A 72,089-nucleotide genomic window follows, 5' to 3' on the forward strand; every position below is an offset into this window, starting at 1 on the left:
GCATTGCAGGTAGATTGTAGTAAAGCATTGATTAATGCCTGGTTTTAAAATTAGTTCACTGAACTTGCAGCCATTATTTTGTGCCCATTGTTGGACACCACACGGCAGGAACGAACCCGATCGAACCGTTATATCTAGGATTTCTGTCGGCTAATGTGTGATCTGTCAGGTTTTAAAAATGGGCCGACAATCAGCCCACAGCTGTAAGATCGTGTCCTGTGCGCTGGGCTTTACACTAAGGAAATGAGGCAGGGAGGGTCAGTGGAGAGCACCGGAGTTGAGCCTTTTTCATTCGGTGTCATCAACAGAAAGAGAAAAAGGCCGGAAGAGACGATAGCGCCGATAATTGAAATGACGTCGATAGTTTTAATTTATCGTACGATTAATCGATTTATCGTTTATCGCGACAGGCCTAGCTACTATGTTTGAAAATCTGACTTTACATAGCCCATCTGTCCCGACTTTAGATGTTGTTTTGCATTAATCCATGTAAACATGTTGATCCAGGATGTAACACATTTTTTTAATGTTTATTACTAACAAAAGAACCTGAAGGAATAACACACTGATCCCACTCAGTTGCACATTTCTTTGGATTGGAATACAATACATTAAACTTTAGCTTTAGTAAAATAAAGCTACATATTTTTTTAAAGTTTAATCAGTAATACTTTTATAACGAATTTATGTCAGATCATGATTTCTTGGTTAATGTCAAGCTGTCATAACAAAGACATTTTGAATAATGTCAACTTTGTATTAAAAGTGTAATGATTTACCGAATGACACTTTATGAACATGAGTAAGTCATGACAGGTGTTATGTCACGTTTATGACGGTTTCATGACATTCTTATTCACAACCCATCAAATAAAGTGTTACCCATGCTTCAACGTACCTGTCACTTTGCTACTGCTATCTCTGAATTTCCCTACTGGGGAAGGATAACATTCCTATTCTATTCTATTCTATTCTATTCTATTCTATTCTATTCTATTCTATTATTGTGTTTTATGATGCACTAAAGTAAACTTTTGTCAATTTCAAAAGCTGCAAATACATCACCTCCACCCTGAGATCTGGCATCAGCTTGTTGTGATTTTTCTTGTCAAACTACAAACTGTGAAGAAAAGTCTGTTTGTCCCTGACAGAGAGACAGGAGTTGGACATAAAATGAGCTCCGTTCCTTTATAACAACCCTTCAAGTGATTCTGATGCAGCTGGTCAGGTGAATTAAACGGGTTTAAATGCAGGTTTACATGAAGGTGGGCATTATGTGTGTGTACAGCATGAGGCTGGGACTGCTTTAAAACATTTTCCTCCAACAGGAAGCAGGAAGCTCCAGGCCTGAACACACATCTCAGAGTGATCTGTAATTTAATAGCAACCATATCTGTTTTTATCTGCTTTATTTCATTCTAATCTCTTTCCTGCATCTTAATCTTTTCATTTTTTCCAGCCCCTTTGAAAATTTAATTTCTTCCTCTTTGTTGTGCTAATCTTTCCCCACATTTATCTGTATTCATCGCTCAACCTTTTTTTTTCTCGTAGCTTTTGAAAACTTTTTTTTTCCACCCGGCATCTTTGCCGTTCTTTACATTTAATGTCACAGAGGTGCGGGTGGAGGGGTGAAGAGCTGATTTGATTTATGTGCGATACATCCTCCGCATTGAGATCCATCGATTGCCAGCTTAGTGAAATGTCAGAGATGTGTGATGGTAATAAAACCATACATCACAGCGCCCAGAAACGTCGCATTAGGGAACGTGACAGATCTGCAGAACCGCTCCAACACGAGGACGCTCAGTTTGGAAATGTTACCCCAGCAACCATCCAGTCCCTGATTTAGGACAATTATTTTTAATTAAAGACCTTGTGATTATACATCTGAACACATATCTGTATGTGTGATTTAAAAAGAAATCGCTGAATTTTTTGCAGCAGTGAATCTGTACAATATAATATTATCCGACACAGAGGTTTTGGGTTAGGTGGTGAACATCGGCAGTCAGTGAAACACTCTATAATCACTTATGACAAAAAAAATAAAATAATAATCTCTGTCACACTCACATTTAAGTAGAAAAAAAAACTCTATGAGTGAGATCAGAATGCTGAGATGATTTAATGAGGAACTTTTTTTCCTCTCTTTCTCACACAGTTCATGTGGTGATTAGCTCAGCCTCGCACCTTCATTTAGGCCGAGACAAGGTGATAATTAAAGTCACACTCTTGGATCTGACGTGTGTGTGTGGGTGTGTGTGTGTGCGTGTGTGTGTGCGTGCATGGAAAGATGTGATGCGTTTGTGTGTGGAGATTGAGAAAATGGAGATGTGCAGCATCAATTTTAAGTATTTAATCAAAGAAAAAAAAAAAAGTTTCCAGCTTTGTTGGTAAAATGAAGTTCTAGAACGCAGCAGTTCTTCTCCCGTCTACGTGTGATGTTTCGCGTCCCGACAGATGAACTGAAGACGTGCTCAAACCAACTGTTCCGTTTTCTTAGTTTCAACACGGCGATAGTGTTAATTGGCAGTTGGGGAAATGTGAAATTGCCCTCCATGTGTCAGCCATCGCAAGATACAACGACCTCACCTCATTCAAACACACAATATGACTCCATGAACGGCGTGTAACGCTGTCTGATCTGATGAGAAGACATTGTCTCTGTCTGCTGATCTGCTCTCTCTGTGCTGACCGACGCTACTGGTGACATTATCAATGCCTCCATTTATCCTTTCTGGAGACCTGCGAGCTCCTAACAAATCAAAACCTTTAGAAAGTCATTCCTTGTCTGGATAAACATCACAATCATTTAAAATCAAACGTTTTTTTCTGTGTGTAGAAGAAATTTACCAGAAAATAGGCATAACCATGGATATCATGTCTATAAAATGTGTTTGATTTTCTTCAGAGTGACAACAACAAACATTTTTAGTATCTGCATCTCAGCTAAAGCAGCATGAGATTGGATTACTTATTTTAGAAGTAGATGAAGCAGAGATTTAGGATGTGTATCAAGGTTTGATGTTTAAAATAAAGTCCCTCAGGTAAAGGGAGGATGGTACCATCAAAAAATGAAAGTTGCATCAAAAATAGAGTTTTAGAAATAAACGTGGCATTTTCCAAATCACAGAGCGTTTAAAGGGAGGTTGTTTATAGTGCAGGAATCATAATCATTTATGGGATATATCAAACTTTATAATCATTTACTGGAAGTACAGCAGGCCTGTGGGAGTTGACCAGTCTGGCTCACTCAGTGATTAATATTTACATTATCTGTGCATATTTTCTGGATCGCCTTCAGCTTTTCTGTTTCCAAGAAATGAGTAGTAACTCATTAAGATAGCATAAAACTTAGAAATGAAATTGTTGTTACTCTATTAACCTTAAAAATCACAATATTATTTTATCATTCATCATTGTCTTTATATGTTAATCCATGTTCCCATAGCAACAAAAAAACTTTGCGTTTTCTTGTTTGACATCTGATGTCTCCCTATGAGAAATGACGTCTGAAAGAAGCCATAGATAAATGTTTGCTAGTGGCCCTTTGTATCTTCCACACTGGCATTTTAACAAACGGATTAGAGATAAAAAAATAACCAACTAATATATTAAATATAGATAGAATAACAAATGTGTTTTTAACTTTTTTCTGCAATATTTCCAATTAATTTCCACCAGGAATTATACTAAATACCATATTAATTACACGGCTGCACAGTGGCGCAGTTGGTAGCACTGTTGCCTTGCAGCAAGAAGGTCCTGGGTTCGATTCCTGGCCGGGGTCTTTCTGCATGGAGTTTGCATGTTCTCCCTGTGCATGCGTGGGTTCTCTCCGGGTACTCCGGCTTCCTCCCATAGTCCAAAAACATGACTGTTAGGTCAATTGGTTTCTCTAAATTCTCCCTAGGTGTGAGTGTGTGTGTGCATGGTTGTTTGTCCTGTATGTCTTTGTGTTGCCCTGCGACAGACTGGCGACCTGTCCAGGGTGTACCCCGCCTCTCGCCCGGAACGTAGCTGGAGATGGGCACCAGCAACCCTCCCGACCCCATTAGGGACAAGGGTGAACAGAAAATGGATGGATGGATGGATGGACCATATTAATTACGTGCTTTTTAAAAAATTTTAAAAATTTTCTCTCACCCACAAGAAAACTATTTATATTTTCAAAATTTTAAATAATAAAAATATAGATAAAATGGTGGGGGGGGGGGTTTATTATTATTTGACTAGCCTGACAGCAAAATGGTTCTTTAGGTAATAAAAGCCATAACATTTTCTTTTTTACTTCCCCACTGACTTTTCATTTGTTGGTCAGTCACTGGTTAATTTGGTTAGTGTCTACATGGAAATACTTTTGAAAATCTGTCATGATGCATAATCCTGTAAACAGTTTTTATTTTTTTACTTTACAACAACAACAATAATACCTGAACTACTAGGGGGTTGGAATGGAGGCCTAATATATGCAGAGTCGGACCAAAGACCAGAGAGAAAAGGAAGATCAAACTCTATCTATCGTAATTGACAAGAATCAAATCCCCTACTCCAACATCTTTCCAACCATACCGACACACAGACATTTAAAGAGGAACAGCAAAACAAATGAGATGGATTAACACAGCTCTTCAACAACCGATGATGTTATCCAGGAAATATCGTCTCTTCTGCTCGAACGCTGAGCTGTTAGCATATCATGACCAAACTCAGCATCATACACCAGCAGCGTCCTGTTGGACGCATGACTGATGCACAACATCTCTTTTAGATATGGGATTACACCACGTCTGACACAATTTGATACGCCTCTGGGATGAATGAAGTATTTTAGATTTGAATTGAATTTTTATCACATAAGATTCTGAAAACAAATGATTATTCGTCTGACTAGGAGAGAAAGGGTCATTTGTTTAGGATGTAATCCAGAAAGCTTGTTTTAAAGTGGATTGTCTTGCAGCGGCAACTTTGATGCCAAGATAATATAAGACATTCACAGATCATCTAGAAAAGCCAGAACTGTATCATGAGACCAAAAGTGCTTAGGCTGCAAAACAACTAATTCCAGTAAAGCATTCTATTACATCCACAGAGTCATAAACATAAACATCCCCTCATGTACTCCTTAGACATGCGCTGAAAGACAAACACACACGGCCGAGAGTAAAAATATAAGTAGAGAGAAAGAAACAAGCAGACTTCTCATCTTCCCCAAAGAAAAACATATGGATCCACCCACAAGCGCTGGATCTCTCCCATGCACTGTATATTATTGCCATCCACTAAAACAATCATGGCAGAAGAAGAATGTGCCAAAGCGTTTAAAGCGATCCAGTGGATGGGTAATGACCCATGTGTCCGACATATGGGACACCTCACAAACCACTTCATGAGCTGAGACCGAGCTGATGTGCGTGTCTGTCTGCGGCGACGCTCGTCTCTGTGTTAGTGTAATGTATTGGAATGCATGTTATGTGCGAGCGTGCGTAGAAGATGCCAACGCAAGCAAAAGAGGAGCAAAGACCAACACAGCGGGAGGACAGGCAAACCAGTCAGCAGGAATCCTGTAACAGATAAACTCCGTTTTCAAATTCTCTTATATATTTTCTTCCCTTATAATGTTGTTTTTCTCAGAAACAACTACCTCAGGTGCGAATTGTGACTTTCTGCATATTTTGAACATATATTCAGGTTGATCTTGTCAACCACAGACTCATCTGGACCTCTGAAGGTGTGTTGTATATCCTGGTTCTGTTACTTGTGAGGCAGGAACTCTGTAGATTTGACCTATTTTGTCCTTAGACTACAGATCCTTAATTTGATTGACCTCTCTAGAATATGGAGAAACGGTCAACATTATCAAACTGGATGCTCTGCTCCTTTAGCTGGTCTGGAAGGATTTCTGGTGGATTCTCCTAGTAGATGGATGCTTACAGTAAACTGTATTATTTACCAATGTAGATCTGTTTGTGATGAAAATATTGGTCTGACATTGAAGTTACATAAAACCTTTTTCTTAAATGCATTTGTCTTATTAATTGTCAGTGCAGTGGTTGTCAGAAAATGTTTAGCTGCTGTCACAACTTCTGATTTTCAGTTCACTAAACTGATTCAAATTACTGAGGCATTTTATGCTTTACCAGATAAAGAGACACAAAAGATTGTCAGTCTGAATGACCTTGCTTCTCCTTGTATATTACTTATATTACCCTCCAGTTTATCGCGATTCCACAATCACAGAATTCCACATAAAATCAAAAGGTCCCCACATTTTTTAATCCTAATGTATAATTGGAACTTCATTGCAAATTTTACGCAAATATTGTCAAAAACATTGGGATTAAGTAAATGCTAACTCCCTCATCTTTATTCGACGTCAAGCTGCAGTCCGTCATCAATATGGCAAGAAACAAAAATCGAGCTTTTGAATTTCTTTAATAATAAATAATAAAATTGTTTGTATGTCTATTATGTTTGTTCTTTTTTCTGTATGTAGAGTTTGGATCAGGTTTAATGAGAAAAAATATCCCAAAATATCTCGCAAATATTTCTAAAGTATCACCAAAAAATTAGAGCTTTTGAGAAAACAAAATCACAAAAACGATCATAAAATCAACATTTATTTATGGCTCCACTGACAAAGTGCAGATCCAAATTTATCTGATAAAAAACTAATTAATAAGCTTCATTTCTAAGTGCTCAAGTTTCATTGTATAAAATAAAGTAAACTGAAAGTGAAAGAAGCAGATCCCTACCTCCATCCCCTATAGAGACAAATAGAGCACAGAAGGAAAAACAAAATTTCAGGATTAGTTTCCAATTTACTTCTGTTATCAAGCCATCACAGGAAAACAGCTTACGGTAGAACAGTGAGAGATTGTTTGCAGAGGAGGATTACAGTACTAAAAGGATCAGAAGCACAGGTTCAGATGCAGCCGTAGGATGATGGAGGACGCTGGACTGGAGCTGAAAACACAGTTTATTTATTCATCTGTATACACAGATATCTGTTGCATTTTATTTTTGGGTTATTTTGACGACAGAAACGCTGAGGAGCACATTAATGGTATCAGGACTGAGCACAATAACAGGATAATTCATCTCTGAGCATATTCAGAATCAGTGATGGTTTGATGTTATGAGAAATTATTAAAGGATGAGATTCTTCCTGTATCCAGGAAGCTGGACAGAAGCATGTATTCTTACAAATATTGCAGCCATTGAACATAGCTGGCATCTTACTCTGACATGAACAGTCAGTGGGCTTGTTGCTCGGCCCCAGCAGCCCAGATGACTAACAGATGATGGCATGGTGGCAGCTTTGACTGACAGAGTCCGGCTAAAAGCTGCATGGGGCTCAGAGTCCGGAATGACACCTGCAAACCGCCTGGCTGCAGAGATACAGCTTCGACATGAAGCTGCAGCCACAGGCAAAATGTCAGCCTGCCCTGAACAGAGTCAGAGTGAGCTACACTGAACATGGAGATGTTTCCCTCCAGGGAAACCCGACTCCATTCTCAAATCTGGCTCTTTGAAAAACATCCATCTTTTAAGAGACTTGTTTTTTTGACTGGTTAAAAAGAAGCAGTTCTCATTCAGTCTGAGTATCACATGAACACAGTCTAAGGCAGGTGTATGTCTGATGACTGAAAATTAAGCTCTACTCAGTGATGGAAGGAAAAAAAGAAAAACCAAAATCCCAATTGAATATAAGCTGTTCCTTTTATTTCCTTTTTGCTGCAGTAAAAGCTGAATAACCTTGAGCGCTCTGGAGAAAGCACGCTCGAGCTGGATTTACTGGTTAGCTAGCACTCAAGACCATTAAGATTGTAAGGATTAGGTCAGCAGATCAGATTTCATGTGATCAACAATAAAAAACCTCGTCACCCACCAATGCTTTATTTCCCCTTATTTTTCTAAATATTGTGGCTGCAGCTCAGCTGCGTCCAACCAAGCAAAAAATGACCTAAATGGCTGTAAGTGTTTGTTTCCCCTTTGGAAATGCAGCACGGGCCGTGTGTGTGTGTGTGTGTGCGTGTGCGTGCGTGTGTGTGTGAGGGTTCCTGAAGCGTTTTCCAATGCGAGTAAGGCCTGAAAGTTGTGGTGTGAGGTTAGGTTACATGTGATGGTGCCAGGCTGTTAGTGGGCAGCCAAAAGTGACAATAAAAATGGCGTCCGCGGGGTTGCAGTGCACGCTTCACAGTATCAGGAACATTACTCATTCCTTCCTTTGACGCAGGATTCAAAAGCTGCGTTCACTTCACATGTCAAAGTGCGTGGAAGAAAAGATGACGCTTCATTGGATGTTTGACTTTGTTCCTGTGACCTGAACCAGGCGCTGCTGCTTTCTCCTGCATAGCTAACTAAATGCAACAACAAGATTCTGCGTTTTGACTTTTGTAACCTTGAGCTATTGACAGTGGAATAAAAACGATTCTTCTACCAAACTAAAATAATAAATGGCTCTTCAAATGATCAAAGGAGGAATTTCTCTTGATGAAAACCCTGTTTCTGATTAGTCTAGTGGTTTGTTTACCAGATGTCTGATTATGGAAACAAGAGAACCCTCAGTCCTTTTTCTTGTTTCTAAATGCCTGAAAAGGGGAACATATTATTTGATTAATAACTAAGTCGAATTCAGTCTTCTTTTTACTTGTATACTAAATGAATGTGATCAATAAACGTTCCTCCTTGGTGTTACTATATTTTAGTGATCTTCTGGTTTCTGTTGTCAGTGGATCATCCTTCTCCTTCTCTCTACTTCCCTCCTCTGTCATGCCATTGCATCTCATCTTTCACTAAATCCATTATCTTTCTCAATGTTTTTTTCTCTTCTCTTCTTTCCTGGCGGCTCCACATGTAACATCAATTGTCCAGAATCCACTGTTCTCGAACCACGCATTGGGACTGGTTCCTCTGGGACCCAAAACAAATCTCCTGGGAGCGAGTGACTTCATCAAGACTGGAGAAATATAAACTGTATACTCAAACATCATTAAAGGGGGGAAGTTATGCACTTTTTTATACACAAAGTGCACAATCCAGTAACTATGTTACCTTATGAAAATGCCTGATTCATCAATAATAACGCACTTCGAATAATAAAAGTTCCTGAAATATGCCTCTGTCTCTTTAAGAAACTCTTTCCAACACTTTGCCTTCATAACAATGCTCCTCCATTATCCCGTTTACACCGTTTTCATAACTTAGAAGTAGTTTCTATGACGCCTCCAGAGATTCAAACGTTTCTCAGACATCCTTGAACAAATCAACTTGACACTCCAGATATGTTTTTGATGAAAGAATGACATTATAACATCACACAAAACCTCAAAAAAGCTCCAAAATGTTTACCTTGACAGCTTTATATATACTGTATATATATATATATATATATATATATATATATATATATATATATAGATAGATAGATAGATAGATAGATACATCTTTTCTTTGATTTAAATAAAAGGGGTTTCATATAAAAGTGTAAAAAAAGATTCCTTTTTAAATTTAAAGTCCACTGATGAAGAAATAGAAATATCTCAGCGCCTGATCTTCCTCTGCTGTCAAAGCTTGCGATGTTAATTTTCAGTTAGAGACGGTTTACTTTTTCATAACGTTTCATAAAACTGTCGTATTTCTAGATACTGTATTTCTGAGACATGTTTCGTATTAATGTTTCACAGTTCCAATTTTAGCCTGATTTAAAAAAAAAAAAAAATGTTTCTCAGGGGCTTCATCTGTTTATTTTTGGCCTCGGTTTACATTTGAATTTGTGGTTCAAAGCAGAGAGCTTTGCTGAATATATTTTATTAATTTTGCTCCTGTACAACATCAAGTGGATATACATTTATTGAATTGTGCAACGCGTCAATTAAAGTGGTGTGAGCGAGTGGGATTAGTTAGAAATACTGCAGGAACGGGCGATAATACTGAGAAATTCATCAGCAGCAGAAGTTCAGATCATCTCTGCGCCATCTCTCAAACTTTGTCTCTTTCCAGGTCCTGATAGTCTGAGTAAATGTTCCTGCACTTGTTTTTTTTTACCTCTCTTGTGCACCAGTCCTGGTTTTGGAAGGTTAAGTTAAGGTATTTAAACTCATTCACCTTCTGAATCTCTTTATTTTACAGCGCCTCTGTTCCATCTGCATCCCCATCATCTCTCTGATGTTTTCTCCAATAACAGTATTTGTTGTGTCAGTGCATCTTGCAAAAGTGCTTATTCTGAATTCTGGTGAAATTGACAGGTCACAGTATAAATCTACTGAATTTCCCTCCAAGCTTTAGTATTTTTTTGTGTTGTTCTCTTCTGGTTGTGAAGACGTAGCTGAGATTAAATGGAAAACAAACAGAGACGAGTGGAGTACTTTTGGATCCCAGTAGCTGGCACCTTGCTTTAGTTTTAGGAAACCCTACATTTCCTAAAAATTGGCTCTTTTTCTTTTTATATTTTTTTCCAAATAATATTTTAAATCTCTGGTATTCTAGCATTTATTTGATACTTCGTTTTAGTCATTTGCTCACCTTACTTAAACAAATGTTTGTCATTTTTATGTAAGAACTGGGCCATGTTTATAATATTTAAATTTCACATTAATTCATTTATATCTGTGTAGGTTTGACAGACAGCGTGACAAGGTGAAGGTCAGGTCAACGTATCCTGTCTGGGCTTCTGTTCGTGTTGCATTAGCGCAGCCATGTTTAGTCCTGGGAAGGTCAGTGTCACATTCCTTCAGAAAGGTCATGAGAGGTCACACATGTAGGGGGCGCAACCTGCAGCTCGTCTCAGTATTTGGACATTTCTCTGATAAACATTTTCCTTCCTGTAACACTGTTCCCAAATTTCACTCTTATCCAAACATCACCTGAAATGGCAACTGACTATTTTTAACACCCAGTATTTAGATTAATCTACACTTAATAATTCAGAAATGTTTAAGTTTGTTGTTTATCAGGTTGCCCTGCGACAGACTGGCGACCTGTCCATGTGACCCCGCCTCTCGCCCGGAACGTTAGCTAGAGATCAGCACCAGCACCACCTGACCCAGTAGGGACATGGGTGTTAGAAAATGGATGGATGGATGGATGCTTATCAGCTGAATTCTCTTTTTTATTTCTTTATTCAGTCATCTAATAGTGTTAATCCAGCTCTTTGCGACCATCATTTCTTTGTATCTTCATTGTGTTGTTGAATTTAACTTTATAAATTATCTGTTTTTCTTGCTAACGGGTAAAGTTGGTGCAATTGGGGGAAATAAACATATCATCTGTTCAAAGAGTGCAGTTTAAAATAAACCTCAGATTTCTGCTCAGCTTTAAGACTTAAAGGTTTTATTCTTTTGTTTTTGTACCAACCTGAACAGCAACTAAAAGAAAAAAGAATGGATGAGAATAAAAGGCTAATAAATAGATTCATAAATGTGGAAACAAAGGATATTATATCTATAATTCAGTATGTTTTGGTTTTTACAAAAGCTCGATATAATTCCAGTTAGTTATAGTTTTTCCCTATTAATTACAGTTTTAATTTATTTCAGTTAACAAAAATGTTTTCTCAATTTGAGTTTTTGTTATTTACAGCCTAAAATAAGGTTTATGTTTTCAACATTTACTTTATCTAATGTAGACAGAGCCCTGGCAATTTTATAAGGCTACTGGACTTTATTTGTTCAAACAGTTTATGATTAAAACCTGTGAAAATGGAAGCGTTAAGTGCAAATAAATACATTAATGAAAATGTACTGTCATTTCCGGACTAAAAGCCGCGACTTTTGTCTCACGCTTTCAACCCTGCAGCTTATACAATGATGCGGCTAATTTATGCATTTTTTCTAATGGCCACCAGGGGCGCTCGAGCAGAAAAGGTAAGAGTGAGACAGGCGGAATATATGTGTCGAGGAAGACGCAAGTTTAATGTAACTTCGCGCTTTGTGGATGAAATAAATTAGCATGAACAGACCCTCATCATGGAAAACGCAAGAAGAAATGCATATGACGCAGCTTTCAAGTTAAAAATGATTTTTCCTTTAAAAATGTACTGGGTGCGGCTTATAATCAGGTGTGCTCTATAGTCCGGAAATTACGGTAATTACAGTCACTCTTGTTTGCTTTAAAGCCGTCATCAAACTGCTGATTTACTGTCCGATAATCCACCAACTGTAACTATATAACAGGATCTCCCTTACTGAGCCCTCAGCCATTTTCCCTCCTGCACTGCACAACTTCCCCAATGCAATTACAGAGAAACATGAGATCAATTCAGCTGAATAGTGGGGTTTATGTTTCCAGTGTTTTGGGCCTCAGACTGTACGGAGATACACGTTCCAATATGTTCCTTTGTGCCTGAAGATAATTCAATCATCTTCACTTCCAGTTACTCTGAAGGCCAATGAGCAACCACCTCGGGTTCGCTCCGATTCTCGTAACTGGACAGAAATGTGATTAGGTTTCTACTCAACAAACATATAAACAAACACGTTATATCTTTTCTTTGTATTTTATTGTTTTAGATAAGCACAAATCTCCTTCAATAAAACATAAGCTTGCTGTTTGCCCGAGGAATAACCAATGAGTTATGACCTTGTCCAGCACTGTCCGGCTCACCTATCATAAAATCTCCTTCTTTATGTCTTTGTTTGTCTCTCCTCGTGCCGCCTCCAGGTGCAAATTAACTATCATCAATTTGTCAACCCGAAAATATAGAGTGCATGACCAGGAGCTCTGCTGCTAATGCATGGTGTTAAGTAGGAAGAGGAGGAGATGAGACGCAGCCAAAGAGGCAGGCGAAATTATACAGATCCAGAGAGGTTTGCCATTTGTTCTATGCTAACAGCTGCTTCCTGTGTGACAGGCTGCACTTACGGCCACAGAGCCGGCCAAACAACAAGACATCTATACCCGCCTCGCATGTGAACCAGGATGAGTGGCCGGGCAGCCGCAAAAGCCAGAGTGATGGATCCCCTTCCTCTTTGCAAGGAAGCTGTCGCCTATTATATACTTCTGAGACGAGCTTTGACAGCTTTTGGTGTTGGAGGCAAACCAAAGGTCTTTGTTTGCTGAGGGGTCATGGCTGCAGACATGCGGCACGAAAATGAAAAGCTGAACAGGAGTATTTCGTTGCAGAGTGGTTTTCCAGCGAGATCCCCAGACTATTGTTCAAACTGTCTAAAAGGTGAACTTCTCCACCGTTCCATCGTCATCTGCCCATCCTTCCTCACTTTGTTTGGAAGAAGAAACGGGTGGAGTCGTTTCTGGGTGTAGAGGACGCTGTGCACTGTAGGAGGGTGGTGATGGATTAAGAGCCAGATTCTCCAAGTTTTGAGGAGGGAATGTGGCCAGAATAAAGATGAGTTAGATGAAACAGATTGACCCAATTATTCACTGATGTTCACATTAAGTAATCAGTATTTAATTCATAAGATAGTACTTAAAAAACTAATTTCTATTATCACGTACATTATGCAAAAAGACTCATTCCTTGTTGGAGAGTTGGATATCTTCTATTTCTGATATTTTTTTTGTCTTTCTTCCAGTGTAGGCTTTATTCATTAAAGGACTTTAACATTTTTAATACGTTTTTTCTCATCATGATATAAAGTACTTCAATAGACTTGTTAAAATGGAGAAATGTTTAAATGTGCCATGACACAAAGGCAATGTAATTCTTTATAAAGCGGTGAAATAAAGAGAAGTAATGAAAATTTGCAATCTCGACTGAAATTAATCAACATTCCACTTATTATTAATCAAAGGAAGCTCTAAACAAAGGAGTTTGATTTAAGGGAATTCAGTGTTTCAGCAGTTTTGCAGTTTTCTGGAAGTTTGTTCCAGGTTAGTGGAGCCTTCAAACTCCTGGTTCTGGGGATGCAGAACAAACCAGAACCAGAACCAGAAGATCTGAATTGTCTGGAAGTTTGATGCAGCAAAAAACCGTTGATGCATTTTGGTGCCGTTCGGTGATTTATAAACAACACCAGCATTTTAAAGTCTATTCTCTGAGCTACAGGAAGCCAGGGGAAGGACTTTAGAATTGGGTTGATGTTTTCTATCTTCCTGCTTTTAGTGGGAATGTGAGCAGCATTGTGTACTGTACTGTCGACACTGATATGGTTTGTTCTTTTCTCCTTTTAATCCCAATAATAATATAAATACTCAGATCACTACATACACAGACAAGGCATAGCATAGCATAAAATAGCATATCCACTTATAGGCATGCAAATAACACCAGGTCTTCATCATGTGGTCAGTTGGTAAGTGGGAAACATTAGGCAACTTTTAATTTGTTAGCTGAAGATTAGAGTATGTTCTAAACTGAAGCTGTTGCAGGTTTTTTCTAACCTGCAGTGATGTTTAAGGGGAGTGGATTCCCCGAAGGATGTGGCCTCTTTCAGCTAGGCAATGCTGATGGTTTGGGAATGATATGAGGAACACAACAAAGCTGGTGAAATTAGGATGTCTGAGCATTAGAAGACAGATACATGAAGCTAATATGGCCAGGAGCAGTCAGAGTTAGAGAAGGAAAACTGAATGAGAGAAAGAGTGAGTGTAGGAGGTTTGAGCCTGAGAGATTGAGTGGTCCTCTAAGGAGAAAAAGATACAGTCTGTAAAAGAAAGTAAAGTAGAGGTACAGGGGAAGAGAGATTGTACTACAACAAAGGCCTGCTGGGATGGTCAGGCGAGATTGGATGGGGAAAATACAAGAACAGGAACAGCAGACAAATGAAGGAAGTTGAAAGAACTCAGATCAGAGACAGAAATGAAAAGTTTGGCACCTGAGAGTCCAGTAACAATACTGGCCTGCCCCTGTTGATGACAGACACAAAATGATGTCTTCATCAAATAAGGAAAACTGTCTTAATCTGTGTGTTTGCATGTGTTTAACTGGTCAAAAATATACACTAAGTACTTTGGAAAACCTTCATAAGAGCTTTTAAGAAGCATGAAAGGTTAATTTATGAAAACATGGCACAAATTTCATTTTGAGAGGTATTTCACCACAAAGTATTTCTTTCTTCTTTTTTGTTCCAGTTTGTTTGTATTGGACAAACTTCCAGAATGTATCCAGGATAAATCCAGATCCATCCCAAAAACGACCCTCTAAGTGAGGAAGAGGAGCAGCAGCTCGACAGGGGTTGCCATGGCAACATCCTCCTTGTAGTAGCAGTGTCATCTGGCAACCACTGAGCTAAAGGCTACATCTTGAAACAAATTACCAATGTTCCTGCATAAAACTGTGTTGGGTGATGCATCATCCACATTTCATTTACTAAAAACAACAAGAAAGAACAGTTAACATAAGGATCCAAGTTTTAAAAGCATTCTTTATGGAGCATTTAACTTATTACACAATATTTTATTCATCTGACATCCTTTCCTAACATTCTGCTCTGCAGTTTTTCCCTGTGGTATTTAGGCTGTCACTCAGTCCATTAAGCGCTTTTCTCTCAAAGAAATAATTAGCAGCTCCACCCGGCCTGTGCTTTTCATCTCCTATTAAAATCTTTACCCTCTAATTTTGAAATAAATCTGATCCATTTGGTAGCACAGGAACCGAATGCACCAGAATTAAGTTTGAAAAGTGTTAATGTGAAAACTGTGGAAGGGAGCAGGGTTAATTAACTGAGCGTGATGGGATGGAACATTTACGAGGGAAGTTACAGGAAGCAGGTGATGTCTGCAGGCGCATAATTCACCTGAAAATGCACAAAAATGTTAGTCTGAAGCCCCAAACGGTGGTTATTTAACACTTTTTTTTAACTACATATGTTATTAAGAGCAATATAGCAGTCAAAGAGGAAGCACTCAGACTCAGACAGGCTGAATATCTGCCTGCAGATGAAACTGCTCCCCAATATTTTACTTTCTAGGTAATTCTGGGTGTACAATTATGTTTAATGTGGATGCGGCGGTAAAAAGCAAGTCCATCCATTATTGTCTATGAGAGCCATTTAGTACATTAGGAGGTTACGTGCCACCAGATGAATGTAATTATCGATTCAACCCCAACACCGTAATTTGGTTTCTTCCTTTTAAATGTTAGCTGCTGCTGAATTTTGCTCATAAAAGCTTTGAAACAAGTTGCACAATTCATTTCACCACAGAAGGTTGATCTCTTTGGCTTTTCTCTGTTGAAACTTCAACATTGGATATTTCAAAAGAGTTTGACAGAGTACAAATGTTTTTTTCTCAAATATGTTGAAGTAGGGATACTTCAAATCAGTTTCTTTCAATAAAAAACTTGGAAAACTTTCACAAAAACTGCTGGTGTGTGTCTGTGTCAGGTGAATTTTTGGTTAAAATATGTTTGATCTTCATTCAGTGGATAGAGAATATGAAAATTTTACTCAAATAAGAGTAGGCATAATTCATAATAAAATTACTTGAGTTAAAGTAAACGTACAGCATAGTAAAAAGACTCCCAAAAGTTTTATTTATTTTTTTTTCAAAAGAGGTACTCAAGTAAATGCAATTGAGTAACTACTTACTTCCCAACTCTGTATTTCAGTAGTCTGGGTTGCCAGTAACTTGGTTACTAATAAGAAAAGAGCAAATTGGTTGTCACCTCTAAAATGATTTCTGTCCTTTGAAATGAGGCCAGCAACAAGAGTGACCTCAGTTTCAATCCAACATGTCGGCCGTTAACTGCTGTCAGCGGAAAAATCCCGGGGATTTATTTAAATTTCAGGGTTTCTAAATGTTGAAGGGAATGCAATGCACAGCACTGCAGGGGTGTTCCAGCGCGTGTCCAGAAGGATTCAGATGGATGATGGAGACAAATAGGACATGCTAAATGCATTGTGGTTGACGCTGTGTGTAGGGGTGTGTGTGTGTGTGTGTGTGTGTGTGTGTGTGTGTGTGTGTGTGTGTGTCTAAGGGGGTGTTAACTTCAATTTCCTTTGAAACATTTCGACTATTTGTCATCGATTGGTCTGTGCATGTATTCAGCTGTCCAGATCAAGCTTCACTGAGATTTACTGGACTCTATCTGTCCTCTGACAGCGTAAAATAATATCATTTTGCAGTCGGGGCTTAAAATAAAATCTCACCCAACTTTTTACAGCGTCAGACTCGGCAGCCATGTCTAATGGGGTTGGCACATACAAAACACACACACACACACACACACCCCTACATATACATACGAAACCAAATATAAGCACCTCGTTACTATCTCCACCTCATCAACCGGTGGAGTTGACCTATTCCTTCTGACGGAGAAAGATTCAATTGATGAGAAATCTGAAATTAGCGCATCAAGTGGAGGTGAAGCACTGTGAGGATATGAAGGACAGACGGAGTTTCTGAGCAGGAGGAAATCTACTTCTTGGAGCCAAAACCTCAGAAAAAAAGCTTCTGATTCTTCACTAAAGGTCCATTAGTCAGTTTTAAGGAACATTTCATAGTCTCAACCTCTAAATCACATGTATCAAAGTCAAGGCCTGGGGGCCAAATTTGGTCCACCATAGCTTTACATGTGGCCCTCTATGCTACACAATACATCGATAAGTCCCTCCAGTTTTTCACAAATCTGCAAAATTCACATAAAATCAACAGATCCCCACATTTTTTTCTGATTTTACTGCAATTTTTGGGGAGAAAATTGCAGTAAAATTGCAATCACTTAAATTGATTAATGTGGCACTTAACAAAAAGTCACATTTAACATCATACAGTAGCGCAAATATTGTAAAAATTCCTTACAAATAATTCTAAATTAGCACCACAAAATCTGTGATTCTGATTGCACAAAACCCCACAAACACTTTTTTATTGATATTTTAACAGTTTAATGGGTTTTATCACTACCTTCTGGCACAACCGGCCCTTTAAGAACACTCAGACTTTTGATTTGGCCCAAAATAAAAATGAGTTTGAGATCTGAGCTGTAAATGCTCCGGAAATGTAGAGTAGTCAAACTTCAAATGAAATTTAAACACAGTTATTGACTTGCTAAACATTTACTGTCAGTGAAAACATGAGACTGAGACACTCATAAAAAATGTTTGAAAAACACTGGACTTTTCAAACGTGGACTGAATTATTTGAACAGAATGACAGATTTCATCTAATTCTTCTATGACGTCTTCACTACAAAAACACTAAATCTTAGCCAAGCTTCTAGTGCAAATATCTTAGGACACTTGAAATAAGACAACACTAACTTACATGTAACTCTTCAACAAAATATAGGAGCTTGTCAATAATTTCTTGATGAAAACGTACTAGCTCTGTTTCACTTACGATATAGAAAAAATGTTTGCTGGTTGAACTAACGATAAAAACAAACTCCTATATCTTACTGAAAAGTTACTTGTAAGTTATTTTAGTCTGATTTAAAGAGTAATAACATGTTGAGAAAGTAGACAATACTTTGTAAAATTGTGTTTTTGCAGTGCAGGATGTTGTCTTAGAAGCTAACCATTCTTTAAACGTCTCTTCAACGTTCTCCCTGACCTGCTGCTGCCTTCCTCTGTATCCCTGATGCCTCTTCTTCTCTCATGTTCTCTAAGAAATCTCTGAAACCAGAACATCTGCAGTCATACTGAGATGAAATCACACACAGCTGGATTCGGGTTACCAATTAAGAAACTTCCGAAATGGTTTTATTTTGGATTACTGGAGTAAAGGGGGTGAACAGAAATACACACCACGGTTTCCAGAATTGTTTGTTAAATATCGTAAACACCAGGTATTACCGTCAAACTGTCCTCTACTCTGTTTCGGTTGATATCACTTAAAATAAATAGAATACACTGAAGTCTCTATACGGTGATTAAACGTCAGACTGATAGAAGGCAGTGAAAAGTTTCTCCGAATCTGTTGGATTGATCGGTTCCTCTTTCCTCATTTCCAGGTAGAGGATGCTCTAAAGATCGGACTTGGTGTGACTGGAGTCTCTTTAGCTTTGGGAGTCGTGATCGTAGCTTTGCTAATCTGGAAGACTAACCAGTCAACCAGTAACTGACAGTGAGGATCTATTCTGAATGATCTAGACACATTTTAGGTTCTTACGCTGTTTTAGTGTCATCCTGATGATGGAAACAACAAATTTCTGATTTGTAATGGTCTATTTGTTACTGCTGCTTTAGGAGTGATCAATCATAGTGGTGACAATAAAAATGAACCACATTAAATATTAAACATGTATTTTATCGTCTTGTTTTAATTGTAAGGAGTGACTGGGGCTCTTTCTATGTCCACTTAACTCCCATTAAAAAATCTAAACATGTTGCCACTACTGCACCTACCTATTTTGACCTGCAGGGGGAGCTTAACCTCATCAGTAAGGAGTACAGCAATTTGTGCATTTTAGAGTTTCTCTAACACCTAAACTGTCAACACGTCACTCAGTCATAAGCTGAGAGATAAGATGTACTATTAACTGTACAACAATTATATAGTCATATTCAATAAATCAAGAAATTATTCTATAAAAAATTTATTTATTTCAATACCTCTATCACTTAACAAAACACATTAGATTAGTTTCATATAAGCTGATGTTTCAAGCCTTTATTTCTGGTAATTATGAAGATTTTTTCTTTGGAGATAAATAAACATGACATTTAAAATTAAAATACTACATCAGACAAATAAAACAAATACATTTTAGTTGAGAAATATTGGATAAATGAAAAGTATTTTTAATAATTTGACAAATAAGCCTCATTGGAAACATATTATTATGGATTGAATATGACTGTAAAACTTAGGAATGTTTTTATAAAATATTAACTCTATTGAATTGAATTGAATTTAAATTGACTCATATTGATTTGGCGATAATACAAATAAGAGTTGCATTAATGCTCCATGACCAGAGTCAACCATCATCACTGATGATTAAAAGAAGAAATCCAGCACCCAATCCATTTGAGACTGACTTATTTTTTTCTGAAGTAATCTGTCTATGTTTGCAAAACCTTTTTATTTACATTTATGAAACTCTAAAAGCTGGAGAGATATTTATTTATTTTTCAAATGTCTCAAGTCTAACATTTCTTTTGTAATGGTACTGAATTTATCCTTATTCATACATTTTCTGATCTTCAGATTATTCTATTTTCATTTATTTTCTATTAATCTATAAATGCAAATTTTCAGTGGTTTAATCCATTATGCACGTTACGACAACTTGAAGTACTGCAAAAAATTTTGTTTTTTTGATTATTTCAATAAACATATTTTAATCTGTATGAAACTTTACGACCTTCAATTTGAATTAAAAAACGAGAGAAATGCCAGTAAAATCCTCTTTTGCACCACAGAATATAACAATTAAGACAACCAATGCAACACTCCACTAGGAACACTCTCTCCTGCATAAACAGTTTAAATAGTCGGAATAATATATCTTGCTTGCTTTCTGCATGAGACGTGCAATACAATGGCTGCTGACACACTGTGACTTCAACTGATACTCCACATTAATAGCATTTGGTCTGATGCTAAATTCCAGCTAAGGACAAAACAGGAATCAAGTGAATCCGCAATAAATGTCACTTTCTAAGAACTGGACTTGCTTTTGACTTTAAATGTGAGAAGATTTACATTAGTATCTAATGTATGATTATTTATAAAATGAAATAAAAAACCTTGCAACTTTAATTTGCTTTTGTAATGAATTGTATTGAAATGTTTACATACATTCAGAAATGTTCATTGACGGGCTTCAATGAACTAATAAAAATATGCCTTCGTCACACTCAGACATGACATGGCCTCTCTCTTCTGCAGTCATACTAATGGAATACCTGATGTACCAATTGAACAAGACTCTTTCCACACTGGCCACAGCTGTATGGCCTCTCTCCAGTGTGGATGGACTGTCAGGCAACTTTTTCTGGTGAAACTCTTCTCACACTGGCCACAGCTGTATGGTCTCTCTCCAGTGTGGGTCCACTGATGGACTGTCAGGTCACTTTTTCTGATGAAACTCTTCTCACACTGGCCACAGCTTTATGGTCTCTCTCCAGTGTGGATGCGTTCATGGACTGTCAGGCAACGTTTTCTGGTGAAACTCTTTTCACACTGGCCACAGCTGTATGGCCTCTCTCCAGTGTGGGTCCATTGATGGACTGTCAGGTCTCTTTTTGTGATGAAACTCTTCTCACACCGGCCACAGCTGTATGGCCTTTCTCCAGTGTGGATGCGTTGATGGACTGTCAGGTGACTTTTTCTGATGAAACTCTTCTCACACTGGCCACAGCTGTATGGCCTCTCTCCAGTGTGGGTCCATTGATGGACTGTCAGGTCGCTTTTCGTAATGAAACTCTTTTCACACTGGCCACAGCTGTATGGTCTTTCTCCAGTGTGGATGCATTGATGTACTGTCAGGTGACTTTTTCTAGTGAAACTCTTCTCACACTGGCCACAGCTGTATGGCCTTTCTCCAGTGTGGGTCCGTTGATGGACTGTCAGGTCGCGTTTTGTGATGAAACTCTTCTCACACTGGCCACAGCTGTATGGCCTTTCTCCAGTGTGGGTCCGTTGATGGACCGTCAGGTGACCTTTTCTGGTGAAACTCTTCTCACACTGGCCACAGCTGTATGGCCTCTCTCCAGTGTGGGTGCGTTGATGGACTTTGCTCACACCGTCATCATGAATTTCGTTCCAGTTGACGGTGCTATAGCTCTATGGGACCAAATCATGAGAGACAGTGAAGGAAATCTAATAAAATATTACATCATTAATATACAAGACAGAAGTAAAGATTTGCCATATCATCTTGTGTGTGTGTGGGGGGAACCAGAGGCGGAGCTAGAGGGGGGGCCGGGGGGGCCAGTGCCCCCCCAGCCATCTGATTGGCCCCCCCAGCGGCCCCCCCAAATGATCGACATGTCACGACACCCAGTCATTCCTTCACAGTAGGTAGCACTATGTACCACAATGGGTTGTGACACTTGTGACTGTTGTGACTGCTCAAAAGCAGCAGGGGGCGATATGCACCATTTACGTTTATTGTGATACACCATTTGGACACAACAGAGTTGACCCAACAGAAGAAGAGAAGGAGAACCGCGAAGAGACGATAGAGAAATATTGTACAGCTAAGAGGAATACAGTCGATTTGACTCCAAGACGGATAATCTGACTTCAAAGGTAAGTTTTACAATGGTTTACTACTACCAATAAAAAAACCCCGTTAAAAACATTTTGTGCTCAGCCAGGAAATAGTTTCTGGTAGTTGAGTTACTACTATAAGTTGCGAGCATCAAGCTAACAATGCTACAGCTATAGACATACGTAGACGCCGACTTAGTGAGCGAGTCGGCCAGTTCCTATGATACGTCACGTCTGCCAGTCAGACTCGTAATGCACGCAGAAGCAAAAAGTATTGTAAAGACGCTGACGCTGACGTGTTTCAGTGTGTTTACCACTCACGTCTGCCTGAACAATGTCGGGAGGATAAATACGGGAAGTAAAAAAAAAAGTATCCAACGTGGTGCATGTGTTATCAGACAGAATGGATCACGACATTCCTGATTATATGACCTGCCAAAATCCTCTGGTCTGTAATGCTCTTTCTTTCTAACAGCGATTTCTTATTAGCTCTCGCATTAAATAAAACTATACAGAATGAAAAATGTTAGCTATACTAAGAAAATAAAAATCAGAGTAGTTACTTCTGGCCAATATAATTACATGGGAAATATTTATTGGCTCAGAAGCTGTCGTTTGGCCACAAAGTCAAGAAATTCTGTTCATAAAATTGTGTTCTTTCTTTCTTACCTGTGAAAGGTAATGCTAATGGAGCCAGCTTGTACTATAAAATGAGTGAAAAAACTCCACACAAGTTCCCCACTGACATTTGCTATTTTTACTAATTCTTTTCTAAACATTTTCTATGAAACGGCAACACTTTGTTAGAGGTTCCGTTTCCCCTAGGAAAGGGCATGAACTTGTGACAATTTAATCTGTTACTCTTTTTGCTTTATTATGTTTTCCATGAAATGTTTAATTTATTTAAATTCTTATGTGTTTAGCTTTGTCATTTTCTTTTATGTTTTCTTTTATCTTATCGCTGATGTTTAGCACTTTATTTCAGCTCTGGCTGCTGTTAAAGTGCTTTATAAATAAAGTCGATAATGATCATGAACAAAAACAGGTTAGTCGGTCCAGTAGCTGAGAAGTTTGAATGCTGAACATACAGCCACAGTCTGTTTCCCCTGTCCTACACACTGGAAGTGGGGATCTATTAACACTAAGTAATAGGAAGTGATACTTGGCATAACATGACTGGCTTGTTTTTTTTCCTAGGGTCAGTTGAGAATGAAAAGACAGGGAGGCAGGATAGACAGCTTCTTTATAAAAAGAAGCAAATCAGGCACAGATCAAACAGGGTTCAGCTCTGACATCAGCAGTCCTGGTAGCTCATGTCCTGAGAACAGTCACGAGAAAGAAAGTCTGGCAAACACCAATCCACCATCACCAGGTCAGAGTATCTACAGAAACAGTCAAATTCCTGCCCCGTTTTAGGTTATTTTTACTTGCTGGCTTCTGCTAATGTGTTTCTTTAATTGTTGGTTCAATTATGTTAATGTACTGTTTTTACAACGTAGTTCCATCAAAGGAGGAGTCTGAAAACACAGAAAGCTCTGCGCCTGACCAGGATGATGATGAGCCAGAAGGGGCAATTGCAGGAGATACCACTGATCTCTTCTCAGCAGTGTCCAGCACTCCTTTTGCTTTTCCAAAAGGACCCAGTGGTAATTTTACTTACACTAAGACCTGCTTAGTAGCTGCACAATTTACATGACATAATGATCATGTAAATTATGTGTACATAACCATTGTGTTTGTATTCCAGATATTTCAAAGTCAAAAGAACAGGGCCCTGTTCAGCCAAGTTTGACAAACTTCCCCAGAACTCAGCATGGAACAAGAAAGAGAACTTTTCACAGCTCCTGGTACAAAGACTATTCTTGGTTAGAATATTCTGTTATTAAAGACTCCTCCTACTGCTTTGCCTGTAGGCATTTTTCTTTGCCTAATGCACCAGATAGTGTCTTTGCTTCGCATTCCGGCTTCAGTAATTGGAAAAAGGCATTGTCCAAGGAGTCTGGATTTAAGCTTCACTCAAAGTTAGAGCACCATGTAAATGCAATGTATGCATGGAGTCAATATAAAAGGGCTAATGAGGGAAATACAACCATGCTAAATTCTATAAACACAAACCGGAAAAAAGTGGTGGAAGAAAACCGTTATTATATTAAAACAATAGCCGATGTTCTTCTTTTGACTGCAACACAAAATATTGCTCAAAGGGGTCATCGAGAGTCTGGGGACTCTAGAAATAAGGGAAACTTTTTGGCTATATTGGATGAAATAGCAAAGCATGATCAGTTAGTTAATTGAAAAAAAGCTTAGAGGATGTGCCAATGCAAAATACACAAGTCATCAAATCCAAAATGAAATTCTTCAGGGCTTAGCAGAGATGGTACAGACTGAAATCATAAAAGAAGTGAAGGAATGTGAAGTGTTCAGTGTTATTGCAGATGAAACAAAAGACTTGCAAAAAAAGGAACAAATGTCTTTGGTTGTACGATATTATTACAATGGTGTCATCCACGAAAGCTTCCTATGTTTCCAGGCAGCTGAAAGCCTTAATGCAGCAGGTCTTAGTGCAATGATCATTAGCTGTCTTGAGAAACATGGTCTGGACTACAGGAATAACCTAGTGGGACAGGGTTATGACGGTGCATCCGTCATGAGTGGGAAGCATTCTGGTGTATCTGCCAGAATTCAGAGCAATGCCAGATTTGCATTTTATGTTCATTGTAACGCACATTGCTTGAATTTAGTCCTTGTTGATGCTACCAAAGCAGTCCCTGAGGTCGTTGACTTTTTTGCACTTCTACAGCAGCTTCATAACTTTGTGTCTGGCTCTTATGTTCATCTGAGGTGGCTTGACGTACAGAAAGAGTTGTATCCAGCAGAACAACCCAGGGAGCTCCAGGCACTTTCAGATACGAGGTGGGCCTGCAGGTATACGGCATGCCGTACCATGAGAGACAGACTTCCAGCAGTTCTGAGATTGTTGCAGGATATTGCACTTGAAAGAAATGGCGAAAGAACAGTGGAGGCAAGGGGCCTGCTTCTTCAAATAGATATCCAATTTTTAGGTCTTTTGGTTACCTTTTGTAAAGTGCTTGGTGATGCCAAATGTCTTTCCGACATGCTTCAGTCCAGCACTCTTGACTTAGCAAGAGCTGTAGATCTAGTAGGTGCTCTTATAGACACTTTCCAGGACTACAGAAATGAAAAGTACTTTGATGAACTATGGAAAGAGGTTGAGGAACTTGCTGAGAAGAGCAAAATCAGTGTAAAAATTGACAGAAGAAATCCAAGATTAAGTTCAAAATTTCTTGACTCACTTGTAATGAGCACTATAGGACAGAGAAAATGTGATGACGAGGGCTTCCCCAGACCACTCTTTAATCAGGTGCTTGACTGTCTCATAGCGGAGTTAAAGAGGCGTTTTTCAAAGAAAAATTGTGAGATCATGCAAGGAGTGCAGTCCCTAAACCCCAAAAGTGCAACTTTCTTGAATGAGGAGCCTCTGATTGCTTTTGGACATATCTTTGAGTCAGATTTAGATGACCTGAAACATGAAGTGCACCAAATAAGGCGTTTGCTTGATCAGAGAATAAAGAGTGATTTAGGCACACCTTCTACTTTGCTTGATTTTATTCTGTTTCTTGAACCTTATAAAGAGGTTTTACATGAATTATTCAGACTTTGCAAGATTGCAGTAGTTAGTCCAGTTAGTACTGCTTCTTGTGAGAGAAGCTTTTCTGCTTTAAAATTAATTAAAAGTTACCTAAGGACAACAATGGCTGATGCCAGGCTAAGTCACATTGGAACACTTAGCATAGAGTCAAGGAGGGCACGGGGCCTCAACATGGATGACTTTGTAACATATTTTGCTTCATCTCACAACAACCGAAGGATTTTACTTTTATGAGTGCATGAAGAAGTCTTGTGTTTCTCGTCATGATTTGGGTCTTCACCGACTGGTACTTGTACCAATGATAGTTTAGGAGTCAGTACATTTGGTCATAGCTGCATTAAGTTCGAAAATAAAATGCACATGTAGCATCTATTAAATAACAGTTTCCATAACATACAACCTTCTTTTTTGAGATATTGTAATTGTGAACTGTGTGACACTGCATTCTCATTGTAAGTCTTGTCTTGTTACAATGGTGTCATTTAGAGGTTAATGTCCACTTATGCTTTGTGTGGCATGCATTGATAATAAACTGCAAATTACATGAGCAAATCTCATTTCATGAGTCTTTATTTATATATAGTATGTGAATGAAAGTACTTTTACTGTATTGTCATTGTCATAGTCAGTGGACCCCTTACAGATAGCCCTGGCCCCCCATTCGCCCCCCCAGAAATAAAAGTCTAGCTCCGCCACTGGGGGGAACAAAGCTCTTTCAATACATGCGTTCTGATTTTACATTGAAAGCTAAAAGAACACATCCAGTTTTGTTTTGGTTGAGGGTAATTTAGTCCAGATTTAGTAACTTTAAACATATTTGACGAAAACGAATGTACAAATTTGCAATGATAGATAGACTTCTTCTATCTATCTATCTATCTATCTATCTATCTATCTATCTATCTATCTTCAAAAAAGTGAAACATGGCAGTTTTTCACATTATGTTAATATTTCAAGTTTACACATAAAAATTGTGTTTGTTGTGTTTAATTAATTAATTCTAGTAAAGATAACATGATTTTGTCACATGTTAACCTAAAGAAATAATTTTGTTTTGTGTGAACACAAAATTTAGTTAAGCAAATTAGCACACCAATACCTCTCTTGGCCATAAGGGGGCAATAATGCAACAATAAAACTGCACGAACAGAAAAACCAGTTTAAATCAGATTAGTCTGAATGTTCATCCGAAGACAACAGTCGTGAACCCGCCACTTTCGAAGTCCGCCACTTTCGAAGTCCCTTTTGCCGTGAATTTACGTTGGCAATTCCAATTTTCTTAAAGTTGTATCAGGTAAGGATTATTTTTTCTATCATTTTGCTGTTATTGATGCTTATGGATAATGTACTTAAAATTTGCAATGGAACAGGGGAGAGGGTTGCAGAGACAGGAACAGTTTTAACGGCTCAAATTAAACATGCTGCCTGTCCAACCCGGTAGACTAGAAGAAGTAGTCTACCTTGGGTACATAGGTGTGCAGAGCTGAGAATAGATGGAAAAGTTTGTGACGGTCAAAATTAAATCAGAGGAGGTTGGCTAGGTTTATGTGTTTAACGGGGCGAGGGGAAATGGGGGGACAGTTCACCACACTCATGCTGCTGGTCTGTTTTAAGCCAAAAAATGCTTCCAACCCACATCACACCCCCCTCCTTTTTTATTTTTAATCTCGGCGCGGATCGCCTGCAGTACCTTTTATTTAAAATTACCTATCTGGACGCTACTTTTGCGAGAGGGTTTTGTACCGGAATTTATTTTATTTATATTATTCCTCTATTAAGGCAAATTTTCGTAGAATGCTTCACTAATGCGTCAAGTGTAAAAGTCACAGCGCTTGATCGGCTCAAGGCAAACGTTTGGTGGACGTTGGTTTAATACTTGAAACAATAATAAAAGCTGTAGCATCTTAATTTTTAAGTCATGGTAGCTAATTTTATTAATCAGCTGCAATAACCAGGTAATTGAATACAGAATCCTGGTGCCAGTGGTGAGTACAAATGAATATTTAAATAGGGGTTGGGGGTGAAAATATGTTCACTAGGGTGGCATAAAATAAAGAACCACTGCTTATAAATATATATATATATATATATATAGATATATATATCTATATATATATATATAGATATATATATCAGGGTATATCAAGAGATGTACCTTGAGACTGTACACGAGCCGCAAGGAAGGAGGCAGAGGACTAGTGAGTGTGAGAACCACAGTCCAGGACGAAACAACTAAGATCCATAAATACATCAGGGACAAAGCCTCAACAGACAATGTGCTCAGTGAATGTCTCAGACAACAGGGAACGGAGGTTGAGGTGGCAGAGATACCATCATGGGAGGACAAGCCCCTACATGGGATGTACCACCAGCAAATAACCCAAGTGGCTGATATCAGTAAATCCTACCAATGGCTGGAAAAAGCTGGACTCAAGGACAGCACAGAGGCCCTCATCCTGGCCGCCCAGGAACAGGCCCTAAACACCAGAGCAATAGAGGCCCAGATCTACCACACCAGACAAGACCCAAGGTGTAGGTTGTGCAAGGAGGCCCCTGAGACAGTCCAGCACATAACAGCAGGGTGCGAGATACTGGCAGGGAAAGCGTACATGGAACGACATAACCAAGTTGCAGGCATAGTGTACAGAAACATCTGTGCAGAATATGGACTGGAAACCCCGAGATCAAAGTGGGAAACACCCCCAAAGGTGACGGAGAACGCCAGAGCTAAGATCCTGTGGGACTTCCAGATCCAGACAGACAAAATGGTAATGGCGAACCAACCAGACATTGTCGTAGTGGATAAACAACAGAGGAAAGCCGTTGTGGTAGATGTAGCAATACCAAGCGACTGCAACATCAGGAAAAAGGAGCACGAGAAACTAGAGAAATACCAGGGCCTCAGGGAGGAACTGGAGAGGGCCTGGAAGGTGAAGACCACAGTGGTGCCTGTGGTCATCGGGGCCCTCGGGGCAGTCACCCCCAAACTGGACCAATGGCTACAACAGATCCCAGGAACAACATCAGACATCTCAGTCCAGAAATGTGCAGTCCTTGGCACAGCCAAGATACTGCGCAGAACCCTCAAGCTCCCAGGCCTCTGGTAGAGGACCCGAGCTCAGAGGATAAGAACCACCCGCGGTGGGTGAGAAGGGAATTTTTATTTTTATATAGATATATATAGATATATATATTAGGGGTTGAACCAATTAGTCGACTAGTCGACTCTAGGACGTCTCGCGAGTTTTTACATTTCATGTCGACTAGTCGCAGTCATGTGATTGCCGGTGGTGACAGCCTGTGCTGATCTTACAGCACAGTATACGTCACAAGACACAAGAAAAATAAGTTAATACATTAGTTTAAATGATATGTAGATGGATGCATATTTGTGGTTTTACAGTGTTTTTAAAAGGAGATGGAGTTGCAGCTGCAGTCCACTACAAAACACGAGCCGTCTAAAACTCGCCCCCTTCCCGCTAAGGATGTCACTTAGCCGGCTCGCGAGTGTCTTTGTCATGACGATCTAACTAATACATTATGATGTTATGTTGCTGATTAAATAAAGATCTGTGGTAATGACAGGTGCTGATTAAATAAAAGCCTGTAGTTGGTAATGACAATGTATACTTGTCTGACATATATATAGCCGTGCGTTCGTGCTAAGAATGACATTCGTGCTTAGAAGTGTCATCAGATCAGCTGTCAGAAGTGTATGACACTCTGACAGCAGATCTGACAGAACACTGGCTACAAAATGGCGTCTTCAAAACAGATCGAGGACAAGCCCGCATCTTGTCAAACAGGTAGAAATTACTGGGTCCTTGTATGACAATGTGCTCTTAGCGAACTCTTAGCGAAGAGAATATTGACAGCGAGTGAACTTTATTTACCCCCCTCCACCCCCGTGCCACCTCTTTTTATTGTTTTTACATGCCATCTAAAAGATGTGCGTTTCCTTTTGAATGTTGGTTTCCCAGCAACTTATTATTTATCATAAACTATCCCGATGTTTTGTTGTTTCACTTGTTGCTGTTCTGTGTAAATGCCGTATTTTTCCATGAAAACGGGTAATAAAGCCTGTACATTACTCCAAAGCTTTGCGTCTTGCGTTGCTATGACGTCACAACGACTAGTCAACTCGACATCGACTCGACTTTTATCATGTTGACGTTGACTAGAAAATATCTTAAATCGTTCAATCTGCTGAGTCAGCAGAGCTTCCTGCCGCGCATCGGGCGGAGGAGAAGCAGGTGGTTTCGTTGAATTCAGCTGTAACCAAACGGGATCCGTTCATAACAAGTTTGGCTTGTGATGTTCCAAAAGCACCATGTAGCCAGTGTGATAATTTGACTTCTATAGTAACTATCCAGAGATCATCAGCATCAGCCGGTGTTTAGAAAAAAAAAGTCAGACCCGACTTTGTGCAACAAACCTTTCCCCGCTGCTCACGAAGAATCTCCATAATAGACTTAGGAAAAGCAGGAGAAGGGGAGAGTGTGTGTGTGTGTGTGTGTGTGGTGGGGGTCAATATTTGCCGTGAAAATAGCTAATAAAGCCTCCAAGTAGTTGTGAAGGGTTTTTGCGCTTACGTCACTATGACGTCACCGCGACTAGTCGACATCGACTCGACTATTATCATGATGTAGTCGACCTTAAAAAATATGTAGTCGTTCAACCCCTAATATATATATATATATATATATATATATATATATATATATATATACACTGTATTTTTCGCACTATAAGGCGCACCACATTATAAGGCGCACCTTCAATGAATGGCCTATTTTAAAACTTTTTTCATATATAAGGCATTATAAGGCGCATAGAATAGACGCTACAGTAGAGGCTGGGGTTATGTTATGCATCCATTAGATGGAACTGCGCTAAAGGGAATGTCAACAAAACAGTCAGATAGGTCAGTCAAACTTTATTAATAGATTACAAACCAGCGTTCTGAAAACTCCGTTAATTCCCAAAATGAATAAACAGCTGTTTTATTATTTTCCTGAGGTAAAGTAAGTGACGTGGTATTTTCGTGACACAGTTTATCTTTTAACAACAGCAAGGTATAACATATAGTGGAGGGGAACTTTTCCTCGATTCAATAAACACGTAAAAAACAGTCTGATACTGTTACGGTAAATCAAACGTTAGTGCGATCACAATATAGATCCACTTCCGCAGCATTGATTCGTTCATGTTAAATTCTCTCGCTGCTGCTCTATTCCCCTGTTCTACTGTGTGACTGATCGCCTTGAGCTTAAACTCTGCGTCGTAAGCATGTCTCTTAATAGGAGCCATTTTGGGGTCTTTACTCAAAACCCAGCGTGCACCGCGCGCTTCTTCTTCTACGGGGGAAAATGAAGTCGGCGGCTCCTTACCGTAGTTGTGAGACCTGTTGTGGCTCAATATTGGTCCATATATAAGGTGCACCGGATTATAAGGCGCACTCACGGCTTTTGAGAAAATCGAAGGTTTTTAGGTGCGCCTTATAGTGCGGAAAATACGGTGTGTGTGTGTGTGTGTATATATATATATATATATATATATACACACACAGTATATGTGAGCTTTCTGTTTTTGTGACTTTTGTGACTGAGTTTTTTTGTGCTTAAAAACTACTTTTAAGATTCTGCTAAATGTACTTCTATGCTTATCCTCTTTGCTAAGTGTTTGGAGTTATTATCATAGGATTGTTGCTACTCAGCTGTTTCTCCTCTCTCCACACAGGAATACTGAAGCTCTGACAGAGTGACCATCGGGTTCTTGGTCATCTTTCTGACTTCTATCCCTGATCGCTCAGTTCAGACAGACAGCAGCTCAAGACTCGTGAGGCAGCTCCAACAACACTCCCCAAAGTCAGAAGAAAACTGAAAGCCCGGTTGGCCCATCCACCCAAAACCCAGAAGACAGCCAACAACCAGCAAAGACATCTGCAGCACAACCTATTGCAAACTTACATCCAAGATAACTTGATATTTCTTGATGAACAGCTACTCATAATTAGTTTTGTACAATTTCAAGTGGACTAAGATATTTGCTCTAGAAACTAGGCAAATACTTGGTAAGGTTTTGTGTCTTGCAGAATATTTGCACTAGTAAATGTAATTACAAAAAACTCCTTGATTCTACAATAAAACAAGAGATGTAGTAATCCTGAAATAACATCTAGAGAATAGTTTGCTGTGATTATTTGAATATTATATTAAAGGTGATTTGAGTTTGAGTGTAGCACTACTGTTTACCATTTTGATTACCGGAAAAATGTAGCTGGAAAATCTTTAAATATGAGGGCATGATTAAAAGCACAATGACGACAGTTTCAGTTCACCATACTGGCAGAATGTAGATACATGATTGCATGGTTTTGTTTTGCATTTTTCAGTTGAGTGAAATGTATTTTTCTTTTCTGTTGTTGGTCTTTAAGGTCATTTTGATCATTTATCCTCAGTGGTTTAATCTTTCTGGCGTTTTGAGAACATAGCAGTTCTTTCTGTTTTGTGTGTAATGTTATTTCACAACTATTGAGAGCAATGCCCACAGTATTAAGCAGTAAGTTTAAAAATGTTGTAAATCAGTTCCAAGTCATGTAGTGTCGAAACAACCAACAAGATGATCAAAAACATTATTATTGTGGGATTGTCAGAATGATTTAATGAAAGAATTTTTTTTTAAATGCACTTTTAAGTTCCTAATACACAGATGATCATTTAGATTAAAGCCAGTCGTTGCCAAGTTGTGTGTGAATATTCAGAGTGTTATTACACCATGTTCTACATTAGTATTTACTGAAGTTTATACTGTGAATTGTCCTTTGAGATCCTATTTCTTTGACCTTGCTTAGGCCTGATGTTGTCAAATACGACATATTTGAAGTTGAAAGTTTGTTATTGTTTGTCAGTTTATGTTCTTGTCACTGTTAACCTGGTTAAAATAATGTAATGTGTAAGATCTCTGGTGTTAAATAAAGAACATAACAAAATTAAGTTAAGCCTACTTAATTCATTTGTGTGGAACCTGTCGACAAAATTGAATTTAGTTAACTTAACCAGAAAACAATTAGTTAACTTAAAAAACATATTGGTTGATGGAAAGCTATTTTTTATTTGTTAAAGTAACATAATTTGTTTATGTTTAGTGAACAAATAAAATATAAGTTCACTGAAAGACTGTTTGCTTTGTCAGACTAACACAAAAAAGTTAAGTTAGTTCAACTAACGTCCATTTTGTCAATCTGAAGTGATTTGAAGTAGTTGGGTTAATTCACTCATTATATCTTAGTTAAACATAAAGTCATAATGTTAGATTGCTATATCTGTTTTGCTTTCAACTAACATAATACAATTATGTGGAACCTGTCGACATAAAAAAATCATGTTAAGTCAATGATTCATTTCTTTGAGTGTGGTGCCTGTAGAAGTGGAAATTTTCTCTAAGCCAACTTAAACTACCAGTTTGCATCATCAGTGTGAACTCAAGTCAAAAAGACTCACCTCTGGTAAAGACGTCACTGAGCTCCTCATGTGGCTCTTGTCATCCGCCTCAATGTCCTCCATTTGTGATTTAGCTCTGGTTGAAGCACAACACTGCAACAAAATCAGAGAGAATTACAATATGTTGCCATTAGATTTCTAAACATGTTTTCTTTTGAAAAAGTCAACATATTTGGGTTCAGAACCAGTTTGACCGAAAAGGAAAGGAAAAAAACTAAATTCCAAAACATAAAGGCTAAAGTGAAATTGAACACACGTCCTACGTCCTTCAATGTGATTAATCATCTTTAATCAACTTCGGTTTTAACTTTAATTGTACAGCTACATGATTATTAATATTTTTGAAGCATGATAGCATAAAACACAAAGCTACTCCCAGATATTTTCTACTCTAAATTACAGAAAATAAACTCACCGTTCAACAGTGACAGATGTCCAATATGTCCTCGCAGGTTTCTTGTTTGTTTTGATTTGATCAGTCTGACTGGTGCTTTTGGTTACCTTGACAACTAATGACAAATAAAGTTTGTCAAATCAAAAGATTCAAATTTGATAAGTATTTTGGATACAAAAATGGAATCAGAATCGGCTTTATTCAAGTTTCTGCACACAAACAAGGAACTTGACCTTAGTTCAGGGGTCTCAAACTCCAGGCCTCGAGAGCCGCAGTCCTGCAGTTTTTAGATGTGCCACAGGTAGAAAACGCTGGAATGAAATGACTTAATTACCTCCTCCTTGTGTAGATCAGTTCTCCGAGCCTTAATGACCTAATTATTCTGTTCAGGTGTGGTGCAGCAGAGGCACATCGAAAAGTTGCAGGACTGCGGCCCTCGAGGACTGGAGTTTGAGACCCCTGCCTTAGTTCCACTTTGCTCGACATTTTAAATATAAATGTATAAAAAGCATAAATAATAAAGAATTCTTTTGTAAATATGTGTAACTTTTATATTTCTTTACAGAGCATATTCAAATTCACTTCAAAAATAATTTATTAATCCAAAAGGGAAATTAAATGTTGTTGTAACTCTTTAATTTAAATTATTCAGCGTTACTGTACATGTGAGGATTTGAGTTTTCTGTGTTTATTTGAGGTTTCTGTGTCTATTGAGTCTCCGTGTTGTCCTGTCTACCCCTTGATTGTTCCCAGCTGTGTCTCGTTTCCCTGATTACCCTCTGTGTATTTAATCCCACCTGTGTTCCTTGTTCCTTCTCGGGTCCTTGTCTTGTCAAGCCGTCTTGTCTACTGTCTTGCTGTGTAAAGTCTGCTGTCAGATGTCTATTGTTTACCAGTTGCTACCAGTGTTTGAGCCTTCCGCTCATTTCTGTGCTGCCTGGAATTTGGACTGTTGTTTCTGACATCGTCATTAAAATCATCACTTCTTCATTTCAACCTGGATCCACTGCGTCTTCCTCACCAACTCTAATACCGCAAAACATGACAGAAGATGGTGATGGCTGTTGGCAGGAAAGATCTCTTGTAGCAGTCTGTATTACAGTGAATTTGAAGAAGCCTCTGACTGAAGACACTGTCTCATGAAGAGGATGCTGAGGGTTGTGAAAGCAACACCCCAGGTATGTTTTTGATGACGGAACAGCACTATAACACAATGTAAAGCTCCTAAAAGTCCATTTTGGGCACTCATGGGTCTTTTTGTTTAAACATAGAGCAGCAAATATGGAAACAAACAAAAGCTTAATAGGCACCAGCTTCTGTTCTAACAGAGTCACAATGGAAGTCTGGTGAGATTTTAGGATTTCTATGGATAAGCCAATATCAACAACCACAGCTCAGAAGAAAACTCTAATATTAGGTTTTTTTTCCCTATTGAATATTTTTCTGTTATCCTGAGATTTCCGGAGAGTTTTAAAACTCTTGGGGTTGGTGTTTTGGGATTGCTCCGTAGATTTCTTCCATTGCTACGATTCTCTGGATTATTAGAACTGAAGGTTGAATTTGTTTTGATTTAAAAGCTGTTGAGCTATAAACAGCTCATTTTCCAAAGAAACTCTCTGTTCAGGTAAAGATGCCATCGCCCAAAATATTCAGCTGGAGCGTATTATACAGACTGGTGTCCATTTAAAAAAAACACACTCCACTTCACACTCTATTAACCTCATTGATTGGAGATATTTTACCAGCAGCTGAAAAATCATTAATAAGCCTAGATGTTTTTATTGCTCCATGATGACCATCCATCTGCTGCGGTGAGGCAAGGAGATGGATGGCAAGGCAAGAAAAAGTTGCGGTTAATAGATTTTACTTCCTTTCTGGAGTTTGACTTATGGTTTGGAATTAAATTCAATAATTAGATCTGTACTTCCTCACAGAGAATGCATTTGTTTCTAAGACGACTAAATAAAATCCAGAGATGAAGACAAGCGCAGCACCTGGAAAGAGACCATGATTTATGAATTTCTTCAAGAAAGGATGAGACTATCAAAATTTATGGCTAAATCTGCATTAGTGTGCCAAGTAGTGACTCAAAGTATGTAAGTGTTTGAAAAATGACTCATGGCATTGAAAAGTTAACATGATTTTGCATTAACCAAAACCTCATGAGAACTATAGTTTTTTGGACCTTGAGGAAACAAATTTCCTTTTACCAAGGACAAACCCGAGGCCCGAGGTATTGGATAATTAGGCTAATACAATCCCGCTTCTCACAATTACAACCATGCCGCGTTTTGCTCCATGTGGTTTCAAAATCATCTCATCTGCCGTCAGACGTGGGACGAGTGCAGACAAGGCCGCTGGCTTGCGTCAGAAGCCAGTCGCTGTCAGCTGCCGTGGCAGACATTCCTGAATCGCCGGGGCCTCCCCAAGGACACGGGGCCCTCTGCTGAAACGCCGCCTATCGCTGCTCTGTGATCGCTCACGCAATTTTTCTCTAAAAGCATGAACAAACATCGGCCCTCTTCTTGTTTGTCGGTTCCCTGGAGCTCCGAGCATCTGCCAAAAGTTTAGTGAGTGGGAGCGAGGGAGAAAGACAGAGGGAAGGCTGCAGAAGCTCTTTGTCGCTCTGCTTTTTAAAACTGCAGCGATCCTCCAACGGTCTATCGAAGGAGGCAGAAGAAAAACGGTCAAGTGTGATTTCATGATCAAAAGCAGCTTTTGCAGTCCGCGAGTAATAGTTTGTTGATTTTCTACTGGTGTGTTTATACTGTGACTGAGAGGATGGGTATTCAGCCACTGAATCAAGGCCTATTGTGTTGGAGAGCTTCTCCAATCCAATCCACAAACAATCAGCACAGCACACTCTGCGCCCGTGTGATGGAATGGTAGTGAGGCTTGTCGTTGTTCTGGTTTCTTAATGCCTTCCTGCATCTTGTTTTCTACTTTTCTCATTTTCTTTTGTTCTTTCTATTTGAAGCTTTTGTGCAAGTAAGAGCAATTTGTACAACTCAGAGGCCAAAGAGAAAGAATTGATCTGTGTCTGTGAATGTAATACAAAAAGAGGCGAGCATCCTGGGAGTCCTCAGGAAGCGCTGGAGGTTCGATTATTGAATCATCCTCGGAAGAAAATGCACAAAATTACAGACAAATAAAAGCTGAAGATAGATCAAAGTATTCACCTTACTGTCAACATGCACATTGTATGCCTCTGTGCACACAGGAAAAGTAGGATTCAGTTGACACTTGTGTAGTCTAAGAAATTTGTGGCATTGACTTTTCACTTTGCACTTTTATTGTTGACTCATGAAATCCTGTTTAATGCCATCAGGGCATTGGAAGCTCTGGAGTGTAGTAAAACTCTAGGAGCAAATGAATAATTCCTCCAATCCCTGGAAATATGTGGAATTTCCCTGTTCTGAATCATAAGAACAAGGAGTAAACACAATGAAAACTTTTACATTCCCACCACATTGTCCATATACAGTGTGCTGCAAAAAGTCCTACCCTTTGGGCTTACTTTTTGTCAAGTTATAGCAAAAACCTTTTACGTATTTTATTGAGATTTGTACCTCTGTCTTATACAATCAAGTACAATCTACAGTACTTGAACCAGTTGGCTTCATAAACGATCTAACTAGTAAAAACATCAGAGCCAAGTTCACAAAAATTCAAGAGTAAATAGCTTCATGGAGACCAAGGAACCCAGCAGGCAGTTTAGAAATGGAAAGGGCATGGCTGTCCACATAAACGGACAGGGCGACGGAACATTGATCCTAGAAGCTGAGATCTAAACCTCCAGATCTAGAGCGGGTTTTATGTTAGAGTGTCCTGAATAAAGTCATTGCTGACACAAAACTGTTGATAAAATTCTTGTATTTTAAGCAGCAAACATGTGGAAGGGGCAGCTTTAGGTAGACGAGACCATTCCTGAATGTTTTCTGCACATGACAGAAAACTAACACTGAACTCAAGATGATACATGGTGGGTTCAGAATCATGGTGAGTAGACTGGGTAGCTAAACAACCACAAACGTAAAGCCTGAACCTCAATGCTGTGGTTTATATCAAAGCCAGTAAATCTGTTTGGCCAAGTCAAAGTAAGAATCTAAATCCTCTTGAGTTTTAGTAGCAACACTTTCAAATCACTGTTCTTAGAGGCTCTGTTGAATCTGATTTAGTTTCAGGTATAAGGCTAAAAAGACTAACAGCAGAGCCAGAGAATAACATCAGCTCCAGGTTCTCTTGTCACAATCCTGCTGATATTCATGAGAAATATTAACGCCCTGTTTCTACGTACACCTTCAGATTTATTAAGGTGGAAACACCAGAAGGATGTTCATGAGCAGCATGAAAGGATGCAAGTTTGTTATCCAGACGGCTGAGCAACAGTAACTGTACCATTCTGCAGGCGCCATGCCTGTCATATTAATTACAATAATCAGTTCTGTGAGGTTACCTTGTTAGATCCAATCAGAAGGAATCATGCACAGTGTTTCTGAACTGATCAGAAGCATTGAGTTACTTTTCATTTCCAACTCATAACAATAAGATTATGTCACATCACAGTTGATCTTTATAACACGTCGTCTTTCTCCTGCTTCCCTCCATGACCTGATAGCTACACACTGCACTCAAACTGGAGCATAAAACCTTCTACCAGCAGGTAGAAATGTTGAGCCTGGGGACACTTGGGAGATGTGCAGCCGTCTCTCACGATGGAAATCCCACTCCAGCAGAGTGTGGATATAATGCAAGAAGTTTAGTGCATATAGGCTGAGCAAGGCACACTCATGTGGTGAGTATGAATACCACAGACCTCAACCCTAAAACCGTCCACATGCTGCCTGATGTTTAACAATGAGGCATGCTCTGAAAAAAGATACAACCAATGTGATGCCTAAGTCTGCAAATGCTGTACCTGCCATTTGGTTGAAGCACCTTTTGACTTAATTTTAGTCTTTAGTCCTTTTTGGTAAAAGTGAGATGTCACTTAGCATTTTAAGTTGACGTTATTTGTACCTTGCAAAGGTTTTCCAAATCTATCCGATGTTCAGGAAATCTTTTGTCCATATTTCAGGTGACTAGTTCTGAACTGTGGCTTGACTATTCTAAAACATTAGTTTTCCTTTCAGTACGTCATCCCTTTGATGATCTGAACGTATGTTTGTACTCAAAAAATAAAATCCAGTTTCTGTTTCAGTTTGCCTTCAGAAACCTGAAAGTTTTAGATGAAAACTTTGGAGTTGTTCATATTTTCATCTGTCTTGACAGAAACCCAGCTAAGTCTGAAGAACAGTAACCCCAGATCATGATTCTGTGATTCTGTCACAATTCACTGTGAGGAAGGTGTTCCTTTGGTAATACTTTGTGTTCAGCCTTGGTTTCATCAGACCATCACACATTCTGCCTCAAGGTTTTGAACATTTTCATCAGTCTGGATGTTTTCTTTGAGCAAAGCGCTACTGTGTTGTAACTCTACTCTTCAGACCAGGTTCTTGGAGAAATCAACAATCAATTCTTTCCTTTAGGGCGAAAAAATGATACTGCACAATATTTTTCAACCTTTTTCCAAACTGATTACTTTTCACAATCAGATCATTTTAATCATCTATAAACTCTCTGTAAACTGTGGCTTTGGCTAAGTGATGAAAATTGGAAAATGTCAGGAAAAAGTAACTGGACTTGGTTTCTGTTTCATCAGATTCACTAGAATTGATGCTAGATGTTTATAAAAGAAAATTAATGCTGACATTAATTCAAAAAATTTGACATAGTATTAAGGGTGTAAACACATGCAAACTAATGACTGCAGATGTTTAATTTTTCCTTTAAAATGGTTTGTTTTTCTCTTTAATTGCATGGAATAAATATTATGAAAAGGTTTTAGAATAATTTTTCATGGTCTCAGTTTTTTGCATCACATAAATCTGTAACTTGAGAAAGGGTGTGCGCACTTTACAGACAAAACAAAACAAACTTCTATATCTTGCTGAAATGTTACTTGTAAGATAGTTTTGTCTTATTTCAAATGTATTAAAATATTTGTACTAAAATCTGGTCAAAAATACTTGGTAAGATTTGCTGTTTTTGCAGTGTAACTAATGTTAAAATGTTTTTTTTTAATGTGGAGAAAAAGGCATTTTTAAGCCATTAGATCCAAAAACCAGATTAGAATATGCAGGTAATAAAATTACTAAAAATGCAAAACTGGAAGCAAAAGGGACAACACATACTCTCCCCATTTATACTGACATAAAATAGGAAAATATGTGTTAGATAAGTCCCTTCCTGAACTGTATTCACATTCACAACACATTACAAGAGAATTTGTGGTGTCAGGCAGCTGGTAAAACATGGCTGAATTTGTAGTTGACCTGGCAGGTCAAAGGGATATATCATATATCACTGACAATATTATATCTCTATTTGACCCAATGTAAAAGCGGAACGTCCAAATGTTTAACTGTGGATGTGTTCATCAAAGAAGAATGTCTGTATATGATTTTCAGAGCTTTTCTGGCCTCCAGCACCTGCATTTGAGGCTTGTTAAAACTTTATGAACAAATGAAAGGTCTGGCCTGTCTTTAATATGACATGGATAGCCCTGTAGAAGTATGATGAGGTTAAGTGAATGTGCAGGGTGGTGTTTTATTGAAAGGAGGTCAGCACTTGTATAAAGAGGTGAGCTTCGTTCCTCTGTGCCTCGTGGACGGTGCTTACTTTGAAACCTGATGGTTATTTTAAAGCAGAAACGGTTCAGAGTGGAAGAACTTTAACAGGAAGCCATAGCAACAGAGAAATATCAATGTTTAGCTGTGTGGTTGAAAAAAGATTTCAACTTACAAAATTTTGTGAATATCTCTATAAAACCATGAGATTCAGCACTTTGCTGATCTTGGGCATAGCAGTGTGTGTTACCACAATGCGCAGATGAAGAGACATTAAGCTCTTTCATCTGCCGTCTTACTGAAATTAGCTATAAACTTGTCTTGACTGAAATGGACAGTAGATTCTTCACGTTTTAGGACACCATGGTCCTTCAGCTCTGCAGAACTGGTTGAATATTTAGTTTTGCTGTGTTGCTGCATCATAAATACAAAGCAGACATTGTTCTGGTGCTCCAGACTGTTGGATGAGAGTCTGAATAAAGACCATCTGATATTTCATGTATGACCATGTGTCAGTAGATGATGTCAGGACACGGAGCAGGTCCACGGCCTCGACAAGAAGTCATCAGTCTTTCCCTGCCAAGACTCTGCTACCTTCGTCTCTTCCCCATCCTCCTCCTCCTCCACTGCTCGCCAAGCGGTAAAACCACAAGGCCGGCCTGGTCCAGGTGTTGTGACTTAGAGTGCGTCACTTCAATAACATCACTGAAATCAGAGTCCTACACAGCCGCCACAGCAGGCTGCCTCCTCAGTCAGGAGGCGCAAACAGCCGGTCACAAATTAGTAGGCCTGCACGCCTCATCCATCATCTCCTTCCTTATTTGTTTCTTCTGATTTTCTCCCACTTTTTCCCTCCCAGTCCGACTTATGTAACCGTGCCATATGCTGGCTGTATTAATGCCAAATTAACAGAGGAAGAAATAGCAGATTGAAATCTTTGTTTGTTCTCACCTCCGTCCTCCTTTTCCGTGTTGCCTGCTGAAATGAGTCCTGAGGTTGCAATTACTCGTCTGATTAAAGTAGGAAATTGCAGCTTTATCAAATGGCATTTATAAATGACTCCTGTGGGCATCGATACTTGGGGATAAAGTGCCTGTCGTGGCGTTAATACGGCAAAAACAAGTGCAATCTGCAACAATCACGCAATCGATGTGCAGAGTCATGTGGTCACTGTACTGGGGTGGCATCACATTGATTTATTCAGTCTGCTGTAAAACACTTATATATGCTCACCACTGCCTCTTTCCTTTCTCCATATGCATCACAGTGTGTGTGTGTGTGTGTTTGTGGTCATGTGTGCTCTCTGTTTACTCAGTTGATTTGGCTTTGTGCCTTCTGAGAGCGTGCCTTTAACACACATGTTTACCAGGATTTCCCAGAGGCAAACCAAGGAATAAACACACCATGATTATAATCACACATCTTATCCAGTCACCCCTCCCGAAAAAGCTAAATGCACTCACCCACGGTCGATTTTCCAATCAATAACCTGGATATGTTTGCGATGACACAATGGCTTGCAGATCTCCCGTGCAGGCAGAAATCCTGCAGTGGAGCATATCAGATTCTGCACACATGCACATGCCTGCGCATTACCATTAACTCCAAATGGATGTTTCTAATCACCTGAGAGGTGGATGCTTACAGCAAAACTTTCTGACACCAATCAATAACTGTGAAAAGCAGAGTTAAGAGAACTTCTAAACATACTGCTGGAGAGAGAAGGAATGCATGGTTTTCAAAAGCATTTCTATACAAAGATGAGGCATTCAAATGTAGTCAGTAACTTTCACTCTAGCTATGTTTCCATTGACCTTATACTTGCACAATTTGACATTTCTAAAATGAATTTGCGTAATGAAAACACAATGGAAATTAAAAATTGAGTAAAAATTTTGGCAATAAGACGAAGTGATTTTTTTGGCCGCATTGACTGGTTTATTTCACAAAGCTCCAATGGAAACACTTCTTCTGAATCACAAGAGGCACATGATCAACAATCATGAAGAAGAAGACAACAGGAAGTACTCGGAGGACAATGAAGTGGCATGTTTTTTAATGATTTATCACGTGAACACATTTATTAATGTGTGATTTAATTGTGTTTATTATTTAATGGAAAAACCGCAATTGCGTAATTGTGTTTTTTTGACATTAGCAGAATATCATTAAAGTTTTGCACACATTTGTAATGGAAGCACAGCTACTGATCCATTTAAATAAAACAATCTAGTGCAACTAACTGACTTTGTCTAATTTTTAAATATAATCCTTCTGTGTGTAATTTAATCTTGCTATAAATGCAGCTGTTGTGTGAAGGTCAAGCAGCATCATAAGCGACAAAAAATACAGCAGACAGGTTAAGGATAAAGTTTAACAGGAAATTAAACCAAGGATAAAACATCCTGTCTAAAGGTTATAAAACATCCTCAGCTTTGTAAATTTCGTGGCAATAGTAAAGTCATCATCCAAAAATGATAACCATGCAGTGAAACACTTGCCTATTCATGCATTTATCCATTCGCAGATCGGATAAATTCATCTATTTGGATTTTTTGGGGATGGTAAAATCCATGCCTGCACAGGCATATGTTCGGAGTATGACTGCACTCCGTTTAGAAACGGAAACCCTGGCTCTGTAGGGAAGACAGAAACAGAGCTAACATGTTGTTACTGTGGCGACAGATGTCAACCACCGAGGGTCAAACCTCACACACAGCGTAGGGAGGCGATGTACGATAAAACAATGTGTGACTCATGAAAATTCAAACCCAGATGGAGGCTTATATCAGAATGATAATTTTTTCTTATGTCTTCAAAACTATGTCACAAAAATAGCTAAAACACAAAATTCCTTATAGATACTGAACTACAGGCAGCAGAAGAGTTTCCCTCTGATAAAGGGATGGTGAGAGATGACACCATCTTCCCACATGACCTAAGATGTTGGGTCATCTTGCCGTTACTGGGCGAGAAACGGGAAACACCCTTGCAGGCCGCCAACAAACACAAACTCTCACACATAAGGACAATTTATAAAGGCCTATTAACCGAACAGTCTGTGTGTTTGGACTGTTGTAGGAAACCAAAGTACTCGCACAAGCAACATGCAAACTACATGCAATAAGACCACAGGTCAGGACTCAAACCCAAGACCTCCTTGCTGCAAGGCAACAATGCAACAAACTGTGTCACTGCAGATCAAAATTAGACTATGCAATTGATGTTTTTTGTAAATACTATGAAACTATTCCACTTTTATTCAAGTTTATATTGCTGTAAGAATCTCAAATCCTAACCTCACTTGTTCCCCAGTCCATTAGAAAATGGCTCCAATACCACAACCTCTAATCCCAATCTAGTCTGATGGGGATTAGAGCGACACCTGTAGCTTTTCATTCCAGCAAACATTCACATAGTTGACTAGCGAAGAGAACCCCAGGCCAAAAAACTTTAATCATACTCCCACTTATTAGTGTGTCATAATTTAAGAGACTATTAGCTTTTCTTAGGAAAAAATATTTTGAAGTATGCTTTATAATGTTGATTGATGTACTTGGCATAAAATCATAAGAAGCTGTCTGACACATCAAACATTTTCAATCGCGCAGGAGAAATAAGCTGAGTCATTCTTTACAAAACGCTGATTTCTCATTGACAGCAGCAGCTCACTCGTCTTCGTCAGGCACCTCTGGGTTCTGTTGTGAGTTAACGTCTCATCTGCCGCATTTCCCACGAGGCTGAGAGCGTTCCAGGGTGGGAACGCAAACCACAATACGGCTGCATCTTCAGCATATGTGTGCAAAATAAAAGCATTCCAGCTGGCTGCCGAGTCTGGATTCACTTTGTAATCCACAAGTCTGTACCTCCAGGCTCACTTCTATTATGTTTTCACGCGTTAACACGTTCAGCCCTGGTTTTCTGCTTTTCTTTTGTTTGTACTCAGGTTGAGTAGGAAAAGAGAGGGAAGCCTGTGGCAGACCACCTGTGTGGGTTTTGTTGTTGCTTGTGTAAATCACTAAGCAGAGGAATTAACTCCTGTGTGAATGTGTGCGTGAGAGAACATAGTCCTAGAACGAGGTGTGAACGACTAGAATCTGTTTGTCTAAGATAATAAAACGAAAGAGCAGCATGTTTGTCTGTTTATCTGTGTTTGTACTCTGGTTTTCTAATCATTTTAAGATTTCCTCATTCCACACTAATGCATCTTACATGCCTCTCTATATTCATCTTCATTAAAGAAGCCCATCTATAAATGCAGAAGCAGAAAATGGGTTTGCAGTTAAATCACAACCTCTTTTTTTAATGCCTCGTCTCTCACTGAATGTACATCCAGTGCACTTTAAGAAAGAGCAATTTAAGAAATCCATCAGATTATATTACTCCTTTTCAGATAATGTAACAAGGAGATTTTTTATTTACTAAACAACAGAACATAGCTTAATCCATTTTTTACAGTATTTCATTAGTTTGAAAAACCTAATTTGAAGATTATTTATAAGCAATAAAATGTATTCTTTTCTGATACATCGGAGTAAAATGGCCATGGTAGATTTAAAAAGAACTTAATATTTAAGAAAAAATACATAGATATTCTCTGTCAAACTCATACTTTTTTACAAACAAAAGGGAAATTTCTTTGACTAAATGCATTAATTTACAGTCAGAAACAAACGCTAAGCAGTTTCCTACACATTTGCTACAAAAATTCCTCTAAGGTGGCATCAGTAATGTTAAAAGGTTATGTTTTGGAAATTTTCCAAAGTGTTGGTGGTAAAATTTCCCGAAGCAGCTTCCACAAAATGAGCACTTCAAACTCTGAGAACTGAGTTTTCCTGTTAAAAAGATTCTGATTTTACAATCTTATAAAACTTCTTTTGCATATATTTGTCTTTCAAATTTCAAGATTTACAACGTTAGACAATATCTTACTGCCTTTAATAATATAAAATGTCCTCTTTCTAACAAATGTACCATTTTTTGACATCAGATAATGCCTAAGTTTTTTCTTGTATATATGGGAAGTTAATCTAGAAATTTCAGAGTTTTGGAGCCGAAATTTACTTCTCTATGCCAACATTATTTATTTATTATTTTCTTTTACCAATTCTTTGTAATTCTACCATGTTTCTCATCTCAAACATCTGCTGTGGAGTTCGCCATTTTTGCCTCATTAACTAGTGATTACAGCAAATTAAGCACACAGCCTAATAAAGAGCAATAAGAATCTCCTTTGTTGAAAAATTAAATAACAAAAATATTTTGTAATTCCTCTCAAACTGTTTCACAGATGTGGCTTAATTTAAATATTTTCACGTTAAGATAAACATCAGATTCTATACAAACTAATCTGTAGACACAAATAATGAGTAGATCTTCCAGATTATTAACTATGGCCAGTACAACATGGTTAGTGAATGACAGCAGTAACTGTAAGGAATCAAATATTTATCTGTTGACTGATGTTGGTGTGTTTTATTTTTGTGGAGCTAATGGACGACGAAGCATCGACGCTTTTGATACCATCTTGTTGTTGCTGTTAGCCAAGGTTAGCCGCTCCAATTGGATGCAGCTTTGAGCCTCAGAGTGATTTTCCCGTGCAGATTGTTCGGCATGTCACAGCTGCCTAAAGCCTTCTATAGAACAATTTCCCCTCTTGTCTCCTTTTTTTTATCCTAATGGTCCAACAAAAGAAAGCAAACACTTTCTCTACTCGGTGGAAATGATGAATTGATTGCCTCGGACGCATCTGTGACTGAAGCAGTTTCATAAGCAATAAACAACAAACGCTAGCAGAAAATACCTTTATCCCAAGGTTTCATCAAACAGATATATAACTTTTTCTTCTTTAATGGGTTGTGGGAGTTACTCATGTACAAGGACATACAGTCTTATTGCAGAAATGATCTTAATGAGCACTTAGTCTGCCACATAGTTAAATGAAATGGGGCTTTGTTCAATGTTTTCAGCAGAACAAATGGGGAATGTGAAGCTTGAAGCATGTGCTTGATATATATTCTTCTGTCTTTATAGAAAGCCATATGCATTTAAAACTAATGACTCCTAAGTAAATTGCTTAATTTGTATGTAGCTGGTTTATATTTGCATCTTCTCTTCAGCTTGATTCATATCTAATTCCAACAAGCTGTTTTTTGATGTTGTATTATTCAAACTTTCATCTGAAAGGATAATTTATCTTCAGAAAAACAGAGCTCTTCAAAAAAAAAGGGAAATAATCAAGAAATGCCGTCATGAAGCTTCACAAAAATGAGAAAGTGAATTGATAAAAAGAAATTGACTGTTAAATTAACCTTCTGCACATACAAGACATTGTTGTACCATAATTAACTGAGTAATGAAACGAGCAGCAAAGAGGTTCAGTTTTACCAAATGTTACTGAGACACACAAAATCAAAAGAAAGTTAAGTGAAATAAGTCGAAAGACAAGAACCTGGCAGCTCAGGGTCAGTTTGTCTCTACATTCAGAGATTTCATCCTTCCTACTTCACTTTCCAGTCATTTGGTAGAAAGTACTTTTGCAAAAACTTAATGCTTCACAGACATTTTTAATCCAACTCATATGTAAAATTCCCTTTTTGCACGTTTTCATTCTTCCATTTGGATTTCTACTGCTTCTAGAAAGAGACCAAGGGATAAAAAAAAAACACAACATTCAGTCATTTTCTGGCCAGAAGTTAATAATTTTTGGTGGAAATCGAGGCATTTCAAACATCTGATGGATATTAAGTCACAATGACCGGGCACTGCGCCGTTACCTAGCAACTCACGAGTTGTTCAAGCACGTTTGGTCGGCTGGTTTTACCGCTGCATGCCGGAAAAGGCAAGCCTTCTGCTCTGTACTTCCAGAAACCACTTGCTTCATTCTTGTTAGTTGTGCAGGAGGCCCCACTTCTGCTTTTCAAAGATGTACTGCTGTATAATTCTGAATCTGTTTTCACCCATTTTCAAGTGTAAAGGTTGAGTTGGGGGGGGGCATGGCCAGCAGCAGCTCATTGGATTTAAAGTGACAGGAAACCCTAAAACAGCTCAAAATAGGCAGAACTAAACCTCACTAAAATCTCATCATCTAAGAATAATTACATAAAGAAATGGAATGATATGTCTCCTTTAATGTATACAAATACACAACTATCACAAACGTGTTTTCAGTTTATTGCATTGTTTATAGAGTATTCCATATTTTTGATCATATAGGAGTGGAAGGTGAGTAGACGGTTTTTCAGCCTCTCAGGTGAAATCTGGTGCCTCTAATTTCAGACAGCCGTCTCAGTAAGCGACGCAGGCGGATAACAGGGAAACAAAGTCAGCTGTGGGCCACATCTCATTAACGGATGAGCCAAGTGCCTCCCTGCAGGCTCTTCTGACACTCCCAAACCCTGAAGGTCGCTTAATTAAATGTGGCCATGTTTAAAGTTTGATGCATGCCCATCTGTGAGGGCATTTGGTTTTACTTTTAATCTCTTTCTATAAAACAGGAATAAAAAAATTAATAACTGCCTCCTCTTAAAACTACCTTCATCGACAAAACTCCTTTCAGCGGCGTTCGCCCTGAAGTTAAAATTAAACGCTGTAAATTGAGCTCAATCACACGGTCCGAATGCTTTCCAACTATCATATTGTCACATAATTATATGAGTTTTGCATAACTGGGCTTCTTTTGTGGGCACTGGGTCAGCCACATGCGCGTTATACTGGCTGAACATGGAATGCTGGAAGCACCTCTCACTATAAATACTAGAGCTTTACTGCAGCTGTGCAGCCATTTGGATAAATACCTTCACCAAATCTTTTGATGCATCACACCAATAATCACTGTCAATTAAAAAGGGCCTATGTGTTTAAACTGAAGCCGGCTTTGTTCCCACAGAGCAGAGTTGCTTATTAAATTACATGTGATCAGTGCGGCTGCTGTAAAATCAGCAGTCTTCATTGTGTTCTGGCCTTGCTGCTGTTAAACAGCCGTATGCTGGAGCTTTTTGAGCAAACTTAGTAAAGCTGCTTATGCGTTTCCCCAGTGAAATGGAGCATACAACACTGACTCTGTAATCACATGAAATTGGACATTACCTCCTGTAGATTATATTAAATAGGGCCATGCTGCGTTATGGCTGTCAGGTTCTCTCATTAGCTGCATCTGATGTTCTCCGAGCTTTGCACATTTTCTGTTAGCATGACTTACAGCAGTGATTTCTGCATGTAGAGGAGCTCTGCTCATTATGGGGTGAGTAAAGAGACTTCACATTTAAATAAGATCATCGAAAACAGCTGACAAGCTTAGCTGTGTTCAGCTGATTTCTTTCCAATAATAAAAAGCCAGTTGAGTTACATGCACGTCTCCAACATGTGTAGCACTAAGTATGAGTAGTAAGAGCATGAATTTGTGCTAAAAGACCTTAAAACTGCCTCGATGGATGAAAAACATCTATAATATTTTTTGTAACACAATAACTAAACATGTTTCTGCTTATGGAAAAGTCTCTTTTCTGTTACTCCGATGGAGTATTAGGGCGTTTATAGATATATAAAAAAAAAACGATATTCTGCCAAAAATGTTCAGATTAATGTCAAACTGTGTGACGTGTTGCATTTATTATTTAAATTGGAATGTTGCCAACAAGCTATAAATGGTTTTAATCTAATTTCTATAGTGAATAAGAGTTACATTCTTAAAGTAACTATTTCTTTAATTGGGGGTTAGTAAAGTGGGCATGTGGCTTGAAAATAACTATAAACTTTTTTCTTTACTCTCCTTCTGACATATTTCCACCTCGTATTTCTAAAATGCTCCTTTTATACATTCGTTGAGCTTTGGTTGGTAACTCTCTAGTGGAGCAATAAAAACATCATGTCTGTATGTACTTAACAGTGTGACAAAGTTCAACTTTACAGGTTTGAATCAGAACCTCCACTTTTTCCCTGCAGCTACTAATGCCACTAAAATCCGTCATGTGTGACGGCACTAAATATAATGTTTCAGGTTGACGTTTCGCTAACAACATTTTTCTGCAGAGGCTTAACTCTGTCTGAGAATATAAAATAACTAAGCTTAAATTATAGTTTGGCCAAACAACATTTGAATCCATCTAAAACCTCCTGCCAGACACAAATATACAAGAACAATTGAAAAGCAGATTGCGTACAATTTTAAATTGAAATCAAAACTGCTTTGAGGCACCCAGCACAACAAAGAAAGCAAACTGGACTTGGGAATGTTTAGACAACAATTACAGTAAATTACACAAAACAAGAGCCTCCTTCAGTCTGGCCTCAGATTTGCAGAAATACGATATTTTGTTTGCTTGGAGAGATGATGAATAAAGTGTGTTTAATGTGTTTGCTGAAAGATAATGGCAATCCTAAACTGAAGTAGTCTTAGTCCAGGCTCACAGGCCTCAGGTGGAGGAGGGAGTCAGGCTTTCAGGCAGCTTTGAAGCCTGACAGTGTGGATTATCTCCATCTCCTCCCCTGGTGAGAGGCAGCAGAAACGCATGCGGTCTGTTCAGTCTCCGTCCTTGGGGAGAAGGACAAGTAGAGAGACAATAGACTCAGCACACATACATAATTGAATCCCATTTGCCTCATCCCTGGACATCCATCGAGGTATAATGACAGCTAGAAACCTGTGGCGAGTTGCTCCAGTGGTAGACAACCATTTACAGCCTCATCTTCATCATTAGGGATGTAGGGAAGCATAGATAATTGCTCATATCTAATGGCTCGATAATTATCAGTGTAAAATTTGACAGTGGTTCTGCTGGTTCTAAAAATACCTGCTGACAGGTGCAACAGACGAAACCTTCAACCTTTGAGTTCCTGCTCATATAGTAAAAGTTCTCTCCCATTTCTCTCTGTCTTGTTGTTATCCACTAGTAAGGATGCACCGATCCACTTTTTTCACTTCCACCTTTTCAAGTGGAAGTGACCAATAAAACACTGAAAAACAGCTAAATTGACATAAAAATTCCAATAACCTTTTGTCCTGCAAAAAAAAAGGGTTATTGGAGACCAAAGAACCAGACTGAAGACGTTTATCATCCCTGTTTTAGTAGAAAGAGCGAGAAATGCAATAAATCATGCAAATGCGAGTTTAAGATATCGCTGCGATTAACTGAAGTACTGGAACAGGCCTAACTGAAGTCCAATTGTTTTTGATCACTCTGCACCAATACAGAAAACTTAAAAGTATAAAAGCCAATGTAAAAAAAAAAAAAATAGAAAGAAACTGAAACAATCGGTTGACTGACTTGGGCAAACATGAAAAACTGCAACAAACCTTTCAAATTGTTCAGAAAGTGCAATTAAGAATTCTAAATATAATATAAAATAAATAAATTATAAAGCGGACAAACATAGAATTAGACTGAATAGATCAGACCTTATGGATCGGTCACATCTAAATCCTCTCCCAATGCACAGCAGTGTATGTGTTCACAGCTGTACACATACGTTTGGCCTGCCCAAATGTATAACGATGATAATACCTTCAAAGAGAATCCTCCACCTCTGTACAAGTACTGCTTTCACAACAAAAGCCTTTGGTCACTCAGTAGCACCGGCATGCTAATCGGAGAAACGTTTATTCATATCAACAAGGTGAATGGGCCAGTCATTAACGATAATAACTTAATGAGCTCCCACCGAGGGAGAAATAAAACGAGTGCTTGTGTTTAGAATTCATGATATGATCGGCCTTTCATTCGAAAGAAAAATGATAAACATTTCCAGCTTCCTTTTTTCTTCAAATTCAAAGCGTAAATTCTTATAATGAGGGTGAAGGCATGGTGGAAAAAAAAAAAAAAAAAAAGATAGCACGCCACGCTTACAAAACCTCGCAGTGTTCCCATTTACGACCAACGCATTCTCTTTAGGCACTTTATTTTATTGTTGCGGTAAGTAATGTAACTGCACCAGTGGGACAAGATGGGAGTGAAAACGCAGCAGCATTAACTGGGAGCTGTAATTCTTGCTTTGTACCTGCTCCTCGGAAGCGATGGGAAGAGCTGGGTGCTCATTTAATGGTCAGTTTAGCAAATGCTCTAATAGCTGCGGAGAGAGGATGTGTAATGACTGACTCACATGAGCTGAGCCGCCACAGTCTGGCTCTAATGAGCGCTCTCCAACTTGTAGCTGAGTCCACGTTCTCGGCACAAAGTTGAGCTCATTCCCAGCTGGCCTCCTCCGAAGCTGCCCTGTGTGTGGTGATCATGGACAGGATCTCAATGTACAGCCGTGTTGTATCTTCACCACATATATCTGCACTATCCAGCTACACAGTTAAAAGAAGACTTGTTTGGTTTTACTCAATTTGTTTGTCTGGAAATATTGTCTTTTTAGTCTATAAAGCTGTGAACACATTACAAAAACACAAGTAATTTGGTCTAGTTTTTAGTATGAACATCTTTACTTACACATAACTTTTCAATGAGACATAGAACCTTGTTTTAAATCAACAATTCCTTAATATTAGTGAAAAAGTACTAATTCCATTGGCAGATTATTTCACTGATTACTAGACGTTTTTCCCATGTTATAAATTAAATAATCTGCTAATACAACAAGTACTTTATCAATATTCAGGAATGATTGACTTAAAACAAGATCCTAAATCTTGCTTAACAGTTACTTTATCTTATTTCAAGTGCACTAGGATATTTTGCACTAGAAACTATAGACCAAAAATATCGTAATTTTGTCTTTTTGCTGTGCACACTGAAAATACATCACTCAATAACACATAACAGAAAGTATATGGAATTTCCTCTGTAAACTAAACTTTTCCGCTGCCTAACTGACCACACACACATAAAGGATACCAAAGTAAATGTACCTTTATAACCTACATTGATGTTTAAATCAACACATAGCCAGCAACCTTAATTTACATAACAACCGCCGCTAGCATCTGTTAGCATTCGGCGCTAGCTAATGCTAACGTTAGCATACAGTCACGTTCAAGCCATTATCCAATATGGTTCTAAAACCTAATGAAGTTAATAAACTTTACATATTTATAAACGTCGCAGTTACAACCAAATAAATGGTGACTTACAGGTTTATGTGGACCAAGACTCCATTCATCGAAGCACTTTAGCCAGCAAATAATTTGTCAAAGAAACTTCCTCCCGCAAACATAACTTTCACCACAAGAGTGTGTATGAGCATTGTTTATCTAATATTTAAAGATTACATCGATAACTGCACCGAGTAAGGTGTCTCCTTTGACGAATTGTTATCCAGGAGATATTTGGCTTGTCCATGTTGACAGCTGCTGATTTCACCTGAGCTTTAAGATCCGCAGTTTTGATTGTTTGGTTGGCACCATTTTAGCTCATGGCAATGTAAGACAGACGTATGCACATCTACACCTACATCTTTGGAACAACCAGTGTTCTCATTTTCTGACTTTTACATTAAGTTGTGGTTGATTTTTTCCCCCCCAGCAGTTCCAAGAGACTTTCATTTATATAAAAAAGGCACTTATAATGAGACGGAATAAAAAAGAAAATCTTGAGTGCTTCTATGGGCATAAAGGAGTCAAAGAAAAGTTAGGAGAATTTTTCCTATTATCGTAAATGACTACTGTAGCCTTTGATATTAGTCATTTTGAGGTGGAGGTGTTCTGTGCCCTTTAAAGACAGTAAACGCTGTAATTCTGCACTCTTCTGTTCATATTCAAGGTTAACTAGGGTTTTAGTTGAGGAACAGACGAACTGGACGTTTAATTTTAATTGCAGGCCAGATGAAGCTACTACGATGACAGTTGGCTGAAAGAAATCAAGCAATAAATGGGCATCTGGTCTTTGTGGCTGAACTCATTGCTGGGCCAACAACGCACAAAGCAAACGCCCTTCAGTAGCAGACAGAGAAACTAGCAATCAAGTAAGATTAGCAGGTGCATTTGAAGAACAGACTTTCAAATGAAATCAGTTTTGAAACAGGAAATAGTTAGAATGACCTACAGTTACATTAAAGTGGGAAGAAAATATACGGTTCGCTGAGGCACTCCATTGTTTTAAAGTCATATTCACTTCCACTGTCATTATTCTGCTGGATAAGCTGCGCATTTTTAATTACACTCCACGCTAGGCATTTAAGCTAGGACCTCTTCTTTATCTTTTCCCCTTTTCCTGTCTCTTCTAGACTCTTTTCTTCGTCTGCTGTAAAAGGTTTAGAGACACGCCACGCTTTTTCCAGCCAGGAAAGCACTGAAAACGGGCTAATTTTAGCTTGCCGACTGTCTTGTCATTCAGAGCTAATTGCATGGTTTAGCCCGGCTCTGGCAATTACAGCTGCCCTCCTTTTGTGTGAGCGTGATAGCTTTCAGGGGTCTGGCGGTTAAAGAAGAAGATTTTTCTTTTTTGAATTTTTTTTCTTGCCAGATTCAGTCTGGTGTTTTCTGTGGATGCAGATTTGTTACAAAAGTCGCAGAGCAAGGTTTGGGGCCAAATAGCTGGAAAGCTACTGAAATTAAATATAGAAATCAAAGTAGATCAGGTCATACAATTTATTAGGGAAGCTACGTTGGGGCAGAAGCTGTTATGTTGTACGATCAGATAAGGTGAATAACTTAATCTACATGAACAATGGTGGGCTGGAAGTGATGAGTTGAGAAGTCATTTAAACGATCCGTGAATGTGCCAACATCAGCAAGTGCTGGGTATTTCTTGTGAACACACACACACCCACGCACACACGCACACGCACGTATACATCAGCAAACGTGGAGCCTCAGGGGTCAGCTCTGTCTGGTGAAAAGGTCAAGTGTCTGCTCTGTCTTGTTTTTAAAGACACGCGGAATGCTGAATACAAAGTTTTGTGTGTGTTCTTGTTTTTAGCGGCGCTAATTACGTGATTCAAGGTATTACTGTTGCTATCTACAGGAATATTCACAGAGCAACCCCTGGACAGTCAGTTTTAGATAAAAGCAGGAATAAACAAACATAAATAGCTGCATCCAAACAGCAGAGCGGGGTGAAAATGCCAGAGGCGTTCGCCGGCAGGCGTCTCAGAAACTCTCGCACGCTAAACAGAGGAAGCGCTGACAGGCCGTGAGCACGGAGCGGCGGCGGCAAACACTGGGCACCTCCCATGTGGCTTGGAAACAGACGGAGGTGGTCCAAGGGCACTTGGGTTGGAGCCCACTCAAACAAGACTAAAGCTAATGACTCCTTCGTTGGATAAACCAGAAGCTGATTGAATCCGTTGTTTTAGTCAAACAGCCAAATGTAAAGGGATTACAGAGGAATGTGGCTGTGATGAGGGTTGACTTGAGATGTGGAGGGCCAATTAAAAGATCATATTAGCTGAAGGTTCAGGAAATGTTAGCAGGATACGTTGAGTATAACAGCTTTTGTCTTTACTGAGGAGTATTATTAAGAAAAGACAATTACAGACTGGCAAGTAGAGGCAGATTTAAGTTAAAACTTGCAGAAGTTTGTACAATAAAGTCTTGCATAACAAAGAAAAAAAGTTCAATGAATCAAGACTTTTAACAAAGTAAAATAGTTGGTATTAAAACAGAAAATTTAAAGTTTACAAGACATTCTTTCAATGTTATGGCCACGCTCTCAACTGACTTCAATTTAACGTTAAATGTTTACACATTGGTAATATATGCATACATAAATCTTAAAGACCATTTAGTTCAAGTAGTCTAGCTCCTTTAACTATTCATATATGTAGAAACTGAAGTTTTGCTTGAAGCTCAATAAAATGCTATCATTGATTCCTATTTGATGGTTAAATGTGTAGAAAAGTAGGGAATTAAATGTTTGTATTTTACAGGTGATGAATGCTTTTTTTCAGACTTTTATTCATTTTTAAGGCAAAAATATGAATTCTTAAAAGTTTCTATCAATAAGTTCAGTTAAATTCAATCTATAAAGCACCACAGCGACAAACATCATCTCAAAAAAGCATCTAAATATGAAAAATATAATTTGATTCAAATCCTATTCTAGTCCATTCCATTCAGTAATACTCAATCCTATTATTACATGTCCCAGTTACAATACAGCCCAAATGTCCATCTACAACGTTTTAGCGTTTTGCTTACATCCTGGACATGGTTGCCATGGTGACAGTTTTTTCTTCAAGTCTTGGTTTTAACATTGAACATTCACAGGTTTTGTCCTTAGCTAATCAGGTAATAACAAAGGTGAATCATGAACCCATTAGAAAAACTTTAAAGTTATTTTCTCTGATTTCTTTTATTACATTTTACTTGAATTTCAACCGTTAAAAATGAATAGCTATGTTTTTATGTTTTACATTAACATTTTTTTTTAAATGAATCGTAAAAACTCCGTCATTAGAAATTTGTAATTGTAGCTGTTGTACACATTTGGACATTTGTTCCTGGAAAAAGTTGTGTATTAAGATAAAAATGCGCAAAATCTATAAATGTCAGAACACGTGAAGTAAAGCTCGATATAATGTATTTTAATTGTAGCTTCTTAAAGGTGCTGCACAGGTTTTATAGCATTTTTAACTGTCATCCCAGATAAATTTTTTTAATCTGTTTTATATTCAGGAGTAGCTAAGCTAACTTTCACTTTAAGACTGAGTGTATTCTGACTTAGAATACAATAAAGTGTCTGAACAATTTGAAGTGCTAGTCCAACCCAAAAAGGTTCAGCAATAAAGTTTTAAATAATTCAAAACAAAGTGGAGCTCTGTTGTCTAAAAACGTATAAATCTTAACGACTCAGAGACGCTGACTTCGCCTCGAATAAACATTAAGATTTAAAAGCTGGCAAGTTGTCAGATTTAACTGCTATCAGTACAAGGTGCTGGAACAAGTGTGTGATCTTGTCTGTGTATTCATTTTGGGAGTTAGTGGTGCTATTTCTAACACAATCGAAAACAAACTCCTCTGGCACGTTGGCGAGTTATACATCAAATGCAGAGTTGTTGGAAAATAATTGAGCCAGCAGGGATTAGCAGAAAGTAGCTGCAGAGTGGGGGTGCTGTTGGCGATAGCTGGGATTGCTGAGAGTTTAAAGTAGATATGCATACTGATAAGCAGCGGTATGAAGGATGAAGGTTGGGCGTTGACTTTGAAGAGATACGTGATCCATCAGGTCCCATCTGTGAGGGAGATGTGAGAGACGCTGCGGAGCTGTGGTGGTTTGCTGATGTTGTGCCAAGTTAGACACAAATTCACTCTGTGCTATTAAGCTGCAGGAATAAAGTTACTTCTAAAATGAGTTGAAACAAGATATTCATGAGGCTCAGATGATTGGCGTAAAAATGTCTTTGTCAGTTTAAAGGAACTGCAAGATCTCAAGTAAATGAAAATTGTTAATTTGGCGAAAAGATCCAAAGCTTTTTGAACAGATTCTGATTCTGAATATTCCATTAATTTACAAAATTTCACACCGCTTATTGTTGATCTAATAATTTTTTTACACAAATGTTTACAAAAAAAATAGATGCAAATTTTCAAATATTAAAAATAACATTTTTACAAAAAATACTAACATTGTCGCAATAAACATATAAATACATTAAAACACAGTCCAACGTAAAACAATCACATTTCTCCAACTTGAATGTCATGGGATCCATCATGATCTTTTACCATGATCCCAAAAAAACACAAAAGCCTTCAGCAGAAAAGGTTTTATGTTTAGATGAAGCAAAGATCGAAATTAAACAATGAAATGAGGAATATTTGGAGAAGCTGAGGGTTTGGAGTCGTGTCTGTGGAAGCATCATGCTGTGGGTTTTCATGACTGCCAGTGGCACTACTGCTTTGCAAACACATGTAAAGGATAAAGACGGACTTTGCACACATTCCTGGACTTCACTTAAAATCAGTTTTAACTTCAACACAGCTGAGTGTTTCAATTTTCACGAACAAATTGGTTTAAATTAAATCAACCAATTTTGCTGAATGATCAAAAAGTATATCTCCAGGCAGACTGTTGGCTCCAGAATGATTTGAAACTCATGGATTTAACTTTCTCACAACAGCTAAATCTAAATCATGGCTGCAGATTGGAAAAGCTGAATTTATTTGGACTGTCTAAAGTAGTTTCAAAGATACAAACCGTGTTGGTTCTTTATTAAATTTGGTGGTTGAAAATTCCTTTGGATTTGGGTAATCATTGATTATATTGGCAGTGATATGGAGCATGGATTTCCATTATTGAACTGGATACAGTTTTTCTTGTTTTAGTTGTGAAATTATTAGAGTTGGAGTTGTGACTGTAAATCATCTGGGTCTGTTCATGACATCGAAACTCCTTAAAGAAAATAAAAACGCTGCTGTGTTTGGAATTCGTTTGTTAAGGATCCACAGCAGATGATGAGGAATATCTGTTACAAATCCCTAAGGTATCCCAAGTTTGATGGGGGGTTTTTCATCATTAAAACATAAAAACGGTTAGGTTGTTATGACAACACTCACACACCGGATCTCGAATATTTTAGATCCGACTGATCCCGAGTTTTAACATTGAAATAACAGAGCAACATTACAAAACATGGCGTTCTAGTGCAGTCATTTATGTTCTATGTCTTTACTTGCTGCGTTGTCAGATGTTTCCCCACCCAGAACTCCCGCTTCTGTCTCGGGCAGCAACAAACATCAGGGGTGACCTTCAGGCTGTCCGGCCATTTAAAATTCAGCATCCAGTTTTGTGCTGAACAGCCAGATTCATCTCCCAGGCCCCCATGACACATCATTATCTGCGCAGGATTTAGTCTGGATCACTGCCTCCCATCCTCCAGATCAGCGGAGCCCCCACATGCCTTCCTCAGAAATGCAACAGTCAACTTTCACGTAAAATATTGACACGCGGAGCCAAAAGGAAAGTAGCCTGGGAACTTCTGCAGTCCATCAGAAGTTTATGGCACAAAGAGAGGTTGTACAGATGCTTTAAAGTTGGTTTAAATGATTGAGAGGGCAAATCTGTTGTGCTTCTCTTTGACTTGGCTTTTGAGACAAAACCCTTCATATGAGTATCATCAAAAAATGAAAAGAATCATCTGTGCAGTGTTGTTGCGCAACACCCCCCCCCTCCTTTCTGTCTCTACTCTCTCACTCTCGTACTTCCTCTTCTGAGAGGGGAGATGTGCTACCAGCTCTCCGTCTAACGGGTCCGTTGAGTTTCCTAAATCTGCTGGGATTTACCCTGTCCAGAACTGAAGTAAACTCTGTTTAAGCTGGTTTCGAGAAACGATTCGCCTGGTTATCTGACGGCCTACATCCAGGTGTCCCACCCTTCTTCCCCCTGTGAATTAGCCAGACTGAGCAGCCTACAGCCAACTAGTTTCACAGAGCACACCTGTTAACGGTCGCTCGTTCTCTATTTTGCAACTTGCATTTGTTATTGAACCAGGTAGGTTTTAGTGACTCGGGCGAGTCCCAAGGATGAGGTTTTAAATATGGGCTACCAGCAACCTAAAAACATTTTCCACCTCTTCCTCTCCAGAATCAAACATCACAGCTATTTTACAACCATCAAAGAACTTTAAGGTGACTCATTAACTGAATGTCCACAACATCTTTTAGATTTTCTTTATGCTAAATATTTTATTAGTAAGGCATTTTTGCAAGGGTCAGTACAGCTTAATTCAGTAGCAGAAATAATCAAATAAGTAAAATCAGTCATCTAGTCTATCTTTCCCTACTGCTGACACTGAGAACTAAAAAAGGGAACCTTTGAGAGAGACGGACGGAGTTTGGCGTTTCGAACCCCAGACCTGGCTTGATGATGAAGAAGGTGTGGCAGCAGGAGGAAGATGTTGATCGATGAAGGCCAGGATCTCCGCAGGTCTGATGAGCCTCCTCTCCGCATGGATGCTGAGGTCACACAGGACTTGGTGCTGGCAGGAAAAAAGGCACCAGTTCTTCTTCCTTGTCTTTGTCTTCATCTTTGTCTTTGGGGTCTGAACCCAGCCGATGAGAGAAGTGCGATTCGAAGCCACAGATTGTGGGCCAGACGGGTTGGTCTCCATGTGCAGGACAGTCTCCGGCTCCGTGGCCCCGGCTCTTCTTCAGCTGCAGAGTTCTTTGTCCATCTCTTGGCTCGAAGCTGCCCGGAGGATCCAACGAACGGTTCCTCTTTTGCACCCACCTTATATAGGGTTCATCTGTCTGCTTAGACAGATGATCTCATATCCGTCACTGTCTTAAGAGACATCATGTCATGATGTCTGTGCCAATGTCTCAGGGTTGCTCAACCTCCTGTGTCCCTTGCCTGCACAACCTTTCACCTACTCTCTACCTCCAACATATCAGTGATGTTTAATTGCAGTTACACCTTTTTACACCATTTCAAGTTTAATGTCAAAATCACATTTATCACATTTATTTTCTTTAGCTTCTCTGATCTATCATTCATTTATGATTTTATAACCATAACTTATTAGTTACTCTTATTATGATCTTAATGTGAGTTATTACAGATGTTTTTCTGAAAAGAAACCAAGAATAATCCATGATTCTAATTATTTGATACCAAAGTTACAGTTACTTGTTTTTCTTGTAAGTGTTCCCACAAATATAAGTGTAAGTATTATTACAAGTAAATCAATATTAATATAAGTATTTTACTTTGAATCTTATCCAATTACTAATAATGTTTAGATTTCATTCTTTAAAACTTTACCTTTAAACTAAGGAATAGTCTCAGCTATTTTTATAAATCTGCAGGCTGGAAACTTCCTCTTTTTCCAGGAAACCTGCTTTTCCTGTTTAATGACTCTTTCTGACTGACTATGATTTCTTATGATTAGATAGAAAAAAGCAGAATTAAAGCAAAGTTTGCATGAGACAAAAACAACACACACAACTAGATTTATTTTATTGACACTTAAGTCTACTGTTGGGCCCTGATGTCACTTGAGTGATTCATTTTAAAGATAACTTTATTATTACTGTTAAACTAAAATCTCCAGCATGGGGAAGTGGGATGAGCTCGGATTTTCTTGACAGCAGCTACAATAAGACAGATTCTGAGTAGTTTAAATCCTAGTTCATGTTGGGTTGTAGGTCAGTCTTTAGTTGGTGAACTATGAACAGGAATGAATTCAGTTTTAACCTGTTTGAGAAGAACAGTAAAGTAGCATTGTGAATAACTGAATAGTGCGCTCTGAATATCAACACTGTTGATGTTGGTAAATCTCCATCATTTCTTAGATAAAAAAGGAGTTTTAAATGCCAGCAGAAAGAGTTCAGACTGAACAGTTTTCCTTTTTTTTATTACTTTTGATGATAACACAAAGGACATTTATATTTAAGAATCACCTATTCTTAGAAGACGCAGTAGTTTCATTTCCATTGACAATATAATTGAGCAATTTGATCAATAAAATTGGATAATGGAGACACAACAATATTGAATTTTCAACCTAGAGTGTTGGTGCTTGGATGAGGTGGGTTAACTGCCTTATTGAACTTGATTTATTTCTCAAAACTGCAGTGGAAAGATTTTTTCGCATCACTCAAAGGTCACGTTCTCAACAACCAGATGTTACCACTAGCGCAAACCATGGAGAAGAAGACGACAGGCTGTATTTGGAGGATGATGTTTTCTCACAACTTACTGTGTGAACAGACTTATTTGCGTGCAAAAACTTTATTGAAGCAATGCAATTATGAAATTGTTTTTGTTTTTTCGACATCAGCAGAATGCTGACAAACCTTTGCGCAAAACTTTGGTCCAACATTTCCACCGTGCCACTCCACTGCTGCAGTTTCTTATTCATTATTCATTCATTTGAAAATGCATGTTCCCACTTAGCTCTAGCTTGCTTCTGGCACACCTGACATTCCCCGCTGTGGGACAATAGAGGAACATTTTATTCTATTCTTTTTCCAAATCATTAGCATCTGAAAACATGAAATGGCAGCGTGATATCCTGGCAACTGGGTTAAGCACATGGAGAATATACTCATGAGTCCATTCATGTACTTTTACTTCATAAATAAAAAAACAAAACTTATTGGCTGAAAGTTTGTATCTCTACATTGTAAATAGAAACAGGGAAGCATCTCCTCCCTTTTAATAAGACTATCTTGACCTTTTTGTCCTCCTCCATTCCAAGAAAATGAAGATAAATGTGGAGCAGACATAAAATAATTGTCTTTACATTTTCAGTTTTCTCATTAAAGAAAGTAATTAAAGCCCTTGGGCCAGCATCGCTTTGTTCTTTTCTAAAGAGAGTGTGAAAAGAAACAAGAAAACATGTAGGTAGGGGAGCGATGATAGTGGGGGCAGAAGATGTTTTTGTCAGTTATTATTCATTCCCACTAACTGTGAGTTCAAAATAAACTGTTTTATTTATTTCATTTTTGCCAACCTAAAGCTCAGTGAAAACAGATTAAAGTATTTTTTTGAAACTGAAGTTCTGGGTGGCGGCAGGAGTTGGAGGTGGTTGTTCTCTTCAGCAAGAGAGGAAAAACTAAAAAGAACAAAACCCAAAAAATATGAAATGAGGATAAAAACGTGCAATAAGGCCATTTTATTCGTGGCTGTGGCGTCGTCAATCACCTCAAGCAGCAATTTTGGTCATTTTGGAAAACAATGCGACCGGTTAATTAAACACCTACGACGTATTCACGCTCGGGTGGCTGAATTCATGTGGGCCAGACATCCATCATCATCCTCTGGTTTCCTGCTGCTGCCACAGGATCGGGCTTTACATCAACTCACCTCACTGCTGTCCCCAGGAAGCTGAAGGCAGAGCTGCTGCCTATGCTTTTAGACTGCGGTTCACCAGGCTGTGTGCATCTGGCCGGCTGCGCAAAATAACTCAAGAGTTCCTGTCACAACAGCCTTCCTTTTGAAATGATCAAAGATATTTATGATTATTGTCAGAGTCCAGTTAAATCAGAACAAGAAGGAGAGAAAATTAAAACTTGTTGTATCAATGTAACAGAAACTGATCCAGGTTTGGACTGATGCTCAAGCTCTCCTCAACAGCTGCTTTTAGAAATAAACCTTAAGTGTAACATCTGCAGCGCTGAACGTCTGTTTACAGCTGCTGATACAACCGAAACGATTCCACGCTGCTCATGCTGCAGTGTCTGGCTGCTTTCCTCCAGCTGAACTCTACCATAAAAAGGCAGCATGTTGGTCCGCTGTAGCTCCAGGTTTTAAGAGCAGCCATTGGTAGAGCGAGACTCAAAGACCGATGTGTATCCTGAACAGTAACAGCTTCTCGTTTTTCACACTTTTTATGATCCACACTTATGTTTTACAATGGGTTTATTATTCAGTCCTGAGCAACAACACTCGCTCAGTGCTTTGTGTTCAATATATACTGAACAAAGTCATGGTGGGAAGAAAGCCTGATATATGTTGGTATTGCAAAAAAAAAATACATAAACAGTAAATAAATTAATAAGGTTTGAGTCTTTGTTGCACCACAGGAAGATAACAATCTGCTTTTATCAGGAACTGGAGGGATTTTTATAGCAAAATGTTAAAGACTGAAATAGTGAACTCATTTTGTGAAACATTCAGATCTCCAATGTTGTTATTTTATCATTCATTTATTTTCCAGGTGCTTAGAATTAATGGCCAATGCTCTCATGCACAATCAATTATCAAAATAATTATTGGCTGAATTAATCCAAAAGTAGGTCAGACTGTAACAAACCTTGCTGTTTTTACCCATTAAGCCTCTCAAGGTGAGTAAACTCTCATCAGTGCAGACAGAGCGTTTGCATAGCATAAAATGAGATTAAGCAATAATGTTATTGCATTGTTACTTCAAAATTTGACCACAACTTTGCAGAGGCTAATGAGTCTAACATAGGTGGCGTCTTGTGAGTCTTGTGGTGACATTAACATGCTAAAACAAAATAATTGACTCTCGATTTAGCGAGTGAAATGTGTGCAAAACTCTGTTGCTAGTGTTGAAAAACACAATTTCACAATTGCCTTGTTTCCATTCAATAAGAAATGCAATTAAAATCACACGTGGATAAGCTTGGTCACGTTGTATGTCATTATATACTTCGGCTTCTTCTTCGTAGATTGAACCAGTGGCGACATCCGGTGGTTGATCATGTGACTCGCGTGATGCAGGTTTGGCAAAATAAACCAATCTTGATGAGGACAAAAAAATAAAAACAAAACAAAATAAAAATCACCTGATACCAGCGGCAAAACGTTTTATTGAACAAAAGTTGTTTTTTTTTAATTGCCGTGTTTTCATTGAATGACTTTATTTTTTAAATGTCAAATTGCACAACTATACTGTTAATGTAAACGCAGCCACTGTGACATGGCTTTAGCTTCAGCTTGTTCTTCCACATTGAGGCATGATGTTCCTTTTTGAGACTCCTTTAGCCTGTGTCATGTTGTCAGACTGTTTTGTTGATTCTTGGGATAGTAAGAAACTCAGCTTTCATAAAAACATGCTTGATCATAATGTTTTTATCAAGGGGAAAAAACACTTAGTCTGCTCTGGGTTAGGGTTAGGGTAGGGTTAGCATTTCCGTCTGCGCTCGGCCTGCTTTGCATTCATCTTCCAAATGCAAGAAAATGAAGCGCTTCTATTTGGAATACGCAGCTGGAAGCTGGAATACATCACTGGTATTGTTAGTTTCAGTATTTTCAACACTTTGAGACTCCTTTAGCCTGTACAATACTGTACAATACTGTACTGTATTGTGGAGTTTTCCACTTAAAACCTGTTTTTATATCCTGTTAAATTCCTTTAATCCCACAGAGGTTTGGATTGTTTTTTCTCCTTTTCAATGAAACCATCACAGTACTTTCTGTATTTAATAAAATTTTGTCTGATGCTTAATTTAGTTTGAAGTCCTGAAACATGTTTGCGTGACAAAAAAAGGGAACTCCTGTTTGCAGGTTTTGTTTTGTTCCAGTACTTCATAACAAAAATGCTCAAAAACACAACATGTGTCAACCAGAATGGTGATATTCAGACATTTATTCTCAAGGATAACAAAAAAATCTATCTGTGTTGACAAAAGTGTCTCAAATTCTCACTGCTGTCTGTAGATGTTGTCAAAAAACAACAGAAACTGGTATTTAAAGCCGTTTCTGAAAGTCACTGGGGATCTACACAGGTTCATGTTGATGTAGCAATAATTCCTCTGTGAAGTGGAAACGGCCTTATTAAGAGTTAGTGGTTAACTTTCAGAGTTTTCCAATCCTCTCTGCTGTTTTTGGCACCTTGGCTTTTGGGTGTGCATGTGCTTCACCTAATCATCTCTGGAGTCCCAGAAATCACTCGTACTTAGGAGCGGGTTTCTCAGATTTCTATAGGTCCTTTTCTTTCATTCGCATTGCAGACTCACTGTTCCTGTGCTTACTTTGACAGATTGCCTGTTCTCCATGTCTGTTTTCACAACCAGTGAGTCTTTGTGCGCTGCGTACTGCGCTGTGGAGTGTTTTCCACCTGGAACCTTTTCCGTCTCCTGCTCCATTTTGCTCTCTGGCTTTGAATGTGATGAGGTGTGTGCTTTCTCCCTGTTTTGTTCTCTGACATTTCTCTTCTGCACTATGCTAGAAACTTTTTACCTTTTATTATTTTTTTTAAGTTAATCCTCTCACTCTTAAACTGACATTTCCCTCAGTTTTTTTTGTTCATTGCCTTTCTGTTCGTGTTGCTAGTCTGTAAAGTGTGACATTTTTTGACAGAAGTATTAGTTTTGTTTCCATATCTTCTGCTGAAACTAGACAGTTTAACATAATTTGGACTCAAAGCAAACAAGATATTCATAACATTATGAGACTTTATGGAAGTTCTTTCCAGAAAATGTGAAACATGGCTCGTAGCATGATACAATTTCCTTTTTTCTCTTTATTTCCTGCTTTTTATTCCTCAAGCTGCATAAGAACATGTCTGCTGAGTGAGTTCCTGCACTCACTGCACATTTTCCCAATGGATTGAACAGAAAGATAAAAACTATTAGCGACATCTTTGTTTAGAACATCCTCACTTCACTTTCAACACATTAAACTCGCGCATTGAAGCATTTTCCCACTTCATATCCTTTGTGGAAACGTTTTTCCTGTCATGTTCTTTGAGTAAAGTGAATCTCTTTCTATTTTTTTCCTTTCCACTCCCTGAATCTGATATGAAAAGTGTTGAAAATACTGAAACTAACAATACCAGTGAAGTATTCCAGCTTCCAGCTGCGTATTCCAAATAGAAGCGCTTCATTTTCTCGCATTTGGAAGATGAATGCAAAGCAGGCCGAGCGCAGACGGAAATGCTTGATGATGTGCTGCTCACCGGATCTGACCGTGTTAAACTGTTTAATGGCTGGTGTTTATTTATAAAGCGTGGATAATGTCATCTGTACGCGGCCGGCTGTGCTGATCCTCTGTTCCTGGTCCCTCTGCCGGTACCTCGGTCAGGCTATCAGAGGCGGCCATGACTCCCTTGGCGGTGAAAAGCGGAGGCCTTCATCAGTCATGGGTCATTAGTTTGATCTTCCTCGCTGTAATGAGGTCACTGTCACCTCGACTTTTCATAATTCTCTAATTACTCTGTGTCTAGAGGTTGACTCTCATTAGACTGAAGCAAGGAAGGGAAGTTGTGCTCAACAGTGGGATTTATTGCTTTAAAACGTGCTGATTGACCCATTCTTTACTTTGATATGAAGTCAAAGTTAAACTAACCACATTTAACTCAGGGGTTAAAATAAAATTTAAGTTGTAATTGCTGATTGGGGTCGCTGTGTGCTGCAGAAGTAAATGTACGGAGGGTAAAGTTCTCAACGCAGCCATCCAATTTCGACCATTTCCTGTCAAGTGACTGTCAGTAAGGAGCTCACGTACTGAACAAAAAAAACCTTTGAACAAAGTTCTGTATTTTCACTTTTAGGTTCCTTTTTGGCTTTCTGTGAGCAAACTATGCTTAACACAAGACCCAGAAACCTTTGACCCCCTTCTTCATTTAAACAATCATCCAGTGAAGTTTGCAGATATCTGTTTCTGCTTGACTGTCCAGGTGTTATGGCAGCTTGTCAATCAGGTTGAGGTCTGGTCTTTGACTAGGCCATTGCACCATCATTATTTTCTTTTTCACTTATTCTATTGTAGATTTGTCAAAAAATGTGTTCAAAAACCATTGGATTGATGTGCATATAGATGTGTTCAAAAAGATTTTTCATTTTCACTCAAATGATCATTTATTTGCGCTATGCAGTATTTTGTTGTTTTGTTTTTCTTTTGTTAATCTTTCTCGTGTTAATGTGTAGTAATAATAATGATAAGTATTCTGTAAATACCTATTGATTTTATCCAAATTCTTTCTAAACCTAAAGGTAAATTTTAAATTAAAAAGTATTGCTATCAATATCGGGATCGGCGATACTGACTGATTTTGATGCTAATATTGAATTAATAACAATATATAATAGCCTAAGACATTTTTTTTCCAAAAGCGCTTTTTCTTCTTTCTTTTCTTTTTCTTTTTTTAATGTTATTATTCATTATTTTCATATGGTGACAATATGCAGTATTCTGCATATCTGGCTGAAGAAAAGAAGAAAAAAGTAACTTAATCCTTTTTTCTAATGGATTTTAAAATACACAAATTGTTATATTTTGTTTGAAAAAACTCCACATGGTCTAAAAATGAAGTCATGTTGACTTTGCTTTTAGCATTTCTTCCTGTTTGTTGCTTTAACTGTCCTACTGCAGTTATATCACTGCGACAGCCGCCGGAAACATCTCTGTGAAACGTCTAACTTGTATCCTCTGACATGAATAGCAAGCTGTTGTTGCATTTAAAGTGAAAATGTATGTTGCATATTTCAAACATAAAATCCAACCTGTCTCTTGGACCCAGTGAAGTGGAAAACATGTCTTCCTTCCAGTCAAAACTTGAAAATTCTTGAAATATCATGTTTTGGAGCGCAGCTTAGCAGAAGTGAAAGCTCACAGCGCTCCTCCTGCTGAAGGCCCACTTTATATAAAACAAATGATTTAGCTGAGTGTTATGATTCTGCATCACCAAAACATGGGTGGAGGAAAATCCCTGCGGCCGTTGTCAGTCTGCGGCGGACTTGTTTGGAGGAATGACCGCACTTCCGCAACCCAACCGATCCGAAATTACTCACACATGCGCAAAAACGACCAGCACCACACATATTCACGCGCACACATTAAGGACATTTATCATCCTCCATTATGCCATTACAGCATTGGCCTCATCTGGGACGTAGAAACAAATCAGTGCTTGGAATTAAAAGCCACACACACTTCCTGTTCAGCCTCACTGTGCAGCTGGAACACTTCTTGGAAAAGACGGATCTCACCTTCTCACCCCGTCTTTTCAGTCTTCTCTTCTTTTTGACTGGAAAACCAGCATGTTAGGACTCAGGCATCTACTCCATAAAACAATTCTGCTTTAGCTGTTGCTCTATTACAAAACATTTCCACATATGAAGACAGGCTGGAAAGATGAGAGTGTTTCGGAAAATGTGCAACCCCCAGTCACTCTCCACCTTCAGCCTTTCATAGAGGAAGTTATTAGACAGTTGGAGCCGTCGTCCTCCCAGCTGTTGGCCTCATCGGTACACAGTCAGTGAAAACATGGTATTTTAATGGGACTGTGGATTGAATTATATGAGACGTCAATCAGAGCTTCAGGTTGAGGAACACCTTTGTCAGCACTGACATCCAACCAACCTTGAGGACGGTTTCTCATCAGAGGCACTCAGGAATGTTTTCAATGATTTGCTGCCAGGCTGCCCAAAAAGGAAACACATAATGTACTTTTTTTTTTTTTAAAGTTTCCAAATCCATACGGAAAAATTCCCTTTAAATTTACAAGAAGAGGTCAATTATGTACGGAGCCCCAAAGGGGACATGGGAAAAAAAGAGATTCTTTTGGACTACCTCACAAATGTACTGCATTCCCTTGCAATAAATTAGCAAACACACCCCAGTTTTGTAGACAGTCACAAATGCCAATTTAAAAGTGCAAATACACATTTGAAGAGCCTCAGTGAAAATGTGTTAACTCTTTGATGCAAAACAGTGATTGAAAATCGATTTCTTCACTCCATGGAACTGCACATGTAAACGGCCTTTTATTAACCATTCAGACAACCAACACAAACAAGGCTCAATCAAAACTGTCAGATAACTTTATTACGCCATGATAATAGCTCACAGCGTAATAAACAGAAACTTTCTTAAGGAAGGTTTCTGTTAATAAGAAGGGATGAAGGAGATAGAAAGCCCACGTTTGGCCTGTTTTGCTTTAGCATTTTGCACATAGGTTCCTGCTGCATTTCTATCCTAAAGAAAAAGATTTAAAACTCCAGACATCTCTCAAATGAGATATTGACATACATGGAAAAACTTACAAAAACCTTACAGCAGAAAGTACAGAGGCCACTGTAAGAAAGCCTGAACTGATCAGGACATTACTGCGAGGCAACGCAAAACAAAAAAACTCAATGTCCCCAACGGGGCTCTGTAATTATCCGCCTGAATCCCCCTGTACTAAAGTTTTAAAATAACTGAAATTACAGATAAAAGAGAAATGTAAGCTTGCTTTTAATCCCGCCTTTTCATCATATGGTATCTCATCCTGATTGGGTAATTGCAGTTTCACCAATTCGCAGAGCAATTACACAGCAATATACGTGATTACTAATCGCCTAGCTTTATTTAATCCAACAAACTGGCAACAATAGAAGAAACTCATTGAGCATTCCCATTAGGGAACATTTTTACAGTCTCAAGTTAATTTCCTCTGTTTGTAGCAGCCAGGTGTGAGCGGAACAATAGCTGTGTTGATTGAGCAACCTAAACCCAGAATTGGTGCCCTGGCTGAGGAGGAAGACATAATGAGGTTTTAATCTTGGTGTTGTGGCAAGTTTCCAGAGTTGAAGGCCATTTGCAAGAGTTAAACAAAAGGTTTTTCTAATCTTCTTTAAAGTTTGGGAATAAACTGTATGCATCATATCTGACATGTTGAACAGCTTTCAGTGGTTGCAGCTGAATCTCAGCTTGGCATTTTGTTTGATTTGTTGGAGGGCACGCTAACATTTTCTGTATGAAAACATAAACTCCCTGAGCGCTTTATGAGCGACACCATTTAATTGCTTGTTAACACAAATAATGAGTCAGCCAGATGGTGGAAGCAACATGAAAGTTTTGATACATTTCGCCTTGTATCAGTGGTCCAGGCTGGTTCTGATAGTTATGATGCAAAGGACATTTTTTCTAGATGAGTGTCATTGCTGATCAAGAACGTCGTTTTATGGAAACAGTGTTCATATTCTGAAGCTCAGATCTCGATCCTGGAGCTCATTCAGGGGAATAGGGGACCGACTGCATTGTATGTGCATGGTTGTGTTTCTCACGTCTTTCTGAAACGTCTCTCCATCAGCCCCCGTCTGCCCATTCTCAACCCATCTTCATTTCGAAGGTTAATGAAGCAGCTTTTAAACTGCTACATTAATTCTCCAGCCACCATGGAGATTGGTACGTCGCTCATAAAAATAAAAATGAGGTACACTGTGGACCTGAGGCATTTTAGATTCAGATTTACTAAAGAGGTTACATTTTCTTGCAATATTTCAAGGATTTGTGATGAATGTGATGTGATGTCAGAAATAATTCAAGACATTGAGATGATAAGATTAATTTTTAGACCCAGGCAGGTCTCAGAACAGATATTGTGGGAAAAAACAAAAGCCCATTCATTGGTAGACACATATTTGTATAAAAATAATTGTTTAAACACACAGTTTTACCGGCCAGTGTTTTAAATCTGTTGCAACAGTAAAACGATGAGGGAGCATGTGACTGGAAATGGAGATAAAACTCCTAGTAGATCTAACTGTAATCAATAATTTCGCAAATATTATAATTTAGTTCAACAGTTGAAGGTTTTCTTGATTGCACCAAAAAAACCTATCATCTTTTTTCTTATATTTTGTCTTTTTCCTCACAGATAACTCCATCTTATTCTCCCTTATAGTTAATTTTAAAATGAAATGTTTGGTTTCCTGTGTAAAAATACAAAAGGTTTGTATTTTTGCTAACATTTTTAGTAATAAATGCTGTAGTGAAAACTACTTTTTGAGAAAATAATAGATGTGGAAAATGTTTCTTAAAACTTTACTTTAAGATGCCAAAGTGACTGAGAAAATGCATAGAAACACAGAGTTGAGTGCTCTGTTTGTAATTGTGTTGTGACACATCAGCATGGAAATGTTACCCAGCTTGTTGTCTGTTCGTCTCACTACATGTCAGTTTGGTAATCTTAGAATGCTGCTTTAGTTTGACCTTAAAAGCTCTGCCATCTCATTGTGTTTGTCACAGTGTAGGGCAGAGACTTGGGTACAAAAGCCCCAGCTGTTATATCCATGTCGCTGCTCTTGTAAAACAACATTTAATTGGGTTATAGGCATGAATGTCTAACCTAAACGTCACCTAAAACAGTGGTGTCGTTTTCAGCTGCGATGCCGGGTCAGCCACATCCTGGGGTAATATAACACAGGAGGATTTGGGTTTGTTTAACCCACCGTGACATGTTTCATTTTATTAACTTCAGTGCACTTTATTGTTGGTTTTTAATCTGTCACAATAAAGGTTTAAGGATTTTATGTGCCACATTTCTGGCAAGAACAGAAAAAAAATAGTGTAATTTAATATGGTTTGTCTCGGCCTTACTGGGGATTTCTGTTAATATACGGAGTCTTTCTGTGCAGTGCTGCAGCGGTTGGGTTTGTTTTATTGTGGTCTAATCAGAAATGTTTACAAGATTTCATGTCAAGTCAGACTATAATTAAATGTTGGAAGATGACTGAATAAATAGCAACAAAAGAAAACAATCGCTGAAGTTCTTCAACAAAAGGTCCTGAAGTTCTTCCTGGTTCCAACATAAATCTCAGTTTTAGAATCTCCTGAGAGACCCAGCATGGTCAAAAGGACATTATCTGCATTTCCATTGATCTTAAAATTGCACAAAAATTTATTTGCTCAATGGAAACATGATAATCAAAAATAAAAAATAAAAAAAACCAGGCATTTTTCGCTAAAGTTTTTGAGCTTGGATGAGGTGATTTTCTGGCTGTTTCAAAATTTGTGTATTTCACAAAACCTAACAGAATTTATTTTTTTCATCCAACTGTTACTACTGCAGAAAATGACAAAGAAGACAACAGGAAGTGGTAGGAAGATAACGGTGGATGTGTTTTTTAATGATGTGAACCTTATTCAACTTATTCAAGTGTGATTGTAATTGTGTTTCTTATTTAAGAAGAAACACAATTGGAAAATACAGTTTTTTCCCCCCAACATTAGCAGAATATCAACAAAGTTTTGCACATATTTCTTTTTTTTTTCAAGGTTTTATTGGCTCTAGTGGCCTTTATTTGACAGTGAACTGACAGGAAAGAGGGCAACGAGAGAAGGGGGACGACATGCGGCAAAGGTCGCCAGGCCGGGAATCGAACCCGCGACAGCCACGTCGAGGACCAAGGCCTCCACATGTGGGCCGTGCTCAACCCCTGCGCCACCACAGCACACGTTTTGCACATATTTCTAATGGAAATGCAGTTTTGGTCGCAGTGGCATGGTGAAATCACGTGGTTTTGTTCTCCCCAAATTGTCGTCCTCTCCTTCATGTGACAGGTGAACTTTTCGCGCCCTCGCAAAACTATTGCATGATTGGTCAGAACATTGAGGTTTTGTTAGTTCATTGGGAAAAGCTCTGGGACAAAAATGTTGACCACAACACTGACCTCGTTCTGCAACATCAGAAAACACTCAAGCAAACATTTATCTTTATATTAAACATCACC

At 38.5% G+C, this 72,089-nt stretch overlaps 1 protein-coding gene and 1 long non-coding RNA gene across 2 annotated transcripts; one reads left to right on the forward strand and one right to left on the reverse strand.

Annotated features, from left to right (window-relative positions):
- Positions 1-20,613: 20,613 nt before the first annotated feature.
- On the reverse strand, positions 20,614-52,589 carry LOC114148810 (zinc finger protein 25-like). Its single transcript, XM_028024287.1, has 5 exons — positions 52,374-52,589; positions 51,401-51,513; positions 33,657-33,750; positions 33,242-33,334; positions 20,614-21,639 (listed from the first exon to the last, which is right to left on the reverse strand). Exons 4-5 carry the CDS (start codon positions 33,302-33,304, stop codon positions 20,965-20,967), a joined length of 738 nt encoding a protein of 245 aa, XP_027880088.1. The 5' UTR covers positions 33,305-33,334; positions 33,657-33,750; positions 51,401-51,513; positions 52,374-52,589; the 3' UTR covers positions 20,614-20,964.
- LOC114148811 (uncharacterized) lies at positions 21,769-24,148 on the forward strand. Its single transcript, XR_003596352.1, has 3 exons — positions 21,769-22,107; positions 23,568-23,714; positions 23,816-24,148. It is a non-coding gene; the product is annotated as an uncharacterized LOC114148811 (long non-coding RNA).
- Positions 52,590-72,089: the final 19,500 nt, after the last annotated feature.

Source organism: Xiphophorus couchianus, chromosome 7 (assembly GCF_001444195.1).
Source record: "Xiphophorus couchianus chromosome 7, X_couchianus-1.0, whole genome shotgun sequence".
Classification (NCBI taxonomy): domain Eukaryota; kingdom Metazoa; phylum Chordata; class Actinopteri; order Cyprinodontiformes; family Poeciliidae; genus Xiphophorus; species Xiphophorus couchianus.

Excerpts from the sequence above, each read along its gene's own strand:
- LOC114148810 (XM_028024287.1), bottom strand. The coding sequence starts at position 33,304 with ATGGAGGACATTGAGGCGGATGACAAGAGCCACATGAGGAGCTCAGTG. Across the intron at positions 21,640-33,241 it reads CAGTGACGTCTTTACCAGAG|AGCTATAGCACCGTCAACTG; the intron begins GTGAGTCTTTTT and ends TTGGTCCCATAG.